At 32.4% G+C, this 72089-nt stretch overlaps 2 protein-coding genes and 1 pseudogene across 3 annotated transcripts; 1 reads left to right on the plus strand and 2 right to left on the minus strand.

Annotated features, from left to right (window-relative positions):
- Positions 1 to 24216: 24216 nt before the first annotated feature.
- Positions 24217 to 26023, plus strand: LOC148575845 (uncharacterized). Its single transcript, XM_088501415.1, has 8 exons — positions 24217 to 24240; positions 24646 to 24743; positions 24838 to 24932; positions 25030 to 25111; positions 25217 to 25307; positions 25400 to 25656; positions 25760 to 25832; positions 25904 to 26023. Exons 1-8 carry the CDS (start codon positions 24217 to 24219, stop codon positions 26021 to 26023), a joined length of 840 nt encoding a protein of 279 aa, XP_088357541.1.
- Positions 26024 to 29432: 3409 nt separating this feature from the next.
- On the minus strand, positions 29433 to 32112 carry LOC107626510 (protein FAR1-RELATED SEQUENCE 5-like; annotated as a pseudogene).
- A 19882-nt stretch (positions 32113 to 51994) lies between these two features.
- LOC107626526 (uncharacterized) lies at positions 51995 to 57550 on the minus strand. Of its 2 annotated transcripts, none has more exons than XM_088501161.1 (10): positions 57285 to 57550; positions 56876 to 56986; positions 56645 to 56761; positions 55434 to 55952; positions 54602 to 54941; positions 54344 to 54443; positions 54151 to 54210; positions 53419 to 53502; positions 53196 to 53312; positions 51995 to 52473 (listed from the first exon to the last, which is right to left on the minus strand). In XM_088501161.1, the coding sequence occupies exons 6-10, from the start codon at positions 54350 to 54352 to the stop codon at positions 52171 to 52173; spliced, it is 573 nt and encodes a 190-aa protein (XP_088357287.1). In that variant the 5' UTR covers positions 54353 to 54443; positions 54602 to 54941; positions 55434 to 55952; positions 56645 to 56761; positions 56876 to 56986; positions 57285 to 57550; the 3' UTR covers positions 51995 to 52170. The 2 variants fall into 2 exon arrangements, with proteins under 2 accessions (XP_088357287.1, XP_088357288.1); XM_088501162.1 differs by having other exon boundaries at positions 52012 to 52473; positions 54344 to 54481; positions 54618 to 54941.
- Positions 57551 to 72089: the final 14539 nt, after the last annotated feature.

Below are 72089 nucleotides of genomic sequence, written 5' to 3' on the forward strand. Positions count from 1 at the left end.
CTATCTTTATTTATTTGTTACTAATCATGCCATCAGTTCTGTATTAGTAACAGAAACAGGTAAGCAACAACACCTAGTATACTTTGTCAGTAAATCCCTACAACATGCCAAAGTTAGACACCCAAAGCTGGAAAAATTAGCTTTGGCCCTAGTAACAACGGTCAGACGCTTACGACACTATTTTCAAATCACACCATCATAGTTCGCATGGAACAACTTCTTAGGCAAATTATTACAAAACCTGAACTCGCTGGAAGATTAATCAAATGGTCTATAGAACTATCAAAATACGACATCCAATATCAATCACGAGGAGCTCTAAAGTCCCAAGCACTGGCAGATTTCATAGCAGAACTTACAGTGGACGAGCCTAACCCAACCAAAAACAATTGGACACTTTATGTCGACGGAGCTTCAAACACGCAGGGTTCAGGAGCAGGAATATTGCTTCAAGACAACCAGGGGACAACTTTAGAACAATCCCTACAATTCACTTTCCACGTAAGCAACAACCAGGCAGAATACAAAGCACTAATAGTAGGTCTCAGACTGGCCCACACTTTCGGCATAACACAACTAAGCGTCAAGTGCGACTCCCTACTCATGGTACAATAGGTAACAGGTAACTTTCAGGTAAGAGACCCACTTTTCGAAAAATATAATGCTATTGCTCATACCCTTATTAATGGTTTTCAAAAAATTGAAATCTCCCATATAGCTCGGGAGCAAAATAACAGAGCAGATATCCTCTCAAAATTAGCAACAACAAGAAGCCAAACAAAAACACCCAACCTATAACACTCGACGAACCTAGTGTTATGCTAACAAAAGTTTTGAGTATTTCACAGAAGGAAGACTGGCAAAAACCTTTCATAGAGTATTTACAAACAGGCCGAATACCCGGCAATATCCAAAACACAAGGAAGTTCAAAAGAAGATCAAGCTTCTATACCCTACTCGGCGCCGAGCTATACAAGTGAGGTTTCACAAGACCTCTTCTAAAATGCCTCAACACAAAAGATGCCAAGCTAGCAATGGAAGAAGTACATGAAGGGGTCTGTGGAACACACATAGGAGGACGAAGTTTAGCTGCCAAAATACTAAGAGCAGGCTACTACTGGCTCGCACTACAAAGAGACTGTATGCATAAGGTACAACACTGTGACCATTGCCAGCGTCACACACCAATCATTCACAACCTAACTGAATAGCTGCACTCATCGAAGATAAGCTGGCCCTTCAACAAGTGGGGGCTAAACATCCTTGGACCTTTTCCACCAGCTCCAGGACAGGTTAAATTTTTACTTGTTGCTATCGATTATTTTACAAAATGGATAGAGGCAATACCGTTAGCAAAAATTAATTCTGAAAAAATGATATCTTTTGTATGGAAACACATACTATGCAGATTTGGTATTCCTCAATCCATTATAACTGATAATGGTAGACAGTTTATAGATCATAAATTCACAACCTTTTTACAAAACTTCAAAATTGCTCAACAATTCTTATCAGTGGAAAACGTACGAACTAAGGGTTTAGCTAAAACTGCCAATAAGATTATATTACAGGGACTTTGAAAAATCTTGAAGATTCCAAAGGAAAATGAGCCGAGCTCATTTCAGAGATACTATGGAGCTATAACACAACAGCACAATCATCCAAAAGAGAAACCCCTTTCAGGCTAGTATATGGGTGCGACGCCATGTTGCCAATTGAGATTTCCCTTTAATCTATTTGGACCAAAGACACAGCTGAAGATAACAACATTGAAAAAAGAAAAACCAAGCTGGACTTCATTAAAGAAAACTGTGACAAATCAACAATTCAACAAATTGCAGCAAAACGTGCTATAGCTAAAAAAATATAACAAGAAAATCAAGTCGAGGACATTTACAATAGGAGATCTCGTGCTCAGAAAAACAGAAGAAGCGCGGAAGCTACCAGGACATGGAAAGCTAAGCGCCAACTGGGAATGACCATTTCGAATAGACAAAGTCATCGGCCGAGGAGCATATAAACTCCAAACTCTAGAAGGTGCAGCACTACTAAACAACTGGAACATTTCTTCTCTAAAACTATATTACAGTTAGTCTATAAGTCAGATATGGTGATGTACTCTTTTTTCTACTAGCAGATTTTATCTCTAAGTTGGATTTTGTAGGAGAGGTTTTAACAAGGCATGCCGCCCACACCTTTACAGTTACTAAAGGTTCTTATTCTAACAATTCAATAAATATTTACAATTTCCTATCATTTCAGAAGTATTTCTCTTCTGCATCATTCAACTAAATACAATAACACAATATACTATCTAGCGAGAACACTATCAAACCATACAAACAGATTTTCAATAAGAGAATTACATAACAACTACTCACTAAAAATGCACTAACTATGCAATCAGAAGTCACAAACAAATGTACCAAATATCTTTTGGCTAAAAACTAAAAGCCAACAGTTTTAGATTCATAAACAAAAAGTAAATAGAACCACTACTCTATTAAAAAGTTTAGGGCGCATCTGGGTTCTCACCCTCCCCCTCTTCCCCATCTTCTTCATCATCCACCAGTTCTCCACCAGCAACAACCTTGCACGGATCCATACGCGAAAAATCTACCTCAGGAGCTAAAAGCTTTGTCTGCTCAGTAGCCCTATCAAAACCAGCAGTAAACATCTTAAGGTTGTGGTCTTCTTTTTCGGTCTCGAGCTGCATCTTTTCAATACCAAGCACCACTAACTTGGCCTCGAGTGCAACCTTCTCTTCTCCAAATTTTTTTCCAGTACTCTCAGCCAAAGCCAATTTTTCTTCCAAAGAGTTCACTAGGTCTAGAGCATCGTGAAGCTTATTTCCTTTCTCCAGGTTTTCTTGCATCAACTGATCCACAGTCGCCTTATCAAAGGCATTTCTTGCATATTTAAGTTCCTGAGTTCAGCCAATGCACATTAATTGAGCTCCCATTACCTAATCATACAACAAAACAAAATCAAACAGACAAACTAAAACCAAAACTATCAAAAATAATAACAAATACATCAAATATAACATACCTGCAGATACTGAAAAACTCCAACATCCTCAACATCATGAACAAGCTTAATGTCAGCAGGACTCTGACCGTACTCATCAGCTACTATGGACAGCAGGAAATGCTCACTCTATAATGAAGTCAAGTCCTCATCACCCCTATACCCATGAAGTGCTCTCTGGTTTTCAGTAAATTTTTTCACCTGCTCCAAGTCGATATCTTTCCCACCGAGCTTATCCTCGGTCACGTTCACAACCTTTTCCTTTTTACCATCACCCCTCTTTCGCTTATAACTAATCTTCTTCATTGGCGAAGGCTGATCAACCTCCGCACCTTTCTCTGCCATAGCGTGGCTACTGGAACCTTGCCTCTCAACGTTTTTAGTCCAGAAAAAAGCTCGCAGACTACTTGACGTCACCTTCGGAGCCTTCTCAACTACAACAAAACAACCATATATCAAATGCTACAATAACAAAATAGAACAAAAAATCATCATCAAACTAATACCTATGTATCCTGACAATGCATCTTTATCTGACTCCAATTCAAGAAGTTCCACAACAGACAACAAATCAGACGAAGAAACATGATTCACTAAAAATTCAACAATAATCTCATTCTTATACTCCATCCGTTCCATCTTTAGAATCTGTCTAGGCCTCGGAACCCAGAACAAAGGAAACTTATCTAAAAGGCATTCATCAACATACCAGGGAAAATCATTTTCAGCAACACCAATTTTCAAAAACATTGACTTAAAGGCCTTATAAGAAGACCTACACAAGCTAAAAATGGCACGGCCAGAAGCACTAGCCAAGTTCAACCAACACCCCCTCTTAACACCTTTACACTAGAACAAGGCAAAAAACACCTCTCACGATGGCTCTACCTGAACACAATCCATCAGCACTTCAAATGCCCTAACAAACTCCCAAGAGTTTGGGTGTAGCTACGAGGGCATGCACTTCAACTACATCAAAACTCCACATTCAAACTCTGAAAAGGGAAACCTAATGCCCAACTATACAAACACACAACTATACATAAAAAAGAACTAAAAACTATCTCCACGGTCATAAACACGATCATGAGCATTACAAGCCAAAAACCTAATACTTACACCTGAACCCTCCCTAACCCACGAAGACGAAGAACCCAACTGAGACACACTACGCTCATCGTAGAAAACAAACACCCATTTCTTTAATGAATTTGCAACCCAACCAAAAGGATCACGTGGATCCTACACAAAAACCTTCTCCACTATCTTATCACTCTCCTTGTCAGCCTCATCACCTTTTCGACCCCTAGCACTCTTCTTCGACACACTTTTTCCCTTCTCCATCCCCAAAAACACTCCAAAAAGAAAAGAAAATAGCAAAGTAACTGAATCAATATCACTAACTTTTTTGCTCATCTTCAGCAAATAACCAAAAAATGCAAAACCTGAATGGATAATCAAAAGTCCAAAAACCTCACCCACTAACCCACCACACACACCTTTAGAGAACCATAAAAATTCCTCAACAAACCACAGCCATTGATCAAAAGTTTACTTTATAAATCAGCGGATGATATTGATAACCATTTCATTCTTCCAGACGCATTAACTGTAGATGTCTTTTCAAAAACTTTCTCTCTCCTCCACAAACTTTTTGTATTTACATTTACCGCCAAAACATCAAGCTTTTCCTATTTTTCAAAATTCGCAATAAACAAGTCGACCTTGGAGGCTTTCACTATTTTCGATTCCTAGCTATACATCGAAAGCTCAATATGTTATAGTTCAGTTCCTCAAAACATGTCTAGTTTGGGACTATGATCTGTTACCTCAAAATCGGTCCAAGACAACAAACTCGGAACCAGAAACCACCAAATGAAATAACTCCCCCGAAAATATCTCCAACTAAACCACTAAAATCCCAGTTATCAGAGAATCAGCAAAAGGACTCCGTAAAACTAGTAAAAAATACGAATAACTTCCTAAAAGTAGCTCAATATATACGAGTGACCCACTAAGTCACTGGTACGCGATTAATTCCATACTTTCTCTAAAAAACTCACACTCTTTCTTACTTGAACGTTGGAGTTCTTTTGCAGGTGCCCACTGTCGTCATTTCTAAAAGAGACCAAAATATTTTCCTCTTTGCCCAAGGAAAGCAAGTCCAAACTCTAAGGAAACGAGCTATACTTTGGAACAGTTACTCCCAGGAACATATTTGATTTTTATAATTTTCTTATTTCATTTATTTAGGTAAATTAACTAATTTTTTTAATTGATAGCTGATATCAGTTAAGATGTTCTTTTTATAAATTAACTATAATATTTTTTGGTATTCAAAAATTATGATCGATGAAATACTTAACTTTTATATATTTTTGTGCAGTGTGACCTTTTCTAAATTCAAACTTCATATATTTTCCACTAATGTAACAAATCAAAATAAATAAATAAATAAAAATGACACTAACATGAGAGAGAGAGAGAGAGATAATTAAAGAACCTTGTGTATAATATGCCAATATGGCATTGCATAATATAATTTAGTATTTTTTTATGGCTTAATATAGTTTAATAATAAATTATTAAAATGGTAACAAAAAATTTATATTGCTGACAAAAATAAATTTAAAAGATACAAACAAAAAATAAATTCCCAAAAAATTAAAAAAAAAGACCAAATAACTATATATTAAATATTTATTTTAAAAAAAATAAAGATCAGATATTAATATAATTTTTTTGTAAGCATTATTAGAAAAATAAAATATTTTTACTTTTAAAATTTGTTAATTTTATATCAAGTGATGTTTTTTTTAAAAAATTATTGTGAATTTACTAATTTTTTGGAAAAAAAATAAAAACAAAATTTTGCTCCGATTTTATTGATTCTAAATATGAGCGTACAAAATCCCACATTGGTTAAGAATAAAAGGAAAAAATATAACTTATAAATATGAACGACCAATAAATTTATTATTTTAAGATTTCAAATGAAATTATGTTATATATGTAAATTACACTGCTACATTTTTTGTTCTTTTTTAATCCATTCATTAACTAAAGTCTCTTTTTATTTCTCCATAATATATATAATAAAGTTCTGCTAGAAACTAATTAGGAGTGCAGCGAACTCTAATAATTAATTCATAAATAGTTAAAAAAGTAGGTCTATTATAAAAAAAAATCTCATTACCCTAATTTTTAAATTTTAAAATTAAAAAAAAAATTGACTTAGTTAATTTATATTATAGTTGCCTCTAAACTATTTTCTATATAATATGTAATAAGTGGGACAACCAGTTATGCAGGATTACCTTGCCATTCACGCCAAACTATAGCGCAGTATTTGGTGTGACGCATCAAATAGACAAATAAATCCAATGTATATCTTGGATTTACAGCACTTTGGCGTTTCTGTATTTGTATTATAGTGTAGGTCTAGACTTTAGATTGAACCTTCACTTTTGAGGTGGCTACGGATCCACATTACTCTGAAAAGAGAATGAAAGAATATAAGAAAATTTTCGAGAAGATTGGCTAGAATTTACAATGAAGTCACTGGAATTTTAAGGATAAGAAACATAATATGTATGTTATCTTTTATATAGATGACAACACTTCTCGACTTTTTCTATGTTTAGAATATATTCTCCCTTCAAAAAATAGAGTTCCTCGATTAGGTGAACGACAAATAACACGAGTTGAAAAAAAAATTGTAAAGATGCTTTCATGAAAGTGAAAGAAAAGAACTAGAGATTCATATTATTAAGAGATTGGAATTTAACATGTGACTTATTATTTAGTGTTTACGTACAGAAGATTGCAATATAAGTGGTCCTTTATGTGAGGGGAGGGAAAAAAAAAGAAGGTAAAATTGATAACCTAGAGGATGAATATTTGTTCACATGAAAGATACTAGAGGTCGGTGTTGAATAGTGCTTAATTAGTTAGAGTTATGTGTTATGTCAAATCACAGTGTTGCTTATTACTCGGTTGACTATTATTAAACGCTACGATTTGATTCCAAGGTGTTACGACCTGATGAATATCTAGTACTTCATATGAATGTGATTTTAGCCAAGCGATAGGAGGGTATTAGTACTTATAGAGATTCTAAGGCTTAAGTCAGTAATATAATAAGTGAGAATTGATTTAAATTTACAAAAATTAGGGTGATTAGTCTACTTAAAGTTTAAGTTGTCTCGTAATTTCATTATTAGGAGTTTACTATTAGTCATGGGGTGACATTATATGCCTTGTTGCTATGTTTGTATGCCAAGTTGAGCTGAGGTCTAAAAGAGTTGGGTTCCTTCATGTTGGGCCTAGGTTAAATTCCTGTGTTGTGGATATCATTAGGCCAAATGTATCTCAAGCCACTGGACTTGAAGTTCATTGTCGGCAATGAGCCTTAGCTCACACGGCATTTCGCCCCCTCCCCATCCAAAAGGTTTCGGGCTCAACTCCTACCGACTGCAATCGAGGAAGAAAAAAAAATGGTAAGTATGTGAGAGGCGGGAGATTTTGCTCTTTTGCCATTTTCATTTTCATACCATTTTTAATATTTGAGAGGCGGGAGATTTTGATCTTGATACCACTGATTTTGATCTTGATACCACTGACACTGTCGTTGTTAATTATGCTGCTTTTGGTATTGACATTGTTCAACCATTCTCATTAGCATTTTGCCTTTCTATGTATACCCCTTCCCAAGATACTTCCATGCTTAAGTCAAGATAAGTTTAAAAACCTTAGTTAACTTAGTATAGCTATCATAGCTACTATTATCATCATACAATATTAGCCTGCTGCATGTACTTGCTCTAACTCTACTATAGAAAGAAGGTTTTTCTCGTCAAAGTACACCCAAAGACTTGTTTAATTGTGTAGATGTGAGAAGTGATTTTTGAGATATTTGAGGTTCTTTAGACAAGGGTTCTTTAGAATTGACCGTGTGTGTTTAGAATGAAGAAAATCCAGCACAAGTTAAAACAGAATGTTTAAGACAACTCAGGAGATCAAATACCGTTAAGGAGATCGTACCTAAATTTATTATTCTACTATTATTCCTTCTTATTTTTCTTAAGTTTAGTTTCTTCTCTACATAGTAGTTCTTCTTTCTTTGTGTTCTGTTTTTAGATATTCTCTTTTTTTGGTAGAATTTCTTACTTAACTGGATAATTAATTTATTCATTTTTATCGTTCATTCTTTTCTCTATGACATACTGTATTAATGGAGACTTAATTTACTCTTCTACTTTATGATACTTTATTTATTCTTAATTTTGTTATTTTAATACTATTTTTATCTTATTGGTTCATAAACAAATTCTTCTTGTAATTTTTTATACTCATACGTACTCTTATTTTTTATTAAATTAATTTGTACTTGATGCAAAAAATTTAAAATCATATGGCTATTTTAGTCATTTCGCATAATATCTTAGTTTTGTCTATGTCTATCCAAACATAATTACATTAGTATCTTATATATCGTATCCAAACACAATACACAAAAAATAATTTATAGTGTCTCTATTTTATTGTCTCTATTTTAGTGTCATGTCTTGTCATGTCTTTAAAAACAAACACAACCTACAGAATTGTAGGCTTCATCATTGTGGACATTTTTTAAGCCTTTTAATCACATTATCAAGTAGTTGTGACTCGTTGTAGTTGTCCTTTAGTTAATTCTCTAAAGTGATAGTCTTTTGCACTTTAATTGGTCTCTATTCTTCTTTATCCTTTACTCTAAAATATTAATCACAATACAAAGTTTTCTTTATCCCCATCAACTGTTGAATTTTTTTCGATGTAAGCTTTGGGCACATTGTTATAGCTATACTCATACGTTATCAACTTCTTTTATATGTCCTATTTTAAAAAATAATTTTGTGGAATAATAATTTCGGTACATAGTCACTATTTTCATACAACAGTAAATGACTAAACCTGCTAAGCCTTGTAATTTGGTTCAACTACGAGTCTAGTGACGCGAGCTATAACCCTATCCTAGTTGACTAATTAGACTAGATAAGTTTAATTGATTTCGAATTTGACCTACTATTTTATATTTAACTATGTCAGTTTTTACTCAAATCAAATCTCGAGTTAGGCTTTTGAGTCAGATATAATTTTTTACAGTCTGACGGATTAGTTCTTCCTCTATCCAATAAAATACCGTAGAAAACAAAACAAAAAATATAGGTGGGTTACTGCCGACACGTGAATACTGGAATCGGAAATCATCCAAAGAAACATGATTGCTAGGAATGGGAATTGCCCCAAATGCGGTATAACCTCTTGATGCATGCCCCTGGTACCCTTCCCATTGGCCATTTCTAGCAATGGAATTGTGAATTGCATGCCCAGGTGTTCAATAATCGATGGCGTGGTACCTTAGCTTTCCAATTATTGGTTCAGTTCCTTTTTCAGGTGCGGATTATTCTTCATATTCTCAATCATCATGCCACTAATTGACACGGTGTTCATTCCATATGGATATGGGTCAACAAGAGCGAGCATTCAGAATCTAATGGAAAGATGAAGAGGAAACAGACACGTACTAAGCATTTTGTTGTGTTCTTAACCCAAAGAAAGCAATATTGAGTAGAATCTAAAATAAATAAATAAAAATATCATAAAATAGAATAAAAGAGCCAATCTCATAGCTAAATTGCTATATAGGCTAAGTAACATAAATTCCTTTGCAGCTACGAGACTTTAACTTAGTACGTACAAAAGGAAAAAGACAGACCGAAAGACGAGAATTTAGAAACTGCGTAGTGATATTTCATATTTATCTACTTTAGTGTCTACCAGTATTTTAAATTTTTTGAAATTATATCAATTTTATCCAAACATTATAGATTATACTAAAAAACATTTATAAATCAAATTATTTTTACAAAAAAATTATAGAAGATAAAAGTCCCCCTCAATTAAAAAGATTAAAATTTTCGTAGATAAAAAAAATTAAATAATAATTTTTTTAGTTATTATTTTCATATGAAAGAGTTTAATTTTTACTAATAATTAATTTTAAAATTTATTATCTATAATTTAAAAGAATTTAATGTGTATATTTTTATATTTTGATTAGATATTAACTTTGTTGCACAAATAAAAATAATTAATTTTTATGCTTATTATTTAAAAATAATATACTCTTTCTCTCTCTATGTATATATATATATAGTTAGATATTAGTATTAAAAATTTTATATTAATAGTTATAAAATTAATTTAAAATTATTTTTTTAAAATAATTGAATCTTGATTCTAATTATTAACTATAACATTAGTATTCTCTCCAAATTATATGTAGTAAATATTTGAAAGAAGATAAGTGAAAATATATATTAGAAAGATAAGTGATAAAAATTTAAAATTAAATATAAAAACTAAGAAAATATGTAAATAATAATAATAATAATAATAATAATAATAATAATAATAATAATAATAATAATAATTTGTGTGAATGATATTTCAGGATTTTTTTTAGTTATATTATTTTATTAATTTTATTTTTTGTAAAATAGAAATTAAAGATAGAGAAAAATTGAAAATGAGAGAGAAAAATAAAGAAGAAGAAGAAGGAAAGATAGAATTTGAGCTCATTTTTTTATATGAAAGTTCTATGTGTGTTGTGCCTCGTTATGGATACTGGGGGTGCTAGACATGAATGTGGGGCAGCTTTTTTTGAACCATGGGGTAAAAAAATCGGACCATCCGATTTTTTTGTTAAAAAAATTAGGTTAACTAATCGGACGGTCTAATTTGTGTGGGAGGAAAAATTTAAATTTTGGTGAATCTAATTGGACCGTCCGATTTGATTATTATATATGTTATTTTAATACGTCAATACAAATCGGAAAAAAATTAGGTTAACTAATCGGACGGTCCAATTTGTATGGGAGAAAAAATTTAAATTTTGGTTAATCTAATTGGATTGTCCGATTTGATCGATTATTATATATGTTATTTTAATACGTCAATACAAATCGGTTGGCCCGATTCGTTATATATATATAAGTTGTATATGAGTTTGTAGATCTCCTCTCCTTCTTCTTCTTCCCTCAATTTTTGCTCCCAGAGATCTATTTCTATCATTTCGTATGAGTTTAAAAAAATTGAGAGTGAAGTTCATATTTATGTGAGTGAGAAAAATGGATGATAGAGTCTTATTAAAAGTATATTATTTTGGTCAAATTTTGTTATAAACATTTGAAGGAGTGAAATTTATTTGTGAAAATCCGTTAGAAATTGTTATTCTATTCACAATCTCATTCAAAGGACTAAAATGTGTGATTTGTGAGAAGACAGATTCTGAAATACTAAGAAAAATATCATGTGCATTTTATATAGGTATCCTATACTGGTATTTGGTAGATTCGTTCAATTTCAAACCAAATATATAACCGATGATGCGAGCATGCAAGAGATGTTTTCAATGTACATTGAAATTCGCGCTCAGATGTCGTTCATTGAATTGTATATTGAGTTCGAACAATCTGAAACCGACCAAAATATTGAACAGAAAGATTACAATAATGACAGTAAGAAAGGGTTTGAAAGCAATTAGGAAGTTGTTGGTCCAGAAAGAGATGAAGATCAAGGTGACGACACTAACTATAAAGGCAAATGTGACAAACATGACAAATGCACTGGCAAACGAACATCTATTTGAGGAGCCATCTTTCATGCGAGCTTTGAATTTGAAAGCCATGCATGCTCTGGAGTTTCTGAAATATATGAATACATATGCAGGTACTTGATTGACTATATTTATACGAAAGATTATAATTTTTTAATAATTTATATTAATCGATGAACCAATTTATTACGTGACATGTAAAAATATATTTAATTAACATTTGTTTATGTGTTTATTTAATTAGTTAAATTTAAGGTAATAATCTTTTTAATTAGTTATTAATTTAGTTAAATATTAATTAGTATTTATTTATGTATTTATGTTTTTATTTAGTTATTAATTAGTATTAATTTTTTTATATGATTCATTTATAAGTTATAAATAGATTTTATTTTTAATTTCACTTATTAAATATTTATTTATTAAATATTTATGATATGACTATTGTTAGAAATTCCTAATATGTATATAATATAATCAAACAACAGAAAATTTAAATATGAATATAATATAATCAATTGACAAAAAAGTTAACCTATACTAGGACCTGCATTACCATTCATATTAAATATTTTAGTCAACTGTTTCCTAAATTTTTATTGAATTGTTTCTTAAATTTTTATTTTTTTTATTGATAAATAATTTATCGAATAATAATTCCTATTTCACTAATAATAAATACTAACTTACTATTAATAATAACTAACGAATAAATTCAATTCTTATTTAACTAATAATGTTTCACTTTATTACAACTTCAACTATAATAATATATTTATGTCAATTAAATATCTAACAATAAATAAATAATTATTACCGGAGCAAAAATATATTATATTTTACAAAACCTAATTATTAATCATAATATTCAAAATTATTACAAAAAATTATACAACAATTAATGTAACTCTAATAATAATTAATTATAATTCCCAAAATTATTACAAAAAATTCTAAACATATACTTTTTACTAATATATTATATTAATCTAATTCAAACATTATTATTAATTAAAATATTCACTAACTAAATTTAAACATATATATTTCTAATTATTATTTAAACATATATTCTTAAATTTCTAACGATAATAATAATTCTGTTACATATATTTTTAAATTTCTAACAATAATAATAATTCTGTAACATATATATCATTTAAACATATATTTCTAAATTTCTAACAATAATATAATTCTGTAATATAAAAAAAATTAAAAACAAACTTACATAATCAGAATGGTAGAGATATAAAAAAAATTAAAAAACAAACTTACATAATCAGAATGGTAGAAATATATGAAATTTAGAACAATCAACATCTTTACATTTTTGTTTCTTTGGCATTATAATTTTTGTTTAATTGAAGAAGAAAAAAATTAAAATGGTGAAGAAGAGAGAAAATGGTGGCGAGGTGGGTTCAAGAAAGGGACTTTGGAGGGAGAGAGTGGGTTCAGAAAAAGGAAAGGGGTATGTTGGTACAAGGGGCACTGTGTTGGGGCGTAATGCATGTGTGACATGTGGTTGGATGGACGCAAATTGGACGGTTCGATTTGTGCTCCTTAAATCGGATTGTCCGATTTTTTTTATCTTGACACCACATCCATGTAAAGCCCTCATGCAGTTCATAACCGCGTCCTACACCATTTTTCTTCCATATCTAAATTAAAAATCGTAAAGTTTGTTAGTTTTAGAGGAAAAGATTTTATTTTAATTCTAATAAAGTTTAGAGAAAAAGATTGTATTTTAATTGTAATGAAAGAATATCTAGTGATATATTTTAGTTTGTCAAATTAGTAATATAAAATATAAATTATAAGTTATATATAGAGTAGAAAGAGTAGAGAGAAATAGAGACGAAAAGAAATGTAGATAACAGAATGGAAGAATAGAATTTATTAATTTTAGAAAAAATATTTTATTTTAATTTTAATGAGAGAATGCTATGTGATATATTATATTTTGTTTGTTAAATTAATAATATGATATAACTATATCTCAATGTTAATTTTAATTTTAATTGTAATTAAAAAATATCATATATATTTTTATTGTGAAATTTATAATTAGTTATTGGTAATGATATATAAAAAATAAAGATAGAATGCATAAAAAAATAAGAGAGATAGAAAAAGGATCAAAGGAAGAGAGGAAAAGAAAAAAATTTCTTAATTTTTAAAAAAAATATTTTATTTTAATTACAATAATAAAATAACATATGATATATTATAATTATAAAATTAATAATATATAATAGATTATACGATGCAGAGCTAAATACATACGGAGTTATAGAGATTCCACTTGAGGCAATAAAAATTAGACCCGTACGGCAGTGGTTGGTCGAGCCGAAGCAATGGGAAATGGTGTATGTTAGAGGCGTTGCAGGGCTTGTCGGTTCTGTCTCGCATGTTTGTTTGGTGAGTGTTGGTCGAATAGGAATGAGTCAGCTGAATAGGCCTAATCAAATAGAAAATTTGATTCGAGAAATCGAGCAGGTTTTCGATGAACTGTTCGAAATAGTCATTGAAGCGGAAGAGTTAGTGGCTTCATTCACACGAGAAAATTATGGGAAATATCTACGATCACGCGACGAAAACGGTTACCAAGAGTGATTACAGTTTAAATTTATATTTTCGTATTTAATTATAATTATTTGTAAATTAATTGTCAGTTATGTAAGATTAGCCTATAAATACTAGAAAATGATAGGGAATAAGGGTTGGAACTTTTACTCAGAAAAAAACATTCAAGCACAGTCACATCCCAGAGAATTTCTGAGTCTGCAATTGAGTTATATTTTCTGTAGGGTTCCTTCCATCTTCATCTTTCTTTCAATCTACTTTTCTGTAAATTTCTTTTTTGTAAATTTAACATTTCAAGTGAATTTATTTATTAAGTATTCTCTATTTTTATTGCCCAATTTATCCTTTTTGCATTTCAAATTTCTATGTCAAAGTCCTTCGATTCAGTCAAAGGCATTTCATTGTTTTCTTTTAAATTTCAATACAAGTCATTTGCTTTCTACACATTTAATCTTTGAAAACCTTAACTTTGACGTTTTCTACTTTACCAATTTATAAACTTTCTTTTAATTAATAATATTTATCTAATAGAAGATACTTTAATGCACTTTTAAAAAATTGGTACTCGCACAGAAGAGTAGGTTTCGCTCCCAGACCACTAGATATCGAACCACCATCGATTTGTTAAAAATCGACAACACAGTGAGTTAGCCTGTTAAAAAGTGAGTAAGAGTGCGGGATTATTGCAGACATTTTAGATTGGTTCTGTATGGCATGAACTTTATGTTGGGTTGATTGTAGGTCTTTTGCAAATTGATATTGGTCACCAAAAATTACTACTTCAGTCTTATTTTAGAATACAAGAATATGAGTGAAGTTTATTATTTGTCGGGTGATTTATACCATGTGATGGATTAGGAGTATTTTCATTAAGATGTGTGGATTAAAAATTGGATGGAACTTTAATTATGAGAAATACAGATATTTATTTTTAGGAGACCATTTTAATAAAGATATAAAAAATGTTTTTTTTTAAAGACGTGTACACGTGTCATAATATAATTGGACATCTTTATTAAATCGGTTAATAAGTTATTTTTTAATAAATCAGAACAAAATCGGTTTATTATAGCAAAAATAATAAATCCAATTGTCCGTATTATAATTATTAGATTCGGTTTGTTCCGATCGATTTACACAATATAAACCGAATTATATTTAAATTTTTTTATAAAAAGATAAATATATCTTTGATTTTTTATTTTACAGACATTTAAATTCCTAATAATTTAAAAATACAATTAAGTCCCTATAAAAAAATTCTAACCCTAACCCCTTATCCCTGCCTAAACCCAAATTCAAGCCTAACGGTGAAATAATTTGCAATCTTCTGGATCGTAGTTTAGGATTTGGCTCTGTGATTTGCCTGATCTACCAAAGCTTGGAAGCTTTTGCAATGGAAACATTGCCTTAAAATTTTTATTATTGGACAAATTCTCACTAATCGATTGCCAAAAGATGGAGAGCTTTTGTGCAGGTACTGTCAGTGTCAAGAGGTAGACAGAAGTTGAATTTGAGGAGAATAAATATACAATTTTATTGGAAGTTGATCTCAACTCTGCTGTACGGAAAGCATTTGAAGGAATGGTAAGTATTGTATTCCTTTCTCTTTAGTTGAAGTTCTGATCCACCTAAAGTTTCCTTTCTCTTTTGTGCATTGTGCATAATAATTAAATTTGTTAAAACAATTTAGAGTACAGTTTTTGTTTGCACATTCATGCTAACTAAGAGACTAAGTTGATATGTCATGCATTTTGTTATTCATATTGGTCATAGCCAATTTAGAGATGTAAGCATACAGAAAAGAGAGTTGCCACTAAGTCAAGAATATTTTGTATCAGTTTGGTCAACAAGAAAAATTAATTAAGGTGGCATATACATAGTTTGATTAGTAAAATACTATAATTATTTTTTGTGTAAATAAAATTAAGTTGCTTATTTAACACCACAACCCATTATGAGTGTTTCAAATTCAACAAACTCCTTAGTTATGTTAGTGATTGTCAGAGCTACTAAGAGAAAAGATGTTACTTAGAATGTTGCATAGGATCATATGGAATTATGTTTCTGCCCAAAGTTATATGACTTGTATTCAATTGAAGTCTTAGCCAATAGATTCTGTGAATGAGAAATGATTAATTAATTAGTTAGAGATGTGATTGGAACGACATGCATCATTCTTTCTTATACTTCCCATTATTACACAAATGCTTTTGGATTCAGTAATCACTTCCAACCTCAATTCTGAGTTATTTACTTATTTTGTTGATCCTACATTTTACTTATTATATACCGGTATTAGAATCCCTTTAAAGAAGCCTAAATGTATATATTTTCCTGATCTTGACCCATCATCAGTTAACTTTTATTTATTCTTAATTAAGTTTAAAACATTACCAAGATGAATATTCACTTTAGGTTAAGTCTTAAGTATCTTTTTGTTCCAATATAAAATTATTTACGTAGTTTATATTCTACTATTTAAATTTTAGAAAAGATACTTCATTAATTTACTGTCTATGACTAAATAGTATATAACGAAATAATCCGCTGCATTATTGAATCTTGGAACCTGGATGCACTTAAAATGAGAGTAATAATACTGTGACTAAGTCTTGAAGTGTTATTTAATTTGTTCTTTGTTCTTCTTTTATTAATTTTATTTTTTAACTATGTTCTGATGGGAGGCAATGATTGGGAAAGGTTCAAAAGCAAAAATTTGATTTCTACTATTATTATTGTTGTTGTTATTGTTATTGTCCAAAACAAAATCCTTTATGTTTGTCTACTTGCCTTTCTAGTAGATCTAAAATTAAGGTTGAGAGTTATATTACCATCAATTTTTTTTTAACTGCATATATTACTTAAGTTTCAATTTTTCATTTTCATTTGATATTTTTTTTAAACTAACACTGTCATATTAACTGTTGTTGATGAAATACACCAGACATCATTTTTTACCGCAGAGATCATATTGGAGATTTTATATCTTTGGGTAATGATCAACTAATGTATAATTTAAACTGAAGAGTGCCTATGCCTCCTAAACATCCTTACATGTTAAGAGTGCATGGCTAGTTGAATTGATCGAGCATGCTCATATTGGAGAGTGATAATAATTTTGGAATCTTAAACCCAGGGAGAGATGAAGGTGAAGGTTTGGAAAATTTTTGAGAGCTGAATTGCAAATCATTGAGGAACTACTGACTAGCTAGTGGCATGGTATGAAGTTTTCTATTGATTTGCAAGTTATCGTCCATATCCAGTGTCGGTGGATCAATAGAGTAGACATGTATCAAGTTTTAGAAGGAAGAGAGAACAAATTGAAGATTAATACAAAAAGCATATCTTTGTCCCTTGAAAGATTAAGAAAATGAGAAAGATTTATGTAACTATTATTCTTTCCTTGTAACAGATTTCATGGTTTTGTATGCTCTACATTTATATTGAACTTTTATTGAAGGGTCTGAAAAAAATATAAAAAATAAAATATATATTACTTTTAAAGTGTCATTTTTTACATAAATTTAGCATCGCAATGAGAAGAAAAGAATCTTCTTAAATTTTTTGGTTGCTTACAGTATTTTTTAACTTGATAAATCAAAGATTAATTTGTCAAAATTAAAATTTGTCGCTAGCTAATGGATTATTGCAAACAAAATTCGAATTTCTAATACTTGTTTAAACGGATTAGTGAAATAACAACTAAATCAACTTAAGTTAGTTAGAAACTTTAAAACTTTATTTAATTGTGCTGTGATGGGTTCATTTTTGCATATTTATGTTGCTGATAGCCTGGACCATGAGAGAATCGGCCAACAAAATTGAAGTTGGAATTTTATGTCTAATTTACTGCGGTCAAGTATCGTAGTCAACATAATTTTTTCAAGCAGCTCTTGTAGCTCAGTTGGTTAGAACATTTCTTTAGTAAGCAAGAAGTCTTGAGTTTGACTCTCAATAAGAGCATTTTTAACAAAATATTAACTCAATATGTAATTAGAGACCACTTTAATAAAAATACTAAAAATATTTTTTTAAAGACGTTTATATGTTATGTTATGTGTAGTATAATTAGTATTAAATTAGAACATTTCTTTGGAGATTAAACTAATCAAATTCTAATATTAGAATTCAGTTATTTAAATAAGGGTAAAATATATTTTTGTCCCTGAAGTTTGATAAAAGTTTAAAAAATACTCCTAAGTTTTATTTTGTTTCAATTTTGTCACAGAAATTTTTCATTTGCATCAAATATACCCCAGACAGCTAATTTTTCAAAAAATTTAAGACCAATTCAACAACAATTTCATAAGAACAACCCTCAACACAAACAAATCAAGCATAATTTTTATGCATTATTGTTAGATTGGTCTTATAAAATAAAATAATATAGTTTCAGCATGAATTTAATTTGTTTATAGATTTGTACATGAGTCAAGACAGAGCATTACCCAATTTGAACTTGGATCGTTAACAGTTTAATAATTTAAGGTTATGATCTTTGGGACGGATTTTGAACTATAATTTGAACTTATTAATTAATGTGAACTTAATATGGCACTAAAGGAAAATGAAGATATTTTTTATGACATAATATAAAGTCAAAATAAGAAAAGATAAAAACAAAAGAGTTCTAGACTATGCCACTTTTCTCTCTTTGAAATTAAATCAAATATGAAATTCAAATTCTCTAACATAAGCGCTCACGAAGACAATCGCGGCTATTATTCGACTCGCGCTGTCACCGGATCAGATAAGATCCACATTATAAAAAGATCGGTATGGTTGTAGGATGCGAGTAGATCTTCGTTGATTTATGATAAATACCAATCTAGAGAAGACCATTTTACCGATACTGTAAAGATATATTTGTCTCCTCGGTAAGATAGAAAATTAAAGAAAAAAAGTTTAAAATAAAAAAAATGTAAAAATTACCATTCCACATATTTATTTTTTGACAAAAAATTTAATATATATGAAAAATAAGAATAAAATTTAAAAATATGAGAGTTTATTAATAGTTATAGTATTAATATCTTTTAAAACATAATAATAGCTTCAATCTTGGTTTCTAAAATTATGTTTTTTACTTATTAGACTCTACAGTATATATTAATAATATCAATACGTATTCAAAGTATAACTATTCAAATAGTAGAGGCAGATAGATTTTTACTTCTCTGATGCATGACTGAAGTTAGAATTTGTGTCCATTTTTATCATTGTAATAAAATTTTTTATAAGATTTAATTTAAAAAAATACTCAAAAGAATTATTAAAAATATTTAATTATTAAAAAATTGTAATATAAAAATTATTAGGAAGGATTAATTATTATAATATTTATAAAAATATTAAAGTAAGAACTTGGAACAAATATATAAGCTATAACTCACTTTATGATAAACATAAAAATATTATTATTATTATTATTATTATTATTATTATTATTATTATTATTATTATTATTATTATTATTATTATTATTATTATTATTATTATAGTTATTTATACATGTTTATAACTTAAATTTGTCACTTTTTATTATAAGGATTTAGTTTTGATATTGTTGTTACATAATGTGAATTATCTTTTAGTTATTAACTTTGTACAATTGAATTTGACTATAAAATTATATGATAACATAATTAATATATTGTAATAGAATTGAGATCTTTTTATACTTTTCTAAAAGTAATAAATTAAAAATATTTTGGATTTAAATTTTGAATTAAAAAATACTTTATTAATTTTAGAGAATATGAGTAAAGTAATCACGCTTGTTTTTGTTAAATGATCAGATTATTAGTCTTTTGTAAACTCTGTTTAGTAGTTTTTTTAGTCTAATAAAAATACTAAAATTTATTTGGCTTGAGCAGTATACACTGGATGTCTCTGTAACTTCTAAGGGAGAATCAAACATAGACTTCTCCGCCTTGGATGGGAAGGTAATCTATTTTTGGGCTACAATACCCGAATATGCATTACTTTCTTGGCATACTCTATTTAACATGTCTTTAATTATCTTTTGTGATGTTTATATTTGTTGTGTTGTTACCTTATTATACAAGTAACGCGTCTTATTTTATGGCATCTTCTAGCTTGGAAAGGGTGTTGCCGAGGCATTGTCGACGATGATTCGCGAAGCTGTTGTGCAAGGGATAATAGCAGTTCTCCTAGAGATTGTGAAAACGGTTGGTTCCTCACCAAAAAGTGGGAATGACGGTGTAAAGCTTTTGAATACTGCTCTAGTTGTTACACCACCGTCGGACACTTTGAAACGCATAAAGCTTTCGAATACTCCTCCAGTTGTTACTCCTCTGTCGGACCCTTTGAAAGAAATACTTGATGCCAATTTCTTAATGTGTTTGGGTGACGAACCAGTCATGAAGAAGAGTACTTGGAGGTGCAAGGGAAAAAAGCGTGGATTACCGGTCTTCGTAGTTAAGGTTTTATATCTTTATTTTTAAATAACAACTATTAAATACCGCTTAGATAGCATTTGATCAAAATAGTACACAATAGAAAGATGTTATAGTTCACAAAGTACAACATCATTCAACCATTGGATTTGCCGCTGTTTGTAAACCGCAAAAATCAGTAAATTATTAGTTAATAAATTAAATTTTTAATTAAGAAAGCTAAAAATATAAAACTAATATCAAAATAGGATAGAGCTCGTCGAAACGAGAATTTTGATACCAATTTTGATAATTTGGCCCAAAATCGGACCGAAAGAGCCGAACCGGTTGAACCGGGGCTCAAATCGGACCCGTGGGTTCAACCGGCCATAACATAAATGAAGCAGCAGCTTCTTCTTCTCCATTTCACTATAACAACGAAAAACACAGCAAGGGGGAGAGGAGAAGAAACCTAACCCTCACCATTCCTTCCAACTACCATAACTTCCTCATCCGGGCTCCGATCGCCGCACCGTTCGCGGCCACGCGCTCAGCGCGTCGAAATTTACCTTTCTATCTGAACAATTTCACTAGTAAACCTCCTATTAAATTCAGAATCTCTATCCCTCTTTCTTTGGTAAACTTGAAAACCTATGGTGAATCTTGCCCAATTTTTGTATTCTAGGTTCAAGTTAGCTTCCAGAACTTGTGGGCTCAAGCTATTGAGCATATGGGTATGGTAAAAATACCCTAACCCTAGCTCAATCTTGTTATTGTGATAGAAAACTGAATTGGAACATATATATATGTAGTAGGTGTAGGTTAAGTGGGTGTTTATGCATTGGAATTGAATTGGGATCACTTGGAGGTTTGTTGGTGACCAAGGCTTGCTTTGGGGCTGTTTGATTGAGCTTGGAGGGGCTGTAATTTTGCGTTGTGAGGTTGTCTTGGGTGAATTAAGTGATCGGCCAAGGTATGGTTTAAGTTTTGCACGTTTAATAATTACGGTTGTGTGAAAGCTTAGGCTAGAGTATTATAAGATAGGTTGAAAAGCTTTGTTATGTTAAATGGTTAGTGTTTGTGATGTTGATGAATAAATTGATATGATATGGTGTTGAGTAATTAATAATGGGAATTAAATATATGTATGTGTATATGCTTGTATAATAGTGATGATTATGGCAAGGTAATGGTGTGGTTGAGATAGTAAATGGTATAATTTAGACTTGTTGGTATTGACTTGATAAATTAGTGTTGTAATGAGGATTGAAGGATTGTATGATAAAGGTAAGAATTAGAATGTGTAGTACTATGTGGTTGGTGGCTAAATTGGTAAAGTGGAAGGAATATGATATTATTGAGCTAGGTTGTAAAAATGGTTGTGCTTTGGTTAAGGGTTGTTATATTGATGCTTGTGGTATATTAGGTTGACTGGAAATGAGTTCTTGGAGGAGAAAATATGGTTTTTGGCAAAAATAAGGTTGGGGGTACTTTTTGGTAAAATGTGAATTTCGACAAATTTCGGCAGTCCATATCTTGCTCTACAAATTTTGAATAAATATAAGGTTTGTTTTATATTAAAGAGGATTTAACAAGCTTGAGATCGATATAAAGTTTGCAGAAAACTGAGTTTTGTAGAGAAAGTTATGGATGCCAGAGAATTGGTACGAAAAACTGAATTTTTGTAACTTGCAGCAGAACTAGGTTTTCTGACGTGTGCCCACGCACAAAGCCGTGCGCACGCACCCAACAGAAGCAAAAATCTACTTGTGCATACATACGCCTCTGTGCGCACGCACACCTGGTTAATGAATGAAGTTAATAATGCCATGGCTTGATGAATGATTAAATAATAATTATGACTATGAAATGGCTTATGGATAATGATATCTGAGATACGAGTTTTCCTGGGTAAAAACTGTGGCTCGCCACCACGTGTTCCAGGTTGAATCTCGATACTCTGTTGACCCTACGTCATAAGGGTGACCGGGCACGTATAATTTCCCAGGTATGGATAGCCCCCATTGAGTGATTATATGATGAATGAATGTGAACTCTATGCATAGACTCTTGGAGATGCGCGACGGAGGACAGTCTAAGGTTTTCAGACTTGTCGGATTGGCTGGATAACCGACAGATGGGCCCCATCAGCCATAGGACAGGCATGCATTATATGCATTTGTTTGTTTGACTGCTATGCATTTCCTGGGTTTGCCTAATTGATATATATCATCTGCTATCTGTTATACTTGCTATTTGTACTATCTACTCACTACTTGTGCGTGAACTTGTTTGGTTGCCTGTTTCTGTTGCATTCTGAATGATGAAAAGATGGAGGAAACGAAGGAAATGGATTGGTGTTAGGTTAAGTTTGAACTTGAGTAAGTTAGGTAGAACTAGAACACCTACCTCTGTTTATGGCTTCTGGTTAGTGCTTAAGTTGGATAATTGAATAATGGAGTTCTAGGATTGCCTATGGCATTCTCAGGACCTTATTTATTATACACGTGGCACTTTTACCATGCTGAGAACCTCCGGTTCTCATTCCATATTGTATTGTTGTTTTTCAGATGCAGGTCGAGAGGTTCCTCGCTAGGCGTCTGGATCCTGGAAAGTGAAGTAGTTCTTGGGTGTATTTTGGGTTCTGGTTGTACAGATGTATATATATATGTTTAGCTTACTCTCCAAGTAACTTATGAATGCTGCTCCTCTTAGAGGTTGAGGGAGAGTTAGGAGTTTACTTTTATATTTTGGTGTATTTTTGGGGACACTTATGTATGTTTATATGTATATATGTATTCCCCGGCCAGCCTTAGCTTCGCAGGCTGAGTCAGGGGCTAGTTATGCTGTTCCTTGGCTTTCCTTTATCCTTTTGTTTAATGTTTTATCATGTTCCTATTAGGTTTCTTAGCATGCAAGTAATCCTTTCCCTTGAGCGTTGCGCTTTTTATTTTGCGATTTTGTTTACCCATTTTGTTTCAAGGCTCCTAGTATATTATCTTATTCTCTATTATGTATTTATTTTACTGTCTAGAGGTCCGTAACGCCTCATTACCTCTGTTCTACGACATAAGCGTAAAACTCTGTGTAATAGGGTGTTACACTGTTCGCATTTAAGGGTGAAAAACTTTTTAGTATTCTCACATATTATAATATTAATGTTAAGTCATAAAATACAATCTCTTCCTCAACTTCTCCTCTCTTTTTCACTAGATATGAGGTCTGAGCTTCACTGTTGAGGACTTTAGGCTCGTGAGTACCGGTTTCTTTTTCTGGTCATCATATTGTGCCTGTTAGTGACATTGGAAGGTTGATTAGAATCCTGATTAATACTAGGGAGCTAAATTTCACTTAGTGATATGAGAATTTGATTTGTTGATGTCGTGAAAAAGCTTATCAGTTGAGAGGACATTATTGACAAATAAGTAATAGTGCCTAAAATAATTATCATATTTTTTGGAGTTGCAGAAAGAATTGCAATTTGCGGAGAAGCTTCCTCCAGGGTGTCCATGGCTTTACTACAACAACTACAATCCAAATATGGATGGGGATGACATGCCACGTGTGAGTACTTAACTTTTCGGATAACGTTAGTAGATAAAAAAAATTTTATTTTTAATATGAAAAAAAAATATCTGGCTGATTTTGTGTGTATACTTTGAGTAAATAATTAATATTATAACATTGTGCTTTTCCATCCTCGGAAATTAAGTTGGTAAAAAAAATCATATTTATGCAAATGCAACTTTAGTATTTATATTATCGATGTAAGTGTGGCTTTAGTTAGTAACTTATAAATATTTTTATTGCAATTTAAAACACTAGCCATGTTTTCGTTAGATCTGAAAACGCTAAAATCCAACTTATAAAATATTTATATTATTTTTATAATTGCATTTTTTTTCACACTTTGTGTTGATCAAAATGAATGAGTACTGAACTTATTTTTTGTTGCTATTATTTTTATAGTGTTTGGACCTTTTATTTCGGCCAACTAAAGAGATGAAATTTTTTGATAAAGAATTGGTCATTGCTGCTTACATCTTTGAAAACAATTTGGATCCAGAGTAAGTAAAATTAACTTATTTCTCATTTTATTGCTAATTTGTCTTATAACCCTTTCTACCACTATAGCATAATATTCTGATTTTATGATTTCAGGGAAGTGCTTGTTCCAAACGATCATTGTAGTGGCACACGCAAGACTCTTCTGACTATAATGCCCAGCAAGCTAATAATTTGTGATGTAAGAATTAGTTTTGCATTATTTATTTATTATCCTTGTAAAATTATCAAATTTGGATTGGTGCAGAATAACCATGATTGTCTGTACTCCATAGGTCCTTACCTTAGTTTGTTCGATGCTCACCAAAGGGCATTTTGGGCCAAAAGGAAGCAAATATGGCAACCAATGGTTTCTGCCAATGACATTTTTTGTAAGTTTATTTACAGTTCGAAATTTAGTCTTCAAAATTAATATATCTTCCCAGATAGACTAGAAACATAATAAGATTTCTCACTTGGTTCAATATTCATCCTAACAAATTGTTTTAAGCCCGAAACATAACTGTGTCGGCATAATGAAATACATCAAGGATAACTTCATGGGAGATCTTGCCAGTTTACACCAGGTTCGTTAATTTTATTAAACTATCAATTAATTCGTATAATAATATTTCATGGCTATTTTTAGTTAAGGTTATTTTTTCGACTGTTGTTGTAGATTTTTGTGCCAGTTTACCTCAATGGCCATTGGTTTCTCATAGTGGTTGATTTACTTTACGAGATCGTGAGATATCTGGACTCTTTCAAAAAGGGCACATTGATGACAGAGCGTAAGAGTGTCATTAACAATGTGTTAAATTACCTTGAGAATTTTTTATCCGACAAGAACTTCAGTGAAACACCTTCCTTTAGAAACATTAAATCTTCTAAGTATAAATTCAATGAGCCAGCTGTCCCGCAACAATCTGCCAAATCGTAAGTTTAAATATACCATTTTTCAAAGTATATATTCAATTTAGTGGCTGTTTGTTCTTTTTTTATATTGCTTTGTTAATGTGTGCATTGAATTGTGACAAAGGAATGACTGTGGTATTTGGGTCGCTCAATGGATGCACCTCAATCGCTATTGGAGCCTCGGTAATAAGACATGGGTAAGAAAAATATCATTGTTAATAAAGCTATGTTTATTCCATTATGTGATATCATTGTTACTGTCTGTTAGGTTGTCAATGATTACACAAGGATGCGCCTGGCTGTGAATTTGGTGAATGACTCTAATAACTCGAAGCGGGATATCATAGTGGAGCTTGCTGTCATTGACTGGAATAAAAAGATGCAGTAGTCTGTCATGCAGACTTAGGATTTTATAACCTTTTTTATTAGAAGTTATGGATTGAATTAAACCATTTTAATTTTCTTTAAAATACAAGCTATATTTATATCTTGCACTTATTTCTTTTGGACTATTTAAATATATGTGGATCTTTTTATTTATAATGATTTATTTCAATTAGTTGATGTACGTGCTGTTTCATGTTCAAACTTTACCCTTTGTGAACGATTGTTGAATTTTATGAACGGTTTGTATTTAATTGTATGCTCTGCTCAATATAAAAGTCATAAAAGCTAGCTATATAGCAGCCAATCACCCCTGTTTCCTATGACGTACAAATTGCTGTTCCCATCAGCAGGCCAGAGGTGTTTAAAAAATCATCAAATAAACACGGTCTAATAACAAATCTTTGGCAGAGTTTTAATTTATTAGTGTTATATATTTATTTACATTTGAAATCCTAGGACAGGGGTGTTTTAATAATCATCAAATAAACGCGGTCTAATAACAAATCTTTGGCAAAGTTTTAATTTATTAGTGTTATATATTTATTTACATTTGAAATCCTATTAATAATAAGGTTCATATTTGCATGCTGAGAAGCAAAAGATTGTCCCATTGAACATTGGTTAATGACAAAGCAATAGCTGCAATATGGTTTGAATTTAACCCCGCTGCTTGAATTTGATCCTTCTGAGATCCATGCTCAATGTATCTATCAGGCAGAGTCATGGCTCGTCACTGCACCAACACAAACATGTAGGTTAGTACTGAATATATATATATATATATATATATATATATAATTAAGTAAAGGTGTCGTGCTGAATATACATGGTGTGGTGCTACACACAATATAATAATTAAGTAAAGGTAGACCTTACGGTTGCCATCAAGGAGTCCATTGAGGCCAAGGAAATGAGAAACATGAGAACCAAACCCTCCAATAGAACCCTCTTCAACTGTTATTAAGATTTCATGCTCTCTTGCAAGTTGCATCATCAATGGTCCATCAAGAGGCTTGCAAAATCGAGCACCAGCCATGGTTGTTGAGATGCCATGTGCTTCAAGAACCTTTGCTACCGCCACACAGCTTTTTACCATTGTTCCATATCCAACTAGAGCCACCTTGCTTCCCTCTTCAACACCCTAACTTTACCAACCTCCAATGGCGTGCCTTTGTTGTTATTTGGAAGAATGGAACCAACGGCATTCCCTCTCAGGAACCTAAAGCAACTAGGCCTGTCATCTATGGCTGCAGCAGTGGCTACCATGTGCATGAGTTCGGTTTCATTAGAAGGAGCCATAACCACCATGTTTGGCAAACAAGCCATGAACGTTGTGTCAAATGCGCCATAATGAGTTGGGCCATCAGCACTAACTAGGCCAGCTCTATCGAGAGCGAATCTCACCGGAAGCTTCTGAAGGTCCACGTCATGTGCCACCTGATCATACCCCCATGGCAGCATGGATGGCAACAATGGTGTATAATAGATTCTATAATAGAAATGATCCTTAAGTCTATTGGTTCTTATTATATGTATCACATGAAGCAAAAGCAAGAAATTTAAAACCAGCAACATTAAAAGCTTTCAACTTGTATCAGATGCATCAATATGCAAAACAGTTGAATTACCTGTCAAGATCAAGAACTGGGCTATAAACAAGAGTTTCCAATGTTGCAACTATAAAATGCCAAACTGGATTATAGTACAGTGACTCTGCTAACCAAAACATCCTTGTGTAAGTCTCAAGAAATATAAAAAGTAACCATGCTCCCATTTCAATCAAAATGAACTTTATAATAAAGTGGCCAATCACGACCATGACGAGGGAGAAGGACACCAACCAATTAAAAAGCCTTTGGTTATAATCCTTTATAAATTGAGACTTAGATTTTCCCAACATCTGCAAAAATTGATAAAGAAATTATAAAGATTATGCCCCCATTATATGGTAGAATACAAGTTGACAGAAAAATGCAATTATGATAACATACCTTCATCATGCGCTGCTCGTAGTTTGTTTTCGACGGTCCGACACACTCGTGCTCAAAACTATGATTGCATTTCTGCAATCCCGCAATAAACTTTGCCATGGAAGCTAAGGTAGTCTGAGAACCTAAAGCCGATCCATCATGTCCTCGCAATTGGTGTACAGTGCCTCATATAGCTTTGAAGATTGGTATTCATTTTTTAAAATGACATTCCTATATACCTGCAGAATTGTCCTTCATAAGTATTAATTGTTCAGAGTAAATATGTGCTTGAAATTATCAAATTAAAATCCAAGATGAAACTAGATAAAGAGAGCAAATAACCATTTATCAACTAATCAAGGGAATCTCTTTCATTTTTTCAAAACAGTCACTGTGGTAAAAAGAAACCTACTAGATTGGCAAAAATTTTTCATAAGATAACAAAAGAAATTGCAAAAGCATTGATGTTTTAAGTTTGAAGCTCTGTAGACATAAATCCAGCATAATAGATGCTTTTCATTCTTGCTGAGTCAACAATCACAAAATTCTTGCTACTTACTGACTTTTGAACCAGAATGCCTCAAAACAAAAACATTAAAAGAGGAATAGTTCTACTATCTTTGGCTACAATTTTTACCTGCTAGTTAAGTCACACTATTTTTATTCAAAGCACATGACATTTTAGAGAGAATTTCACCCTCAAACAGGATGAGAAATTGGAAAGTTTTTGCTCTTTAATGTCTTCTTTCATTGGTTTCCTTTTACATGAGGATCTCTTGTCCTCCATTCTCTATTCTTGTTCAAAAAATTATTCTTTTATCTAAATAATTTCAATAAGCCAATTTCATTTTTCAAATATACTATAAATATTCAAGAAATACTTTCTATATTTCTTCATCCAGTTGTATCACTGATTTCTTAGCATGGTAACGACCAAAATGTTGCTGATCAAAGGATCGCATGGCTTCACCTCTGGAGTTATCATGGGACTGTTGCAGAGATCCCTCTGGAAGAGGTAGTTGCAATACTCTTTTTTTCTCAGGAAGAGAACACAGGTTCCAAATCGTCTTTTTTCTTTAGCACACAGATTGATACTTGTCGAGACATCAACCATGGAAGGTATATTACAGTTATAATAATTTTTTCATGCATTTCGTAAATCAAACAGAATTTTAGTATGCATTTTAACATGAATAAGAACCAACAATAGACCCTTTTGAATTTTAGCATGAATAAGAATCAACAATAATTATAACTATATAAATCAAAACTATTGAATCCTTCTGCACATTTCAGCCGAGTGTAACGATGACAAGTTATGATAAATATCTAAAAATTTAATAATAAATAATTATATCAACCTCAAAGCACTATTATATGAAATCCAAGAATTTAACTAACATCTTAAACCATACTCTCATGAGTATATACAAGTACATGCTACTGCATCCCATTGAACTTCGAATAATGTCCTTGTTGTACAACCTGTTCTCCACAGCACAAACAAATTTGAGAGAAATAAAAAGTACTTCAGCGAATCATAATGTGATTTCAAATAGTTTAAAACTTACCAAAACACTAATTTTCAACAATGCAATTATTCATCTCTTATTATTTATACCTGTAATAGCCACTGGTGACTTCCATACGGTGGGATGGGAGTCTCATGGCCATTAATCAATCCTGAATCACCTAGCCCAAACTCTTGCTGCACAGATGCATTTACTTCTGTATTTGGCACTGCTAATGTCTCTTGAGAAGCCATAGGGTCCTTGGGAAGCTCTTATGAAAAAATAATACATGGAGTCAAAAATTCTATCAAGTATAACTACAACATAGAGGTTACGAGTTTATTTTAATTCAAGTAACAACTAATGCAATATTGTATCTTACTGACCTCTTCGGTACCAAAGCTAGCTTGCGTGCCACTACCAGTCTTATCACCCAAATCATCACCGTCATTCCTCACAGGACATTTATTCTTTACATGACCAGCACTGTTGCATTTAATGCACCTCCGTTTACCCCTCTCCTTTTTCCCCTTGGGTGCTCCTTTTGTCTTGACCACTGAAGGGTCACCAACAAAGTTTGGCATGGGAGAATCTCTTGTTTGTCTTTTCAAGCCAGATTTTTGTTCTTGTGGTTGGGTCCAACGACAGACTTCATTCATAGTGTCATGGAAAGAAAGACCATCTTGAGCTCCTAAGAATACCATCCACGTAGCTACCATTGACAATGCGCCATAGCGCATTAAAAATTCTCTTTCTCTGTCTTGCGTAGTGCCTCCAGTAGAACTTTTATCCATATACTTCTTGGCATCCTTCGACCATATTTTCAAAAGAAGACTATCTGGCAACTTCTGTAAACCTACCCTTTTCATTGCACAAAACATGTGGCTACAGGACTGCCTTCACTACTCCACCGACTACATTCACACTTCATATGCTCAGTATTGTGATCATAAAGTACGTTATATATATGTTGCCTCTTGTCACACTCCTTAACTTTTAACACAACAGTGATTGATATGTTTCCTCATTTATTACATCTAATGTGCCATTCCTTGAATCTCCTTTTTTACTTCTCCAAGAATCTCCCTTGTGTAAAAATTGGCAGCAGAAAGCTCCAATGCTTCTAGCCCAGTAGTTAGAACGGGCTCCCCAAACAGTGTCTTAAATTGAGAAACTAATTCATTGTTTCTATAGTCCCTAAGAGTATGTTCAAGATTTTGGACCAACTCTAGAAGACTTTGGCGAATGCAAATAAACCTCTTGATGAAGTTGTTTATCGCCTCACACCTTGATGTTGTTCTAAATCCAGCGCAGAATTTATCCCTCAAGTAAGCGCTTGCCCAACTTTTCCTCTTCTCAAATTCATTTAGAATGGATTCATTTTCCTCCAACCCACACTTTTTTTTTATCATATTCTCCCAATATTCTTCAAATTCATCTGAATGCCATGGAGCATACAAACATCTTCTGAAGTCGTTGGAAAAATTTTTGTTTTTTATGTTTGCCGTTACATTCTTCTGAATGTGCCAACCACATAATCGGTGAGTTGCATCTGGGAAGATTTCTCAAATTGCTGCCTTCATTGCTTCATCACCGTCTGTGACCACAACACTGGGAGACTTGTTCAGCATGACTTCTAGAAAGTTTTGCAACAACCACGTATATGTTGCCGTCTGTTCATGCTCTACCAAGGCAAAGCCAAATATACATGTTTGGCGGTGATGGTTACAACCTGAGAAGATTACCAACGGCCTTCTGTACTTATTCTTCTGGTAGGTTGTATCGAATGCAAGCACATCTCCAAAGCACTGATAATCGGACCTACGAATTCCGTCTGCCCAAAATAAATTTGCCATCCGTCCTTCATCAGTAGCACTGTACCTTGCCATGGACATCGGGTCGACATCAGCTTTCCCAAGTAGATAGCTAATCGTCGCATTGGAATCCCCACCAATGAGCTTTGCACGACGAGTTCTTTGAAAGTGATTATCTAGGTCCTTCTTTGTGAACCCGACATTAGCATAACCACCGGCTTGGCCTACCATTAGTCCCATTATTTTAGAGGTTGGAAGACTATGATCATGCATGGTATTCGCCAGAGCTTTTTGTGGCTCAGTCAACCCTCGGTGGTTTGCAATTAGGTGTACCAAGCATTGTGGGACAAGATCGTGGTTGTGCTTCTCGACTAATTTTTTAACCCTCCAAGTCAAAGTTTTGGTGTCAAAATACACCGCAAGCATGGCTTCACAACCAATGCGAGTTAGCGCTCGATGCTCCCTCTTCCTACTCGAACTCGATATGTATTTCTCGGCTCTCTTTCCTTCCTTGCTGCAAAAAAACCTCCTTCTGCGCTATGTTCCATCTTTTCCACGTGCTGTATCACCCTTGCAAACTCCAAACCCGAGACACCTTGCATAATGTACATACAAGTTATAAGCTGCATCCAATGTTTCAAAGGTCTAGTTTATAATATCATCGGCCGTCACAGACACACACTTACTACTGCTACCACCGCAATCGCAAGTGCAATTAACATTTTCTTCCACACCAGTCATCATGCAATCTTCGACGCTGTCTTGTGAACTAAGTGGTTCTGAGTCAACATCCATTGCACCCTAATGAGATGAATTAATCAAAGGGCAATTAATTAAAACCTTTGAACGTGACTGACTATTACTTGTTGTGATAATTCGTTGCTTCGATCCATTAGATGAAATAAAGAATAATCAGCAAATGAAGTAGCAAAAATACTTGGTCCTATCAAATGCAAAGAATATGCAAGCTAAGCTAGTGAATGAAGGGTGATGCTTAAAAATGATGCTGAAAAAATGTATTTAACTGAAATTTGTCTTTTTAAAATAATCAAATAAACCTATGTAAAATATATATCCTCCTTATTAAAACGTTGTTCTAAGAAGTCCTGAGAGAATGCAAAGCTAAATTAAAACAGTAAATACAGAAAGTAACATTTCAAAGAGAGATAAGTATATCAATACTCAATACTCTTAATTGTTATTATCCTATTTTGCAACATATGCTATAATGTACAAATACTTTGTTTCTGCTCAAATATTTGTATCGTAGGCGTATCTGCATCATATACTAATAAATTAAACTTCCTAATTGTGACTATAGTTTTGATAAAATGGCCATATTTACATATTGCTATTTGTGCAAAACGAAAGGCCAGACTAGCTAGCATTAATTCTCTTACAAGAAACTAGTATAACTTAGAAAACAACAATGATAAAGCCATGAAGAGATTCTATTAGTTCCTACTAAACAAAACAATTAGATCAAAACTAAAGGTGAATTTTCAATATTAAGAAATCAACTATCTCTCTTAAATCTCCAATTCAATTATGCCAGTAATCCAAAGGGTTGACTTACTATACAATGAACGAGTGTAAAAATAGAAGGAAAGATGAAGAGGTACTAGAGAGCAGAAAAAGAGTTAGTTTTCTTGTTCCTGCGATTGTGAGCACACGCGATGCTGCGGATATTCTTTTTCTGGTTCAGATTGTCATTTTCCTTCTCAGTTCTGATAAAGAAAATTGACAATTAAGAAATATGATCAACACAATGCAAGTGAAGAGTGAACATTGACAATTGAAAAGATGATCAACACAGCAGAGCCACAAAACACACAATAGCACACCAGAACCAGAACCCAAAACCCACATCAGCAGCAGTAGCACAACCAGAAAATTAATAACAGCGCAGTATTAATACTACCAACAACATTCAGCATTCAACAACAAAAATTATCCTTCAGCAACAAACAACACTTGATTTGATTTTCATTTTTAGCATTCAGCAACAATCGTTACAAAACAATAACAAGTAATCCCTAATCACACTAAACCTGAAATCAATAAAGCTAAACAAAAATTTCAATAATGATTTGATTTCTATTTTTAGCAGCAGCAAGAAAATTTCAACAAAAATTTCAGGAATTAAAAAAAGAGCAACATCACAAAATCAATTATTTGATTTTTCATTAATCCATTCACAGTTTCACATTAAAAAATCAGCAGCAGGGCATAAAAGGAAGAGAAGAACCGAAGAAGTGAAGGCAGTGCCGCTAACTTTTGACAGAGATATGGACGGCGACCGGCGAGACGACAGCAAATGGCGACACAGCGGTGAGCTGCTCCAAGTTTGAGAGAAGCTAGGGAGGACAGGGACATGGGGAAGGAGGACACCGAGCTACAAGAGAGGAAGCAGAGGCATCGACATCACGGACGGCGGCGGCGCCGCGGCAGAACCGTTGCAGGGAGAACTTAGGGTTTTGGTTGGGTGAGTTTGACCTTGGGTTCAGAGGTCATGGGGAAAGTGATGGTGATTCATGAATTGGGGGGTGGGGTGGGTGTTAGGGGGAAGGAGTAGGTTTTGGAAAGTGGACCGGACTATTTTTCACGCCGGTTCTCGGTTGAACTGGTTAGACCGGCCGGTCTTTAGAATACTGATTATTATTATAAAAAATCGGTTTTATTTTGATTAGTTAAAAAATTTAAAAAAAATCGGTTCATTAAAACGTCCAATAATACAAAGACACGTAAACATCTTTAAAAAAGACATTTTATGCAACTTTATAAGAGCATTCCTCATCTTTAATGTGTCATAAAAAATGGAAAGAAAAGTATAATACAATTGGTGCTCTGTACTTGTATTCAATTTATCTAGAGTAGAAAAATTTTGGCATATATCGTTAGTAATTAGTTTTGTTAGTTATATTTTTTATTCTATTATTATTAATAATAAATTGTGTAATGACATTTAGGTTGTAAAATTTATTTATATTATAAACAACTAATCCAATATGAATTCATGTATGGCGATAAGACTCTCTCTCTCTCTCTCTCTCTCTCTCAAGTTAGATAATATTTACTAGAGGAATTAATTTTTTTAAATTTATTTTAATAAAAAATAATTAAATATATATATTTAATTGAAAATGATAACTCAGATTCAAAACTTATTTTTTATAAGATAATTAAATATATTATTTATAAAAATAATAATTAAACATAAATATATCAAAACTAACCTCAAATATTATAAATATAGGTTGTTGTATTTAAAATCTTCAAATACTATTCAATTATTTTTTAGATGTTTTCTGCAAAATTATTAAAAAATGTATTATATTTCATGTAAATGATTCAAATCACAATAATAACTTATGCAATGAAAAAATTAATAATAATATAACTAGAGTTGAAATGAATTAAAATTTGCAACCTACATAAACAATTGAGGTCGACATTTTTTTCTTAATTTAAAGTCTTTTATTATTATTGAATATGTACTGAAAGTAGCTGCAACTTATTTTATTCTTTGCAAATCAATAATATTAATGTCACAAATAATTAATAATGAGAAAAAATTAAAAACAATATATGCTAGGTTAATATTATAATTATATAATTATTATCTTTAATTTTTTTTAAAACCTAAAATATTATCATAAGATTATAAACTAGATAAATAAATACATAAATTGTTGAAAAAAATTAATAAAAAAATAATTTACAAAAAAAAGAAGAATGAGAGATGATAATAGAAGATTAAAGACTACTTGCTATCTTGCAATATTCAAATAATGAGAAAGAGAACTAGAGAACCGTTTCAAATGCTATCATGCTAAGGAAGAGAAGCGTTTTAGATGTTATGCTGACTTGCTGAGAAAGAGAAGTGATTCTTATGGATTAAGCTTTTTTTTAACTATAGTCCATGACCCAAGTGATATATTTTAAGTTACTCTTTGGTGAAGGCCTACAGCTTGAGTGGGAGGCCATACATTCTTAAAAGAGGCCACTCGCAGCTGAGGCTTAGCTCAATTGGTTAAACCATGCGCCTTTTAATATGCTGCATCCGGGTTCAAACCTTGGTGAGTACACCAAGTGTTGAATATGAACTCTTAAATATTGTGTAGGTGAACGTGTAGTGTAGGTGTGTTGTGATATCTAGAATTGGGAGTTGTCCAATCTACTTGACCAAAAAAAAGAGGCCACTCAAGTCCAAAAAAAAAAGAGGAGGCCACTCCCTTATTAGTATTTTTTTATAAAAAATATTTTTTAGGGGGGCACTGCCTCCCCGTAACAATAGCAAGCTTTGCCATATATATATATATATATGGGTCGCGGTAGTATACAGATGTTAATCCGTATAGATATACAGATGTATGTTGTTGTTATTTCTAGTGTTGACACGTGTTGCCCCCATGTTGCAGGATGTAGCTGGCTCTCAGGAAGTTGTGGATGCTCACGAGAGGGGCGATTGAGCCGACTTGGTGACGTGGAATCGAACGCGATTTTAAATGTGTCGGGTTCCGTTAGTTCGAGGTTCACGACATGGGCCTTGTTGTGTGCCGCCAAGAAATAAGAATGCAGGAAAGCTAGGAGTTGGGTCTTCTCTACACTATTCTCCTAACATCGAAGCAAACCCTAGGTTCAGACTGCAGGACCATCGTTGCTGGTGTTCTCACTGCCGTGGTGGGTGGTGCGCGAGATCTGGCTGTGGTCGTAGTTGTCCGACTGGGTAAAGGTGCTGCCCTACTGTGCCAATCGGCAGTTTCCTTGTCGCAGGCTTGGACTGGGGATGGTTTGATCCCTCATCCTGGTGAGTACCGAGTTTCCCGGCCCCGTCGAGTGATTCATGTTTGATTATTCTCCTTTAGTTATGGGCACACATCTTTGCATCATTTTAAAAAAATACAGTCGGTTATCTCCTTCAAGAATTGGTAGAGTAGGAATACATAACATGTATATTTTTTTCTGGAACGTAATTTTCCTCTTGTTCTTTGTTTTGTGATTGCTTATGTGTGAAAAAATATTCTATGTAGGATTAGTTAAGATAAGTAATCTTTTGATGTTGTAGTAATTAATTAGAGAATCCAATTACAAGAGTAATTTTTTGTTTGGAAAAAATATGATTAAGGAGTCAAAGAAATCAAGGAATAAGTACTGTAATTACAACATGATCAAGTATAGAGAATTAAATGTGGTCATATGCATGATGATTGTTGGTTTTGGAAATTGAGGGTGCTATGGGTACTAGCAGGATGGTATGCATGATAATAAAAACATAGTTGTTGAGAAGGCACTTTCTTGGATTGCCCAACAAGATTCTTGTCATATGTCGGTTTGAACTTCGATAATTCAGATGGTGTATAGGTTAGTTTTTGTTTTGAAGTTAGTTAAGAAAAGTTAAAATTGGTAAGCATTGTTTAGTAAAGGAATACATTGTTCAACCTTGTTTTTTATTAGACGAAGAAACACATGAATTAAATTAAGTCAATTAAGTAGAAGACCAGATGGTCGAATCTTTATTGCTGGTTCTGTTAAGTCAATATTTTTTTTACGTCTTGTGAATGTGTCGTTGAATTAACTAGTGATATAGTGGGTTAGTTAGTTAGTTATAACTTCGGCAGTAATTAATGTTTTATTTAAGTATAATGAGTTGCTGAGTTGTATGTTAGAAGAGTTTCAATGCAGGGGCTATGCCTTATTTGTGGAGTATAATATAGCCTCCTTTGGGATATTTGTGGCTGATTTTTTGAATGTATAGCTGGCGCGATTATGAGCTACATTTCTCTGGTTTGTATGTTTTCAGGCTAGAACATTGGCCAGCCGTATCCGATGGATTTCAAACGTATGTTCAACATTGACGGTGAAGACTCGGATGGGGGTTGTTCCGATGATCAAGGTTTTCAAACTCGCGAGTCTAGGTAAACTCGTGGAGCTGACCTAGACTTGACTCGTAGACTTGTACGAGTTTACCTGTTATACATTTTTTATAAAAAAATATATATATCATGTATAATATATATATTTACTCAGATATAGACATTCAAACTTAACAATTTCAACATCAAAACATATCATAAATTAACATAATACTACAATTACAAGTTACAACATAAGAAATTAACAGCCTTAACTTCTTCAGGTACTGAAGCACAAGGCTCTGAATCCTCTTTAGTACCGGCAAGATGATGCTTGAATCTATAAATCCCTCCGCTTATAGTCTTTGAGCAATAATTACACTTCACTTTTTTACCATTGCCTTGAACATCAATCCCATGTTTTCATCCAATATTACTTCTATTTCCAGTTGCATTTTTCCTCCTAGAAACAGCAAGTGTAGGTCTAGGAATACTAGGAAGCGAAGACCCTGTCCCTGAACCAACATTCTCAGATATTTTGTATTTTTATCCCTACAAATCAACAACCCAGATAACAAATTCAGATTCAGATTATCCACTAACAAATTCAAATTCAGATTATCCACTAACTAAATTCAGATTCAGATTATCCACTAACAAATTCAGATTCAGATTATCCACTAACTAAATTCATAACTAACACAGTAACACTAACATTTCAGACTTCAGAGTTTCAGTCAGATATTCAGAAACACTAACAAAAAACCACTAACTAAGTATTAAGTAACAGTTTAAAGTTTAAACCAGACAAGAGACAACCAGTAAACCACAGTACCACGCATTTTAACCATGAAGCATGAAGCATGAAGCAGCATCAGTTTAATTTTTTTTTCAACATATCAAATCTCATTAACCAATTCTGTGTATGATTTAAACTAAACTAAAAAAATTTTAAAAAGTTAACATCAGAAGTTCAGAACCAAAATTGCAGAATTGCTACCAAGATTGTTAATATTTGAATGTTTAAAAAAATTACCTTGGAGAACCGGGCAGAATTGAAGCAGATCGGCGGTGAAGAACAATGGCGACGAACAGGGGAGGGGAGGCAAACGCAGTGAAGCAGAATAGGGAGGAGTAAGACAGCCGACGAACGCAGAACAGGGGCGGTGAACCTTCACTGCGTGGTAGTGGGCTCTGCGCCTCTGCGTGGTGGTGGCTGGTGTCGACGAGTGAAGGTTGGGCTCTGCGACTCTGCGTGGTGGTGGGCTGGTGTCGACGAGGAACCTTCACTGCGTGGTGGTGGGCTCTGCAACTCTGCGTGGCCTCTACGTTCGATGAGGGATGATGGATGAGGCGAGGCGACAGGCGAGGGATGAGGGATCCGTCCGGCCTCTACGTGGCGGTGCAGAGAATGGTGTCGGTAGATGGTGGTGATTTAGCGACATTGGAGAAGAAGAAGAGAGTGAGAAGTGAGGGCTTGGTGCTGGTGGAGTGTGAGAATGTGAGGGTTTCGAATTAGGGTTACACTCTTACCGGGTCCCTTACTGGGTCTGGATTAGTTAGTAGTTAGTTGTAGGTTTTTTTTTCCGGGCCCAAAACGACGCCGTTTTGGCGAAAATGGGCACCGAATTCAAACTCCCTGACTCGCTAGCAAACTCGCGAGTTTGAGCGATTTTGTCCGAGTCTAGCCGAGTCTACCCAGAAACGAGTTTGTGTCCAAGTCAACTCGATTCCACTACTTAAACTTGTAAACTCGTACGAGTTTACGAGTTAACTCGCGAGTTTGACAACCATGCCGATGATAGTTGGGGACATTATTGTGGGAGTGATGGCGAATATGATGATGAGGAGGGCTTTGAGGCCCGAGGGGGTCCCGAAGCGGGGGAGAAATGTGTAGGGGATGTTGTTGATGGTAAGGGGTCTGGTGGTGCAAATGATGTAGAAGGCGGCAGTCCGAGCCAGAAAGTCGTCGCAGAAGACTTATTGGGTAGAGAGTTTGATACAGAGGAGGATGCCTATGTTGTCTACAAGGATTTTGCTAGATTCAGGGGTTTCAGAGTTCGGAAGGGAGATGTAGGTCGTGTTAATGGAGTTTTGGTAAGGAGAGACTTTTTCTGCCATCGACAAGGTACAAGTCATCATAAACACTGTGACCGTCCTGGGCGAGTAAGGGAGGAGAGGCTGGAGAATCGAACGGATTGTAAGGCCAAATTGAAGATTTACTACGATATGCAACAGAGCATGTAGAAGTTAAGAACCATCGTTGACGAACACAACCATGAGCTTGCCCCAGTGATGTTTACACATCTCTTTCCTAGTCACCGGAAGATGAGCGACGTTAACAAGGCACAAGGCACAGGTGGATAGTTTCAAGCAGTTTGGGATCGCAACCTCTAAAATAATGGCTTACATGGCTGGGCAATCTGGTAGGTATGGCATGCTTTGATTTACAAAATAGGATTTGTATAATTATGTGCACGGGCAAAGGGTTGCGCGAATATGTGATGGGGATGCAGCAGCCACTATCGGTTACTTTGGAGGGTAAGGTAAATGCAGACATGGTGACAACGACACACTACACACAGACCCCGGATAATCGCTTGGGCAGCCTATTTTGGGCAGATGGCGAGATGATGTCGGATTATCAGCTATTTGGTGATGTGTTGGCGTTCGATTCTACGTATCGTTCTAACAAGTACAAGAAGCCACTGGTGGTTTTCTCTGGATTAAATCACCACAAGTAAACATCCACTTTTGGGTTTGCGTTTTCTACCTCAATATCCTCTGTTATTAATTACAGTAATGCTTTTAAGTAATATTGTTACAAAAGTCGAGTATCGCATAATATGTATTTAAAGACTTGACACTTATAATTGATGGTTTAAGATTGGCTTGTATTTCCGATTTTTAATTCGTCTGTGTCATCGAATTTCTTAGTGAACCTTTGTTGTTTCCACGCTTGTACATAACTATTCTATGTAGAAACAAAATTATTAGTTTCATCAACTTTTTACTGAATCTGGTTTTGAAGTAGCTTCCCGTGGAAAAAAAGATTTCTGTGTGCATCAATTTTTAGAGGTAAGCTATATTTTTTGTGCAATAAAAAAGACATGTATGATTCTACACAACGGTGGTGTATATTTTTTAGGGCACAACAATACTATATGTATACCTTGGCTTCAATATATATGAAGTGTTACGTGCAACTATTCTGTACCATGCATGCAGCTGAGTTTAATGGATACTAGCCGATTTTTCCTTTGGTGTAAGAATGAAATTAAACTTCTTTCTTAATAGCAAACTGCCGGCTAATTAAGTAGGAAAATACAAATTAAGCATGCAACTTTGTCTTGGAAGATGAGCCATCACCGCACCCTCCAACCTGGCTCTCATTAAAATACTAAAATAATTATCGCAATTATCATATTATAATGAACTCATTAAATAAAATAATTTCAATTTATAATCTTCTTAATCTTATTTCTTTATTTATTCAATCTGCCAAAGTCTTAATTCGGTCATTACTATAAACTAATATATCCTAGAGATTTAGTTTTTTGTAATCAAACCTAGTTTTGTATCCTACACAATGTAAGTCGTGAGTCTTCCCTCTGTGTGTATACATGTTAAAAGGCTTAGATGAGGTGAGCCTAGCCAATACAATTCATTAGTGCGTGAGAGCTATTGAAACAGGGCTAGAATGGTAGGTAGGTCATTGTGGCTGTGGGCTTTAGCAGAAAAAATATTTTTGGCCAATTTTCCCCCAAAAAAGGATGTGTTAGTGTGAGGAAAGGGATGTATTGTTTCCACTTTCCAGCATGGTTAGGGAAACTGGGGCAGCCCAAAAGGAACCATTGGTTTTTGCAGTTCGGTTTATGTAGGTATAATTAGGGGGTTTAAATGGAATCGGATCCAAAGTAAATCGCTTAGCTAATTGAACTCGAAAATAAAACCGATTATAACAGCATTAATTTGGATTTGATTGAGATTTATTTTTTTGAGTGCTGCATGGTCTATGTCTGAAAACCGAAACAACCAATTCGAACCACACAATTTTGTTATGATATTGTTATTTTATTACTATATTTACATATAATGTATTAAATTCGGTATATAATTTTTAAATATTTATGTGTTCTTATTATAACACAATTATTTTATGTTAAGAATGAGATTTATTTAGTTATTCCTTGGAACACATAATGTTACTTCTATCGTTGTGTTAGTGTTGGTTTTTAAGATACTGTGGAGACTTGTGACGTTATTTTGAGTTGTTTAAAATTTAATGTTGAGACTTGTTATATGTATTTAGTTCTTTAGTCTACAAAACCGCAAATCAAATCCAATAGAAAGTGGTTGAAATAGGATCGCGTTGGAGTAAATTTTTTTAAAGAAGCACCCAATTCAACCCGCACCGCAAGCGAATTAATTATTCGGATGAGAGTAGCATTTGGATCAAAGCCGAGCCAAACCGTACCGCGCATATCCAAAGGACAAGGCGAAATAGGAACCCGTTCAGATACCACTGAACAGGGCCGGGGTTGACTAGCTGAACCGAAGGGAACCCTGGCCAATTCACAGTGTGCAGCCCTAATTTCCTAATTGGAAACCAGTTCCCTAGCCAATCCGGTTGACATGGAAACCGCCTAGCAAAACCGACGCAAAAACTCGTCGAACCGGCAATAAACCGGTGAACCAGATGGTTTTTTACCGGTTTTCAAAATTTTAATTAAAAAATAAAATCCAACATATAACAGATTGAAACGGTGTCACCTGAAAGCATGCCTTCTTTGTTCCCCTCCTTCACACAAAAACCCTAACCCACTACCCCCTCTCTCTCAGCCACCACCAACAGCAGCCACCGCCTTCGCCATCGTCGAACTTTTCTCGTCAGCTAAAGGGTGCCGTCACCACCGGTAGTGACATACATACAGGGTAAGAAGGGATGGAGAGTGAGTCATACATACAGGGTGACAGACGGAGACAGACAAACAATAACGGAGAGACAGATACAGAGACAGACAAAGGCAACAAGAGATGAGTGAAGGAGAGACAGCGAGCGCTACCGATATCGACATTTCATAAACAGAGGGAGAGAGACATGGAGAGAGGAAGAGAGAGCTAGAGAAAAGGAGAAAGACAACGCCTTTTTAAACTAACCACCTTGAAATGCAACTATTAACCTATTCAAATGATGTAATATCGAAACAGGATTACAAAAGCAAACTAGAACAATCCGTATCACAATTTTCTATCTCTCTTTAAGCAGTGTTTCACTATAAGTAACCATTTTTTACGGAAGGTATTCAAACGACAAACAAAAAAGTAAGAAGATTCGCATCAGATTACAAAAACTAATGTCATCCTTATAGTATAATACCATAATAGCAAAATTTCAAGTGATGCAAATTAGAATATAACATTATAATCCAATTAATGGGCACACGACAAGCTTGAAACTTATATAATAACACCCTAATGTAGAAACACATGACAGTCTCCTGTCCTAGAGTACTAAAGCAAATTGCGACTTATATATGCTTTTCCTTTAAGGGTTTTGCACAAAAATATAAGAAGATAATTTGAATATATATGTCTAAATACTGCAGACAAGATAAAAAAAAAAAAGAAATTCTGTTTATAACCCATTCATTTGTACTGAACGTTTGTATATATCTATCTTGATTTTATTATACATCAATTTTTAAATATCTTACTTAATTCAATTCATAACTTTTTTTACGTTCTCAAAGTTTTTTTTTTTGGTATTTCGTTCCAAAAGTCAAATTAATCACAAAATTTGTATACTTATTTCTAAATACTTTTAATTTTTATTTAACTCAAATATTTTTATTTGTCGGCAGGCTCATCTGTTCCTTAAAACTATGTTTTGTTCCTCCTATTCTAACCACCTTAACACTCTAATTCCTTAAACCCACTAACAGCCCATAGCACATACACGCTTGGTCCAAAATGTTTGCTCCAATGCATATAGAATAACGGTTACGGGGTCCACCGCCAAAGCCCATTATGAGCTTTCCTCACTCTTACTGCTTAGCGCGGCTCCAACAACGTCCAACCTAGACAATGACTCTGACACCTCTGCCGAGCTGCTCCCCTACAAAGATCATCATGCCACTTGTCACCACAATCTTTAATAAAACGAAATCTCTTCAACTCTATATACAATAACCTCTGTACGCTATAATTTCCCTATATATATATATATATATATATATATATATATATATATTAGATGAATCACAAGTGGCCAATTTTTCCTGGGAATGGAATGCTATGCCCTAAATATTTTTTTAAATAGTTGTTACCCTTTTTATTAAATTAGTTTTTGTTCCGAGTGTTATCTAAACCGATGATTTGGACCTGAATGTGAGGTCCAAATTCCTTTTTAAGCAACGTCCAACTTGTTCTAGTACCGTGGTGCCGCCATCCAAGTTCCTCATGAGGAGGTGGGGGTGGTACCTGCAAGAGACTCCGATGCTTAAGCTTGCAATGGCTTTAGGCAGATTTTTAGTATAGTAGAACGGGAATATACCTGAGGGGTATCAGTTTATTTATAGTAGAATAGATAACCACATTTTTAAGTAGTTATACCTTTATTGGTGGATAACCATTCCCTTTATCTTGGAACTTGGGAGTTTATTGGGATCTTATCTTTTGGTGGAGATAGAGATAGTAGGAGAGATTTAGGGGAGGTTGTTACTTATTTAAGTAAAACTGAACCTTTCTTGTCACGTCCGACCTCTTTAAGAGGTCAGGTAAGATGGAGAGGTCATCCTATTTGGATGGGCCTTTTATCCTTTTTTGGGTTTGGCTTTATTTATGGGTCAGGGTATGAACAGTGTCCCTGCTTGATTCCAAGCTTTCATGAGGTCGAGTTAGTAGAGGGTGAGAACACAGATTTGTGGAAGTTTTTCTTGAGTCACCTTCATAAGCACGTGACTTTGCAGCCCGGCATTCTAGTTATCTCTGATTGCCACAACACAATCAAAGCTGCGTTGGTTGCCGCAGATAGTGGGTGGCTCCCACCGACCGCATATCGTGCAAATTGCATGACACATAGCTACTAATTTTGCGTTTAACTTCAAATCTAAGGATGCACAAAAGATTCTTGTCAATGCAGCATACGCAAAGTCTAAACAGGAGCATCAATATTACATAGATATCTTGAAAGAGAAGACCCGGGGATAGTTGATTGGTGTAACCGGATCGGTTTAGAGTTGTGGATCCAATATCGGGATGGCGGCCGCCGATACGGCCATATGACAGCTAATATTTCTGAGTGTATCAATGACGTCCTAAAGTGTACACGTAACCTACCTGTGGGTTCACTTGTCAAGTCAACATATGGGCGTTTGGCTTAGCTCTTTGTTAGGAAAGGGAAGGAAGCAGAGTCGCAGCTCAAGGCAAGGTAAGAATTTTTCCAAACACTTGTGAGGGCAATTGAGAAGAATCTACAGGCCTCTAGAAACATACGGATTAAGCTATATAACAGAGAAAACTCTGAGTTTGTTGTGGATGAGATTGCACCGACAGGAGGAAGAATTGCATCGACAGGATCTGGTACCAACTGGTATGTGAGCACACTCTAATGCCTCCAGTCCCAATATTCATGCCATGTGGCAAATACCTCAGGAAACCATCAGGTGGATCTTCGTCCATCCTTTGACAATAGGAAGTCAATGTTGATGGCTAGCTCAGGGATGTGTTTCATTCCACCAAGCTGAGATAGAACTCTGTCTGTAACGACCTATATTTTTTAAAATCTAAATATGAATAAGTTATCATTTATTTTATAAATTGGAGTTCCTTATTTTTAGATATTATTTTATTATAAATAATTAAATTAATTTTATAACTATTTGAATTTAATTAAATTCATATTCTATATATATTTTTTTTTATGATGAAATATTTTACATAATTAAAACTATAATTCTAGTAATTTTATAAGTAATGAAAATTATATATATTTTAATTTGAGTAGATGAAATTTTTAATTTAAAAATGGATTTTAGTTAATAATATTATTATCGAGCTCAAAATTCACCGATATGAGTAAATATCGGTACTCTTCGATGAACTTAGTTTTGCTAATGCTTCATCGTATATCTTTTATCATTATGTTACTGATGTCATTTATATTAGTAACTCATATATATATATATATATTACTTGTGTTTTAATATATCCAGTTTTCATAATTATCTATTTAGGATATTTATAACTTGAATCGCTGACTCAGCAGCTTAAATGAGTGACACGTACCCCCACATATCATCCAAACTTTAAGCATGCTAAATTCTCATTAATCATCGTCATCTTCAGTGGATTCATTAGGAAAGAAAAAAGAAAGAAAGGTCGTGAGAGAGAAGAGAAAGGAAACCATGGAACCTTGACCTTCGGCGTTCGATTTCTTGAGTTTTGTAACTCCAATAAAAAATATAATCCAATCAAAGTGTTCGTATCTTCCTCCTCTTAACATTGACGTCATTTTTATTCGGGAGCTATTGATTGTGGAGCTGCTGTCCCTACATGCAAAGTTCGGCTGAGGGAGCCCTGGAGGTGGAGTAGTCGATTCTGAGGTTTTCTTCTTCAGCAGCTCGATCAAAAGGTTTCTCTAGAATTTTTGTTGTTGTGATTTCGTACGGAGGTAGGTTTGGTAATTTTATAATAATTAATTGTGAATTTGATACGTGAATGTTGGTTTGATTGATTATTGTTTGAATTTGATTAAGTTTATGTTAAATTTTTGTTAAATTATTGTTGTTTGCTTGAGATTTTGGTTCGGCTATGTTTGAACAGCCAAATGGGTGTTTTCATTATTTTGCGGCTGTTGTGATGTGGTATTTCGAGATAAATTTGATGAGGTTTGATGGCCGCAAGATTAAATTAAAAGCTGTGAAAAATCAGTTACCGAAACTATTGATAAACTAGTTAAAAATCAAGTAATTTTGATGAACTTTTGATGAGTTTGATTTGGTTCTTTAAAAAACACAAAACCCTTATGTTTTGACTATTTTGTGGCCAAAATATAATTAAGAAAGAGTTTTGAAACTAGAACTTAAATAAAAGAAAGTTTGTGAGTTAAAATAGAATTTTTAGAAGTTTAGTGATTAAAGTATAATTTCTAAAAAATTTAGGGGTTAAAATGAATTTTCAAAAACTTTAAGAATTATATTAGCTTATTTTGAATTATTAAAGAAAATAATTTGATTTTGGAAGCAGTTGGATTTTGAGTTAGTTTGATTTTGAAAGAGATTTAATATTAGGATTGGTTCGATTTTGTAAATGATTTTGCTGTTGGAAATTATTTGGATGGGACCCAAGAAGGGTGGCAAGGTCCGAATTTTAGGGGAGGTGCTACCAAAATTTTTAGAAGAATTTTGAGAAGTTTTATTTTGGTTAATTTGGATTGAAGAATTATTTTATTTGATTCTGATTTATTTAAGAAAAGAATGAATTATGTTTGAGTTTAAATGATTTGGTTTTGAAATGAGATTGATTGTCGCTCCCCTAAAAGTCTAGAAGCCTTGTCAAGGAATTTAACTAATAAATGATTATTCTTTTATCTTTTGAAAGAAGAATTGAGTTTGGAAAGAAGAATTGGTTTTAAGTGAAATGGTTTTGAAGGTTTTTGGACAATGTCACAAAGAGGAGATTTAATATTTGAATTACCGGGTAAGATGCAGTGGCATTGTCCATTTGCTCTGGAAAAGAGATGAAGAAGAAGAATAATAAAAAATGAGTTTCAATTATGAAATTGAATGAATATGATAAATTAGGATGATTGATGATGAGTATGCCTGCATTTTCTCTCTGGTTGTAAGGGTGACAGGGCCCTATTCTCTCTAATGGCGACAGGACACATAATCCCTCTAATGGTGACAGGGCACGTATTCCCTTAATGCACAATAGAGAGACAGTGTCAGGATTAGCTATCGGACATGTCGGGTTTTGCTATATAACTGACAAATGAGCTCATTAGCCATAGGACAAACATGCATCATACTTGTTTGCGCATATTTGTTCGTGAGTGTAATTCCTGTGATTGTGGGTGTGCTACATGATTGTTTGATTTCTGTGTTCTTTATTTGTTAATTCTAAATGTATTCTATTGCTCGTTGTTGTTGGCTATGGTAATAAAATGAACATAACTATACACCCTGACCCTACTAAGAACTCCCCAATTATTACCCCTTATTTTCACCTCTTTCAGCTACAGGTGCGAAGGTTTAATGCAGAGCTATAGGAGCATAGAAGATTATGTTTACAAGTCGAGTTGTTAGAATTTATTTTTCCATCGCCTTGTTAGTTAGATTTTTATTCAGATAGGTAGGTTTTGTAATTGTTTTTGTATGTAATACTATAATGTATTATTAATATTAAGTATGTGAATATGTGTTGTTTGTTCTTGTTGAAAAAGTTTTAAGTTTTTAGTAAAACCATCGATAGATTTACGCCTAAAGGATCATACCTTATTATTTAATATATGAAAGTCGTCGTAATACCCCCGTTAGCAAAGTGGCGCACCCAAAAGCGTGACATTCTGATAGTAAGGGTGTTACATTGTCAACCTGATGCCACTCAATTGATGAAAAGTAAATCTACGCAGTAGTCGACTTCCATAATATCGTATGCTCTGGCCTAAGGATGTTAGGATGGACTACTTGGATAACCTCAAAATCGCTATACGGCATACAAATAAACTACAACATGTCTAAAAGCCACATTCAGGTATTATGACATAAACATAACAACGAACCAGTATAATTGAAAGCAATTCACGGAAGGTTTGACTTACATCATCTACTCACAATCTGTCTAGTCTATGTCTGGTAGCGATGACCCGAGAACCCTTCTCGTCTGATGATGGCAAGTACCTACCCCACCTGGGAGATACATAATGATAAGCATTAAATTTAGGAAACAAATAAATCAAACTTGTGCACTATAAACCACATTCATGAAACATACTCACCTCGCCGCAAGCGGCCATAGAATGTTGTCGAACCCTCTAAGCCTGAATGTGGGGAACCTCCAAAATATCCAAGATAGCAGCAACGCTAGTGGCCTAACTAGGTTCTTAACATTCCGATTAGCAACTCGGCAGAAACACCTATAAAACCACGACAATGTGGCCGAACCCCAGCTACACTTGCCAAGTCCGTCGAGGTCAGCAACATAGGGGAGCCACCGTAAGTGAACTATGGCTCCAGACTTGTCGCCAAAAAGCATCATGGACAACATCATGATGTAACCACGTCCATAAACCTGTACCGTGGCCTCTGGTGTATCAACTAGCATAACTCTGAACTTGTTCTAGAACCAGGCATACAACACGATGAAGTCATCAACACAATCGTCAGGTGGAAGCTCACCAAACAACTCTTCAAACCACTTCCATGCAGACTTTCTCCCCTCCATCGACTGCTCAAAGTCACTGAGACATCCACTAACTGAAAATCCATCAATAGGGAGGTCGAATTGATATGCGACATCCTGTAAAGTGACCGTGCACTCCCTAACTGGCATATAAAACGTGTGAGTTTCGAGACGCTATCGCTCCATAAATGCACTAATCAGTGGCTCATCAAGCTTAAACCAATAATCATTCAGCCTTGCAACATGTAGTAATCCGACACTATCTAGGTACGGCATTATGCGATCATATAATATCATCTTCTGTTGTCGACGAATGCTCTTTACACATTGGGTTGGCTGATAAAACAACAATATACAGTCCCAACTCAACAATGCATCATAATAACAAAACCATATATTAATAGTGAAATCCACCCCTAAACCCCACAACAATCACTATATTCATAAGCATTGTAACCCTAACCACAATATTCCTAAGCATTTTAACCCTAAAATACTAGCAAATATCTAAATTACAAACTATATAGATTATATTAAGATAACTCCATATGTTACTGTCATCAACTATATAGATTGTAAACAAGTTTGACAACTGACCTCTTTGTTGATAAATCTCACAATGTGTACAATTCCGTTTAATCGGTACATGTCTCCTTCGTTCCTCGCCATGCTTAACAAAAACTATTATGGCCCCACCGTGCACTTCCCCCCTATGCCACCTACAGACACTTCAACCGCCACTGTTGGAAGATGTCGTCACCGTCCTCCACAACCCTGTTGGTCGTGGCACCGCCGTTGACCTAGGGGCTTCTTCTTCCTCCTCTGTCGTTGACCGCCTTCTTTCCTAACTCTCCTCCTCTCCAAGAGCTTCCTCACCGTCAATGGAGTAACTCTTTGTAACATAACTTGTGGGAAGGAATTCAGGAGTTCTTTGTATTCATAACTCGTGCTAAGGTATTGAGAATAGGTAGTAGCACGTAAATCGTGCTAGGGTGTTGTGAGGTAGAATTTTGCACATAAATCGTGTTAGGGTGTTGTGGTATAGGGATTTTCACATAAATCGTGCTATCCTAGGGTGAGTTAGGCTAAAAACACATAACTCATGCTATCCTGGCATGAGTTATGTTCAATTTGCAAAGCACATTGTCCTGCCACGATTTATGTGTTATTGTTGAAGGAGTTTCATGTATAAATCGTACTAGAATGTGGTGATTAACATATTATCTAACACATAATACCCTAACACGATTTATATATTAATAAATTTAAGACATTCACATTTTAAAATTTCATTTAGAAAATTTATTGTTTTTTTTATTTTATTTAAATAAAAAAAGCCTCTCTTATCACTGTAAAAACAATAATTTGTATTCTATATTATGATATTTTCTTCTTCATTCTTGGAAAGACTGTTTTCTCTTTTTATTCATCAAAATCTAAAATAAATAGGACCCTAATTTGATCTTCTCTATTTTATACTTAGTCATTTAATTTATAATTTAATTCATTACCTGATACTTCTGTATTCTGCATCAAGCATTGCAACCGAATAAATAACCCAATAAGTTATTAGGAAAAAACAAAGTTGCTACTTGTTAAGATATTGGTCCGATTTAGATAAATAATTTAAATAATTTTTTTTTTATAAAAATTTAAAATATAAATTTTTTTATTAATAGCAGCTTATAAATAAATTATTTTGTGTTTAGATTTTAGTTATAGAAATACTTACTTTAAAATTATAGTGTTTAGATAAATGACTCAAAAAAATAACTTTTTTTTTTTACACAAGAGAATGGATATTAAAATAACGATAATAACAAATACCTTTCAATATTAAATGTTAATTTTACATAATCTAATTATTAGGATTATAATCGATTAGACAATTAATTCTTTATTTGCTCTCTTATTAGTTTCATTTTTCTAACTCTTTCAACATTCGGTTCTCCCCTAAAACTCCTTCCTCCTTTATTGGAGTCAAGAACTTGCAGTAACAATTATAAAAAAATAGCAAGCTATATAAAAATAAAACCACATGCGACAAAATAGAATTAAAACTGGGATTCCATACCAAACAAATGTTAAATACAAATTTAATAATAAAAATAGAATGGTAGAATAATAAAAAAAAATCTAGAAAGGACATATATAGCCGGTGGTTTAGATGGAATATTATGTGAAAATAACGGTGGAGAATCAGTACTTCTAACAAATGAAACATTGCATGAAAATAGTGGTAGAAGGCTAATACTTCTAGCAGATAAAACATTGTGTGAAAATAATAGTAAAAAGTAAAAAGCTAATATTTCTAACAGAAATAGAAATAACTTTTGAAATGGAGAAAAGTCATATCTTTCTACTTTTCTAAACATATTGAATTAACTTCTCAAAAATTAAAAGCATTTCTCAAAAAATGATACCATCTTTGACGAAATGTATAGGTTCAGTAGTGAAAATTTTGTTCTCTTTGTGTCATTGTTAGCTATCTATTAATTAAATTCCTTTTTTGTGGAAAGGACTGGGAGAAAACAAAAATCAGTAAATTAAAAAATATCTTACATTTACTTTTTTTTTCTAGCACAATAAAGATATTTAATCTATGATAATTCGCTTCTTGATAGGAATTTTGTTAAACTAAGTTTTGATGGTAACAATTAAATTTCAAAATAAATTACGAAAAAAGATTAAAATAAAAACTAAACAGTATAAAAAAATAAATAAGTATCATAAATAATAATTTAATTGTTTCATAAACAATGGTAATTTCTCATACAATACTACTATGTTTTGAGTAATTTTCAAATGATATGTAGTGTGGTTTAGACATTATTTTTTCAAAAAGCTCCATTTAGCGTTAATGCAATAAACATTTCAATTTATCTGTAAGCACTTGAGCACCTAAATTAGGGTTGAATAAAATTCGAAATTGATTGTTTTATTATCCATCAAAACTTATAATTTAGCAAGCTACATAAAGTTGACCATTTCCTTTTAAAGAGATAGTTGCAGCTGCATTTTTTTATGCAACGTGGTTAGGGGCAATATTTGATATTATTATTAGTTTCCAGAAGGATTTTATGGCCAAATGAACGTCTTAAGAAACCTGCATCTCAACGTATAGCTTCCTAAAACCAAGAACAGAACCCCTAAAGGCTAAAAGTCCCAGTCTCCCAAATGAAATCATTACAAGCCTTTGCATTATGTACTTTCCCTGTGAACTATCGAATTTACCAAAAAACTCCCACCACAAGTAGTCTAAAAAAACTGTGCAGACTAATAAGGATGATAGGACACAACGCATACAGAGTGACAGAAAATTTGTCTCCTTTCTTTCCGCCTCCACTTAGAACGACAAAATTGGCAGTGTTGTACCTGTTTTTAACTTCAAACACATTTTTAACGACTATCGTGTATATAAAAAAATTAGCTATTCATATAAAATATATATTAAAATAAAAAATACATATTAAAAATAAGTTAAATAATATATACTTATACACAAAAATACTATGGTTACTTTTTTATTTGCACATAACATTATTGTATCTCTATTTGTGTCTCATGTTCCAACTACCGAGCAGAATCTTAGTTACTGATGCAAAATTAACCTGAAACTGAAATCATAGGGCATGATTTGTACTAGGTGTGAGAGAGACTCTGTACCCTTTCTTTGGAGGCATTCAACTGCTTGTTTCCTTGTTTCATGAGGCAGTTGGAGGCAGACCCAATCCAATAGGGAATCCAAGTCTTTTGCAAAGTCAAGGGAATACCAGTCAAGCAACTTTGGAATTATCAACTTGTTCCCCTTTGTGATGCCAACTGCCGCCTGTAAATACTCTCTCTTTGCTGCTTCTAACTCTTCATCAACTTTTGATGCTGTGTAAACCCTCACCTGAAGGAATAAATTTGTATTATCACTAGCGGTTTAACACACATTAACATATGTTTTAAACAGTTTTTTTTTTTTTCTATTATTGATATATAGAATAATATATATTTAGTTTAGTGAGCGAGAAAAGGTGAGACCATGTCAGAAATCAGAATTGCTCTTGAAAATAGAGGGTGCATTTTGTTGGATTCAAATCCGACCCGAATACTTCACTATTTTTAAAAGTCAAATCCGACTCTAAACAATTCGAAATATACCGAATTAATGTGAAGTATATATAATTTTATAAATTTTATACAGCAAATTAATAAAATATAATCTTTAGAGATTAAATTTAATAAATATTATATATAAATCATTTAAAGATAACATAATATTATATAATATAAAAAATATCAATTAAAGTATAATAATATATAATATTTTATCATTAATTTTATTATAAAATATATATTTTAGTTATATAATATGACTTTGGTTAGGGTTGGGTTGACCCGACACATAACCCAAATTTGACATTAAAAAACATGGATAAAAATAATAAGAAAATCCAAATCTAACAAAATATATTTTGAATGAGGACGGATCTTGCATGCCCCTACTTGAATTTGGTTGTCCAAAATCCAAATAGCTTGTTCTCACAGTCATTCGGATAATTTTCAACTTTAAACTTTCATCCTAACTTGATTTAAGAAAGAATAATGATAAATGATAAGAGAGCATACCGCAGGTGAAGACCAGCTTCCACAGGATAGTGCAAATGTCACTAATGGCTCACACCATTCCAGGCCGAATATGCTTCGTGCTTTTACCTCATCGTTTTTTCCCGCTTTGGGGCATGTCTGTAACAAGCCAAGGTGAGAAAGTTACGGATTTAATTTCTATAGCATTGTCCTTTATATATCACATCAAAAAGCAGAAGAGAAGATATTAGATTATTGCACTTACAAACTTCAGGTGATATGGCAATCTCAATATGAAGTGTTCTATTGTAATTGCATTGAGCAACTGGCCTCCCACTGTTATTGTTGCCTGGCATAAGCATTTCCATGTGTTATGAATATTCTTTCATTTTAACCGGAACCACAAGAAAAATTATAACATTTCATTTTAGTCCTAACTCCTAAGTAAATCATCGTTTTTGTCCTCAAAATAGTGAAAACTCATATGCACTTCTTTATGTAAAGTTGATAGTTAAGAACTATTATATTATAAACATATCAAATCATCTAACTGCTTCATGTAAAAGAGCCAATCTTGGGTATCACCATATAGATATCAAACTTACAACGACTATTTTGTCTATGGACTAATCTTTTTAAGATCAAAATAGTGGTTGACTCTTAGCATGGTTGATCAAACCAGTAGTTCGTTCCAATCAAATGAAATGCAAATAAGATGGAGTTTATTCTGCCATTTATCAGGATTTAAAATAAGTGAATTTGTCTCTCTCCATTCAAAATGGTGACAGATTAGTATGTCTAAGATTTTTATGATGAGATGAATTTTTCTGATAAAGAACCAGCGATATGAATTTATTCGGTGAGAAACGAATTTGTAACTTTTAAATTAAATCCTGAGAAACTATTTTGTTTCTATACTTGTAGTCAAGAATGAGAATATAGCTTTCCTTCCACAAGAATAAATATGTGTAGAAAAGATTGAGCCAGATCACTGTACCTTCTGCATTAGTGCTACAACCATTTCAGGACTCTCAGGTATTCCATGCTCTAAATATGCCTACAATATTGAAAACAAAAGGCATTTTCGGTACTGAGGATTTGTGACAAGCAAACAAAGGTGACATCTCTACAGTCTTTACCACAATAATGGGGATAGTAAATTAGGGACTTAAAAAAGAAAGGCTACTTACATTGAGCATGCAGGAATTATAAATGTTTATCCAGAATGCAAGTTTTTCCTGATGAGAAAGACCCTTCAAATTCAGAGAGGCAAGCCTCCCAAGCAGGGACCTGATCATGTAGGGAAAGATTAGAATATTAGATAGATACTCCGGTCGCAATAACTGTCTAGTTTTAATTATGCATACATATTCAGGATAATCAGGAAATGATAGATAGATAGATAGATAGATAGATAGATAGTAACTTGCAACATCAACTTTACTTACTTTAATCTATGGGTACTTGTTGTTCTGCTGAGATCAACAGAGCCTTTAACCTCACAAAATTTTTGTATGGACCAACATCTGTTGTTTTGGATTCCGAACAGATACCATAAGGATCACACAACTGATCTTTTTCCTTGCTGCTTTCCCTGTCAGAGTATGGTGGCGTTCTCGGCTCCATCAAAAAGTCATTGGATGTTCCGATTAAAAATATGCTACACAAGCACTTAACAGTATCCTCTGAAATTCTGTTAGGGGTGCTATCAACTTCTACCACCTTATCATCTGAAGACGAAGTTGATGAACTCTGTGCCATTTCTTGATCTGCTAATCTCCAATCCAGCTGGCAAGCCAAAGAAGCAGTTGTCTAAGCAACATGAAAATCATATACAATATTCATTTGAAAATCAGCTTGTTTAGGTTCAAAACAACTTATAGACAAATGATTCCTAGAGAAGTCATTTATAAAGAATACTCACTCATTGTCCAATTTTAATTACGCATATGGATTACAAAATGATTAAAAACATCTCCAATTTAGATGGCTTAAATTGATTGTACGAAATTATGCTAATTAACTATTCTTAGATTATGTTAACTCTCTCACAACATACTCTTTCCCCATTTCTTCCTTATCAGTAGGGAAAAATGAAAAAGTTAACGAATGCTGCTTAACTTTCTGAATAAACACATTTTTTAAAAGACTGATAATTATATTGGACAATTACGTTTATTATCTCATCTGTTCTAAACTATCTATCACACTTGCGATGGAATGAATGGAGTTACGGATAAAAAAAATATAAGAAGAAGGAAAGAAAGCAAAGGAGTTTACCTGTAACTTGAAGTGATCCATGCACTTTTCAGCTGATTCTTGTTTCAGTGGAGATTTCTTCATAGGGATATTGACTTTGGCAGTTTTCTTTTCCGGTGATTGCTTATCCTTAACCAAGTTACTAAACAATCTATTCTCTTTTCCTTTTCCCTCTTCTGGAATAGATGAAAATGACTCTTGTTTTCTGTGAAACTGCCTCCCATTGACTAGCTTCCCTGTGTGATCGGTCGCAACGTCAGAGGAAAACAGCTTCCTGCTGGAAGCACTTCTGGCAAGAGAAGGCTGAGGCCTTCCCATTGTCATCGAATGAAACTCGCTCTGCGAAAATGACTTGGATCTTTGATGTTTTGAGATTCTTGCTGTGTTTTGCTCAATAGAGTCGTTCATATTTTCTGCATTTCTCTTGGAGGAAATGTAAACAGCTTCTTGATATAAACCTTGTCTGAAATTCACAACCTGTTCTTCGAGCCGAACCACCTCCTCCTCCAACACTGCTACTTCAGCCAGAAGCTCTAATGTCTAAATTAACACATACAAAAGAGTCCTAATTACTTTACCATCTATCATGTAAGATACTTCCTTTGTTCCATAACATCTGTTACTTTGAGAATTTGATCCGTCCATAACTCAAATTTATATCTAGATGCATTAAGATGATCAAATTTCCAAAGTGACAACATTGTGGAACTGAGGAAATAGAATAACCATAATATAATAAAACTCCACTATGATTCAGATGCATTATCTCATTGTATGAAACACTTCAATCAATGTATGACTGAATCTCTATTGTCTTTAAGTTTCACATATAAACAGTCCTATTACTTTCACATGCATCATATATGATCATGCCTAATGTTTGCATTCGAATACACACTTACAAACACATATTAGCTATACGTCATTTGTGAGAAGAAGAAGAAGAATTGGGGTGTGTGTGTGTGTTTGAATGGGAGCAAAGTGAACTAACCAATTTATAGAGTGAATTGAGACTGTTAGATGACTCGTTTAAACTGCAACGAGATATCTAACAAAATGTAACTCTTTTATATAAAAAAATTCATGATATCTGTCCCTTTAGAAATTCAATTTGTGTAGTGGTAAACGGACTAAGCTGGAGGATGATAATACAAATGAACTCGTGTATGATTTGGACACAACGATTTCAATAACTGAAATAGTTGGATCAATGAAGATATAGAGATACTAACATATGGAGGAAGATAAGGAGGAAGACGAGGTAATGCACCCAATGGTCTTGTAAATGCTCTTTCTAGGGCTCTATGAACATTCTCTTCATGCTGGAGCTTCCTCTTCAACTTGTCTAACTGAAAATTGAGAAAAGCAATTCATTCTTTCATGGAACTGAGATGAAAGAATGAACAAAAATTAAAACAAAGATTATATTATAGTATATGATATGATGAGGAAGATTGAAATACATCTTGTATCAGAGCCATTTTCCTTTCTCGATTAGATCGACGAACATTTTTCGCGGCTTTCTGAGAAGCCATTGTTCTGCTGCTCCCTCTAATAGTATTTTCCATCTTGTTCTGCTTTCACACATTTCACAAATAAACAAATCTATAAGCGAGAAAATTAGAAAATAAAAAATAAAAAGGAGAAAGAAAATAAAGAGCAGAACTATTCGTTTCTTGAGGGGAGTTAAAGAACCGAATTTTTCAGATTTGGGTGAAAAGTGCACAACTTTTTCTGAGTTAAGCAAAATCAAAATTCCATTCTTGCGATTAAGTTAAGGCTTTGGAATATCAAGCTTTTGCTTTTCAACTATTCAGAAACATTTGAAAAAAAATAGAAAATAAAGAATCTAGAAGACGAAGAAGAAATTACTTTGGAAGCATTTAAAGGTGCTTTCATGGAGTGAAGACTGGTGCGTGCTCTGGTATTCATATTTTACTTCTCCACTTTCCCGGAAAACGAGAAAGACAATATATGTAACAATGGAATATCTGAAACCACTGCTTCAGTTTATATAGCTTAAGAAGAAAACATGTTCAAAAAATTGAAAGAAGGAGAAGAAGAAAGGATAGGAAGGGAAGTAACGAAGGTTTTCTATATACAGAGCGGGAAAATTGAAAGAACCTGAAACACAAAACAAATAAAAATGACAGCTTCTGCAGCCAAAGGTTTTTTTTTTCTTTTACTAATTTGTTTGTTTATTTATTTAATTGAATATTATATATATTGTTATAATAGCGAGAGGTCTCGGAGAGAGTGAAAGACAGAAGGAAAAGACGAAAGGTGCAGAAGAAGGAAGGAAAACGACGAAGGCAAGGCAGTTGTCAAAGCTTCTTTCTTTGCCTCGTCTAACATAAACCAGTTGTGTTTTGCGTTCCACACTAATTCAATCACAAATAGACAACTTCATATATTCAACTAAAGTTTGACCGTAAAATAAGATTAAGTATTAAGGAAAATATTAGGGATTTTTTTTGCGACTAAAAATATTAGAGATTAATATTTTTTATTAATATTAATTAACATTTTTATTAATATTTTATTTTTATATTATTAAAATTGAGATTTAGAACAATTCTAATAAAATATTTTTGAAATATGCTTTTGATACTAATAAAAAATAAATTTATTTAGAATTAAAATTTGCATTAGAATGAATAGATGAAATGAAACCACTTACTTTAAAAAAATAATATTACTTCAATAAAAGATTAATATAATTTTGTTATTTGTATAATTATTTTAATAGAATAATTAAAAATAATATAAAATTTAGAAAAAAAAGATAAATAGGTCCCTGACCTTTTGTCATGCAGACATTTTCGTTTTTCACCATTGAAAAATATTTTTAAGTCTTTGACCTTCACAAAACTTAGACGAATCAGTCCTTAACGGAGGCATTTGGATGGATCAGTCCCTGACGGAGGCATTTGGAAGGAGGGACTGATCCGTCCAAATTTTGTGAAGGTTAGAGACTTAAAAGTATTTTTCAATGGTTAAGGACAAAAAAATCTGCGGGACAAAAGGTCAGGAGCTATTTGTCATTTTTTCTAAAATTTACGTTGAAGTGAGACTAAAGATTAGAGTAATAAAATTTTATATTTAATATCAAAATTATTATTATAATATATAGTTTCACAAATATTGATGTGTTATTTTGTGAGATAAAAAAATTAAAATAAAAATTAATATCATAGTTGCTCTTAAAATTTATGATATAGAATTTAATACTCAAAATTTAGAGTATGACTAAATATTGAAAAAAAATAAATAAATTTTGTTGATAGTCTAACATTGTCCAAAAAATAATGAATGTCTTTATCTTTTAATGATTGTGGCAAGTTTAAAAAGCACCTTTTATATATTATTAATTTTTATTTTTAATGTTTGAATTAAGCTTTAATTAACTCATGTATTAATAATATTTGGTTTTGAATTATTTTTGTACCTTATATTTAGTTTATATTTTAAAATCAAATTGTTATAATAGACGCAATTAACGTGTATGAGTAGAATTAAAATATATTTAAAAATTTAATTTTGATGTATAAAATAATATTTATATATATGTCACATCAGTAAAAATAATTATTTTTTATATTAATCTCGTAAATAGTTATCTAAAAAAACGGATGTAATTATACAATTGTGTAAAATATTTTATACTATTAGTATATTAAAATTAAACTTTATATTTAAAATATTATAAATAAAATTGATATAAATTTAATATTATATATATTTAAAAAAAAATTGGAAGACAAAAACACACTTAAAAGAAAAAAAAAAACTGAAAAGAAAATAAAACTGAAATTTGTGAACGATACTTTTCTGCTTCTATGATGCATTCGTGCAAGTAGTGGTCATTATTAGTTATCTGGCTGCCTAAAATAAAGGCATGCGTACAATACAGTCAATACTAGAGTCTATAAATTAATATTTGGAATTCGGACCTTTAAATATAGGTATCTATATAATCATAGACTATAATTTAATTGATAAGTAAAAATAAGGTATCCAAAACTGAAACACTAAATTAGATTTACTGATATTATTTTTCTATATTTTATCATTAGGTAGAAATTTAGGTGCAATCAACTTCATATAAAGTTAATAATTAAAAATTATTAGATAAAAATTTAATTAAATAAATTAAATTATTTAATCATTCTCAACTATCAATTTTACATAAAATTAACTACACTTGTATTTTTTCTTTTATCAATCACAAGTTTCACCACCATTAAGAACATGACTATACTCTGAATAATGAATTTACTCTTGCCATTATAAATAATTATCTAAACTAAAACAAAAAAATATATAAACCAACAAAAAAAATTAATAACAAATTTAATTTTAATACACTAACAGTATATATAAATATTTTATATAATCAGTTTAATTATATTAATTTTTTTAAATAAATATTCAAATAGACATAGTCAATATAAAGAGTAATTATTTTGGCTAACATAATATTATTTATATAATTAGATATACATATAAATTATTTATACTAAAATATATTAAAATTAAATTCTAGAAAATTATGTAAACAAACAAATTATTTTTAAAAGAAAACTTCAGTTAATATTACACTTATTTTCTTTTTTAAAATTATATTATTATTATTATTATTATTATTATTATTATTATTATTATTATTATTATTATTATTATTATTATAGGTAATTAAAGGTTAAAAAACATTAATTTAATACCACCAAATATTATAAATTAGACAAATATTTTCTGAATTATTATGAAACGGTGGGATTATTTAGTCACTTTTTGCTAGAATTAATTATATCATGATTTAAAGTTTTTTTAGGTTATCATTATTACTCTTTACTGTTGGACGTATACTTTGTCTTTCGCATGCTTACTCGTGCACACTTATGCATGAATTATTTTATATCAATAATATTAGAAAGATAAAAAAAAAAGGTCAGAATTTATTTTATTTAATGTATAAATATTAAAGAAAATAAATTTAGACGATTTTTTATTAATTTTTTTAGTTATCAAACGTTTTTACTTTTATATATACTATAATAATTGATCATTTAAAAAAAAAAAAAAAGAGACAATAAAAAATTCATTTAAATTAATTTAAAATTATTTTATTTTGTATATATATTTTAAGTATTGTTTAACTTATTTTGTATTTTTATGTTTTATTAAAATAATTATATAATATTAAATATAATAAATATATAATTATAAATATTATATGTATAAAGTAATAAATAATAACTTATAAAATAATTTGAATTATTGTATCCGTATCAACACTAATAATTTTATTTCGGTAATTAATTTCATCAAAACTTCTAATGCATCATGGTTTTATTCTAAACCTGTTAAACTTTAATGATGTGAGTATTAAAATTATAAAATTTATATTATTCCGCTTTTGTTTGCTGTTTAGGGATTTATATATCAAGTAAAATTATTTATGTAGAACAATATAAATTTCATGTATTTATTCTTTACTGTACAATGAATAATTAATACAAAAATGTGACTACTAAAACTTTAAATTGGGAAATCTTTAAACATACCATATTAAAGTAAGTATGATTTTCAATAACTTACATAAATGAAAAGGTAACACTCAACTTGATATTTAAAATTTTATTAAAATAACTTTTGATTTTTAAAAATAATTAAATTAATTTTTAAATTTATAAATCGTGAATTAAGTGTATCAAAGGTTCTCGAATAGACGAGTATTAAGATAGGAAATAAGTTTAAAAAGTGCAAAAGGCTAAAAGAAGTGAAAAATAAAGGATTTGAAAAGTAAACTGACTGATCGAAATAGTTTGTATTGAATTTTAAAGAAAGCGATTAAAATGCCTTCGATTGGATCAAAGGGCTTTTGGCATAAAACTTAAAGATACTGAAGCGTAAATTGAGCAAATAAGTAAAAAAAAACTTTGAACGTAAATTTGACAATGAAATTAAAATATGCTTTGAAGATAAATCGGACAGGAAAAGTAAAGTTTGCAGAAATTGAAAATGGAAAATTAAAGACATGGAAAGAACCTTACAGAAATTGAACTCGAATGCAGACTCAAGAATTATATGGGATGTGAGTGTACTTGAGTGTATTTTTGAAGAAAAGTTCCAACTCCTATTTCCTAAAATTTATTACTATTTATAACTCACTTTCATAACCGACCATAGCTTGTATGGAAATTCTTAGGTAACTGTTCCCGCTCTTTTACTCATGAGCGTTACTAGTAAATTCCTAACTCAGAGAAAGCCTTCGACTTCCCTACTCGTGTAACTGCTTGATTCTCCATTCGAAAGACTATTCGATTCTTCATTCGAGTAATTGTCCGATTTGTCAAAGTATTGAAATTGAGCCCGCGTCAAACAATTTCCACTTAACACTTGCACGTGTCTCTTTTTGGCCTCTACTTTTTTTCCTGATCCTTCACCAGCATTTCGAATCAGCTTAATCTTTCGAAAATAATTATTTCGACTAACACTATCATAAAGATTTTATAATTGTCTTTATATGAATATGCATCTTTTTTATCATTAAATGATGAATGGTAAAATTTAATTTGATATATTATAAAAAATATTATTTTTTTAAAAAATATGATCAAACAAACAAAGCACACTTTTTTATACAAAATTCTTTATAAAAAGATATTTTAACATCTTCATTTGAATAAATGCCTTGTTATAATACTAAAGTGATATCTTCAATAATAAAGTTATGTTATTAAGATTTTAATATGATCAAATATATAAGTGTTATAAATTAATTAAGTAGACTCATTTTAATTAATTAATTTTATATTGGTATTAATACTACAATAAATCTAATTAGCTAATTTAAAACACTTATTTGGTTATATATATATATATATATATATAAGTTTTAGGCACATTATCTTATTGTTAGAGATGACACATTATAATGTAATGTTTTATATTAACATTGTGTTAATGGCCGTTGAATTATGAATGAACCAATATTTACACTTTGTAAATTAAGATACCAACTTAATTATTTTTAAAAGAGTGAACTATTAATTTGGTTTTTATCTATTTTTAAAATGATAACGTGATTTCTCAAAATAAAAGCGATTCGTTTTAAATTTTTTATTTTTGTGATATAATGTGATTTCTGTGAGTATTTTTTTCACTACAAGAAAATAGAGTTACTTTAACATTTTATTTTTTAACATCATAATTAAATGTCAAAATTAATATATATTTTTGACAAATATCACAAATGTCACTATGTTTTCTTGATGAATAATTTGACCGTAGAAAATTACTCCTCAATTTTGATACTCATTTGTTTTCAATTTACTCCACTATTTTTCTTTTTCTTTGGGCTCTGTTAATTTTGACATCACACTGTTCTCAGTTTAGGATTATACTACTCATTTTTTATCTTCAAAATCTCAATTTATTCTTTAGTTTCAAGATCTCATTTCATTCTTTGTTAACATTTTTTGTTGAAAATATTTTATAGTCAATAAATATCAAAATAAATAGTATTTTTGACAATTAATAAGTATCACAGAAAATATGTTCTCAAAATTTTCTAACAAATTATTTTTTACAGCCAATATTTATCAAAATAAGATTTAAATTTTTTTCACAATCACTTATATGTTAAAAATACTATTTTTGACAAAATTTTTATTAACATATTTTCATAGTTAAAATAGTATCAAAATTTGTTTTTTTGACAAATTTTAATTTTCTTTTACACATTATAACCCTAAAAAATAATCTATATTGTTGTAGTGTTTTTTGTTAATTTTAAATGGAAAATACTGACGTGTGTCAAGTTCAGAAATGAACAGGAACTTTATTGTCTCTAAATTCAAATTGGTTTAAAATTTATTTATCTTTATTCTTTAAATAATATATTTTTCAAATTATTTTTTTATTCATTATATTAATATTTTTTTAATAAATTATTAAATATATGGTATAATAAGTACAAATTAATTAATAAATAATTCATATTTAAAATATTATTTATTATAAAAATAAATAAATACTTTTCAGATATAATTTTTAAATATATAAATAATAAATATTAAAATACAATTAATATATTAATAACAATCTTATGATATATTATTAGTAAGTTAATACATTAATAACAACCTTATGATATATTATTAGTATTATGATTTAGATAATTTTCACAAAAAAGTGGAAACTAATGAATACATTATTTGATATATAGTAAATTTTTTTTGAGTAATAACAAATTTAATTTTTTTATCTCTTTAAACTAAATTAATAATTCTATTTGATATCTTTGCACTGAAATACACTATCAGTAGACTAATAATACTAAATAAAATAAAACATAATATATATATATATATATATATATATATATATATATATATATATATATTATGAAGACTATTTATAAACTCAACAAACTCAAAGCATCAATAATATTATTAATCTATTAATAATATATATTGTGATAAGGTTACAGATCGATAAAAATTTATCAATATAAAAAAGATGTAGATTAATTATAATTTTACGTATATTAAAATTCAATTAAGTTATATATATTTTACTCAAAATATATATAAAATTTAATTGATTATTTTGAGTAAAATATATGTAAATTTAATTAAATTTTAATATACATAAAATTTTAATTAATTTACATTATTAGTAATTTACTCATAGTGTATTTTAGTGTAAGGATATCAAATAAAATTATTAATTTAGTTTAAAAAGATAAAAAAGTAAATTTATTATTACTCAAAAAATTTTTACTATAAATCAAACAATGTGTTTATTAGTTTCTATTTTATTCTAAAAATTATCTAGATCATAATACTAATAGTATATCATAAAATTATTATTATTAATATATTAACCGTATTTTAATATTTATTATTTATATACTTAAAAATTATACTTGAGAATTATTTATTTAATTTTATAATAAATAATATTTTTAAATTTGAATAATTTATTAATTAATTTGTACATATTATATTATATATTCAATAATTTATTGAAAAAATATTAATATAATGAATAAAAAAATTATATTATTTAAAGAATTAGGACAAATAAATTCCTAACCAATTTAAATTTAGATACAAATAAGTTTATATATATTTCTAAACTGATATGCCAACATTTTTCGTTTAGAGTTAACAGAGAAATACCCACAAAGATTACATTGTGTCACAAAAATAAAAGACAGAAATCGAAATAGATCGTTTTTATCTTAAAAAATTATATTATTATTCTAAAAAATAGACAAAGACCAAATTAATAATTCACTCTTTTTAAAAGTCATGAACTATTTTAACGAATTCTAAGAATTTGAAGGATCAAATTTGGCATTACTTGGTAAATAATATTCAAGTTGACTAGTGGGAGTGGGATGCTTTAATTTTGAAGTGTGCACTTTATTATTGTCATTGATAAATACAAATTTATGATTTATAAACGTCTAGCTAGTTTATAACTTTAACCAAGATTAATCGTTCCAACATTAAGAACTTTTGACTCTTTCCGTTTCAATTTTGGGCATGGCCATTTTCCACTTTTTCGTTGCTGAAAGATGAAACTTCCTTACTTTCGCTTTAGCTTTGTGAAGGCAATAATAACAAAGTAAATAAAAGGAGCAACAATTGAACGAGGGATTGGGTGAACTTTTGTCAGGGCATGTGATAACAACTAAACTTTGAACGACACCCTCCTCCTCAAGCACCACCAAAATAGACCATAGGGACCATCAGATAAAATATAATGTTAATAAATACTACTATAGATTAATTTATTGACATAAGTATGTAATTAAATTAATTAATCATAAGCAGATCATTAAAGAAGCAGATACACGCTGCTTCCACTTCAATAATTCAGTTCTGATTGACATATATAGCTAGTATACGTTAGAATTTTATTTTATTTGTAGTTTAATTTGTTAATATAAAAATTTTGTTTATAGGTGGTATGGTAATTATTAAAAAATTTTATTAGTTAATTATATTGGTAATTGATTAGTTTTCTGATTTTGATTCTTAGTAATCTCGAAAATGATTACAGTTTAATTTTTTATTTTGTTATTTAATAATTTTGTACTTTTTAACTATTCTATCTTATTGTATTGAGTTTTTTGTTTTAAAAAAAAAACACTATTATTTACAAAAAGATATAATTTGAATCTTTAATTTTAATCATCACAAAAATACTCTTGTTCCAACTTAATTTAATAGTCCAAAAATAAAAAATTTTAAATTTGAATTAAAAATTATTAGTAATAACTAGACATAGGTGAATTATTAGTTTCATAAAATAACTAACTGTATAAGTATATGTAGTATCATGATCTGATTGATCCTAGCTTATTTAATTTTAAGAGCATTAACTAAAATGCCTTTACAAGTAAGCTTGCAAACGTGCTACAAATATATATATATTTTTTAATTTTTAGTACTACTGAATTATAACCCATATCAAAGTGGCACAGGTCGGTGCCATATATATGTACTTTTGTTTTTTGTTATTATTATTTCATGTGTTCAAACAAGTAATAATTTAATCAACTATATATATAGTTGTAAAGTACATTCGGAGTATAAGAAGATGCGCTATTATATATATTGTGTGAAAAATTTATTTACTATCTTATCAAAAAATCTTGAACGGGTGGTGTTTGAGAGTTAAATCCCAAAGTAGTATTTGAGATTCACAAAATGCATCGATTTAGTTCTTGACTTTTCAATTGTACTAATTACGTCCTCTAAATTGGAAAAAATACATCAACGTAGTCCCTCTCATATTTTCCATTCATATTTCTTGCCGGCGGGAGTGACATGGCGAATGATTGCCATGCTGGAGGATGGGAAACGTCGTTATATTGGGTTTTGGCGCTAAACCCATAACTAGACGACATCGTTTCAAGTAGGAAGCATTAACAAAACGTTCAAACCCCCTCCCCCAATATTCAAAGATCACTTCGTCTTCTTCATCTTCTGCGAACTGAAAGTGCCAAATCCTGTCATTCGAGAGCCCTGGCATGGCTTTTCGGAGTGAAACAATTTGGAGTTCAGAGGAACTTGGTCATCGTTGGCTGAAGATCGGTGAAGGAAGGAGCAAAGATTCTGCGTGAAATTTTCTGTGACAGAGGTAGGCATGTAGTATATTAGATAGTCTTGTTCTGTTTTCTATAGTGGTAAGGTATCCATCATTATGGATTTTACTTGTGAAATTGGTATAGATTGATGAAAAACCATGGATGCTATGTTAGTAGCTAGGGTTTTTGTACTGGGTGGTGTGGGTAGGGGTTATCGGAATGCTCTGTTTTCAAACTGAAAATATGGGCATTTTTATAATGGCATAGTCACTGAAGTAGTTGTTAGTTAGCAACTTTGGAATATGATCTGTTGTTGTTTGCTGATTCCATATTTTAGATAAATGTTGTAATTTTTTTTCGATACAGATAGAAAAGTTGCTGGATATCATGTTCCATCATGGTGGAACGTTTAAGAAGAATGTTGATGGAAAGTTAGTTTACTCACTTGACAATAGAGCTTGCTTAGGAGATTTAGATGAGGATACACTTGATGTCTTCTTCGTCAGGAACTATTTCAAGGAGTTTAGATATGACAAGGTAGTTGAGTGCTGGTGGCTGGTTCCGGAGAGGAGCTTGGAGGTTGGATTGAGAGCTCTGACCACTGATGATGAATTAAGGGAGATGTGCTTCCATGCACAAAGGAATGATGGAGTAGTCGATGTTTATTTCGAACATGGAGTTTCGACACCTGAACTGATGGAGGGGAAAGAAGCTGTTCTGTGTCTGGATTATGTTCTAGAAGAGGAGCCTGGTGGTGACTTAAACAAGAAGAACATCCCTGAGGATACCTTAAATGAAATGCCAGATGACAAATCAACTCCTGACCCAGTTCCTCCTACTCCAATCCTCATTCCAAACAGTCCAATTGCAATCCCAAATCCTGCTAACACCCCCACCACAAGACCAATCCATGATGACACCAAGTCCATCGCTGATCATGAGAACCCCAAACAGGATCATATACCTAACCCAAAACCCACTAAAAAGCCCAATACAACCCCAACTGTCAATCAGAATCAGAAACCCAAGCAGAACCAGCAGCCCAAGAAAACTCAACCAAAGCCCAATCTCAAGTTTACTTCAAAATCCAAGCCCAAATTTAACCCACCTAAAAGAATCACAAGATCTCAGGCAAAGGGATATTGGAGTGCTAACAAAAGGAAGCAAACTTTTCATGTGGATTTAACTGCAAACGGATCAAGCAGTGATGAGGGGAGTTCAGAGGATGACTCTTATGTCCATGTGCAGGAGGCCAGCTCTAGTAGTGATGATGAATTGGTTACACAACCAATTAGGAAAGAGGTCAAGAAGGTTCAGAAGGCCTCAGCCATGGTCAAAGAAAAGGAAAAGATGTATAAAGACACTATTATGCAAGATGATGATGCACTTGTTGCAGACTTATCTGATGTAGAGGTGGACCTTGGTTTTCTAGGAAGTCCAGGAGGCGGATTGATGTATGATGCTCTTGACCCGGGTGTAGAATCTGATGGTGCCAACTCGTGGTACTCAGAGGAGATGAAGACTCCTCCTAATTCTGAAGATGAATTGGAATCTGATGGAGAATCGGATGAATTTCCAATCTTCCAAGAGGGCCAGAGATTTTGTCAGTTGCAACTTCAAGTGGGCATGAAGTTTAATACTAAACAAGAGTTCAGGGATGCTGTGCGAGAGTTTACCATTCAGGAGGGTAGGAGGATTAAGTTTGTAAAGAATGACAATGTGAGGTGTAGGGCAGTGTGCCAGGTGGAAGAGTGCTCATGGGTTGTTTACGCCTCAAGGGATCATGAGCACTCTTGCTGGCAAATCAAGACTTTTTATGACGATCATACATGTCCGAGAGAAAATTCTAATAGGGCTGTAAACAAAGCTTGGCTGGCAAGTAAGTTGGTCAAAAAGGTAAGAAAGTACCCACATTTTGAGCAATGTGAGGCTATAACATACTTTAGGTCAAAATGTGATCTCATACTGCATAGGAATTCAATCGCCCGAGCCTTGGCTGATGCAAGAAATGTTGTCTACGAGGATGAAAAGGCACAGTATGCCTTGTTAACAGGTAATTTTTGTTACATTTACATTATATTTATGATGGTAATCAGTGGCTAAGAGAAGGGGGTTGAATCTTAGCCCCTTTTTGTTGAGTAATACTTGCTGCCTTTTAAATTAGTTTCAGGAGATTTTTCTGCGTTTTGTCTCATAACCAGACACGAGACTTTTCTTTTTGTCTCGTACCCAGTCAGGTGATATTTTTCAATTTTGTCTCCTTAGCAACAAAAACTGAAATGGAGTAGAAGAGAAAGAGAGAATCACACCAAGAAGTATCCTGGTTCAGCTGCCAAGTGCAATGCAGCCTACATCCAGTCCCTATCACAACAATGATGGAATTTCACTATAATCATCTTGATTACAGACACCAATTCTCCCTAGGAACTACCCTTCCTATTCGGGACAAGTCCAGAATCTAGCCCCAATCTTGAACTTAACTTGGTCACCCACGAAGCTTTCAACTGCTAAGTGCTAACCCAACTTGCAAGGGGATTCCCACAAAATCATGATACACAACATAGGTGTACAAAGGACCTCTAAGACACCTATGGCTTTTTCTTTTAATTTTGTATCCTATGTATTTTTTCGCTCACTGGATTTTTCTTACAAACATCACACTGTTTGCCTTTTTCACCATGAGACTCAAGACAGACAAAACTAAACAGAAAAATACAACATAAAAAATATTGAAGGAGAAGAACTTCTGTTAGCTTGGGTAGCTATGAGAATTCTGTGCTTTACACTCCTTTTCTCCTTGCCTCAAGCCTTGGCTATTAACCTTTATTATAGAAGGGGAAGCCTCCAAGGTTGAAACGGTTGAACCGAGCCAACTTCTTCTTCTTCTTCAACATACAAAACCGTTCGGCCAGAGAGAGAGAGAAGAGGAAACCGAATGCAAAATCCAACATGCAATTACCTCACTCTCATCCCTTCACATCAAGCTTCATCAATCCGGGCCTTCCATCTTGACTTGCTCTCCAAGAAGGATTCCTGACCCTTGATGAGTGCTTGATTCTTGACATCTCCTCCTGCTCCACGTTTGCTTCCTCCTTCACGTAGCCTCTCTAGCTACCTTCTGTGATAGGTGAACAAAAAGTAGAAACGAGCCATTCCCCAAGGGATCTTCTTCTCTGACCGAGTTGGATCTTCCACCATTTTTAGGCATGGTGATCCTGAGACTTCTTCACCACTTCTTACCATAAGTGACAAAGATCTCAGCCACACCCTACAGTAGATCTTTCTGCTAAGGACATCATCACCTTAGCCCTTTTCTTTCTTCTAGCTTCTCTGTGATTTTTACTGATAGCTTGCATCTCCTTCTTTCCTACTGAAGTGACAACCGAAGAGAGAAGAGAGAGAAGAGAGAGAATACAGAAAAGCTTTCAATGGAATTAAGAAAGGAAATTAAAATGAGTTAATTCCCCACTCCCCATGTCTAGTAACGTGTAAATCAATTAATGCCATCAAATCAATGTAAGCTTTCTCTCTCATGTTACCAAGGCACTTAAACACAATTAAATGAATTTGAAATCCATTCCAAGAGGGGAGTGGATAACTGTTGATAGCATGCAGCATTGCTTTCTTCCATTTTTCATTTTCGGACCAAGCCTTTGTTGGTCTTGTAACAAGAATTATTTTTGGACTTGCACAATAATTTTCTGGCCCAATTGACATAAAACTCAGCCACATATTGAGTAGCAATATTTCACAAGGCTGAAAGTTATCAACATATTGGGCTTATGTTTCTTTTAGCCCAATGACAAAAATCTGCAAGCAACAAAATTATTAATCAACATATGTGATTCAAAATTCAAATTAATAATTTTGCAATGAATTATTTTAATAATGTTTGATCATCATCAAATTAATTTGGAGTTTTCCTAACTCGTCAATCTCCTCCTTGATGATAAACATTATTAAAATTGAAAAAAAAGTAAGGATCAAGAATACTTCCTTTGAAGGTTTGGAATCCTCCCCTTTTCCATCTGTTACATAGATCCCCCTTAATATGTTCCATTTTATTAAAGGAAGCTTTACCTGTAACATTCTTAAACCAAGCTTATAGCCATAATGTATTCAACATATGGAAAATTTAAAAATGTTAAACAGCTTGATTTTTGAGCAGATGTGAAGTGATAATCAAAACTTGATTTGTTATCATCTAAATAATTTTCTGCTCATAAAACAACCAAATTAAAGTATGCTTGAGTACCTACAGAGTACATTTCAACATATAGCCAAGACTCAACATTCTTCAAATTAACATGTACAAACAATTTCTATTATTAGGATTTCCTGCCAAGCTATTCAATCAAGCAAAAATCCAATCAATTCATACTAAAAAATGACAGAATAACAACTCAGAAAAATACCAGAGTACAAGCAAATTCATACCATGATAAAATGTAACTCAGAGCATAAACCACATAAACCAGAAATCAGATCATAACTCATAGAGATAAGTAAACAATTGAAGCATAATCACATGAAAAGAATTTGGAGCACAAGCACAGGGATAATCATTAATCATTCAGATTTCAGCCCCTGTTTCATAGAGTCAGCCCTTTTTTCAATTTTTCTTAACTTTTCTCCCCCCTTTTGTCATCAATGGGGGTCCTGCAAAACAAATGAGAACAACATGAAAAGGTAGAATATTTGTTTTTTTTACCAAAACACAATGGTCCAGAGTATCCAAGTGCAGTTGATTACACAATACCAAAACAAAAAAGCAATAAAGAAAACAGAGTTCAAAAAGTACTATCAGCCAACAGTATATCAAACATCAGAGAGATTAATGTCTGATCCAAGGGATTCATTGTCTTCATCCTTAGCCATGTCTTTTTCAAAGCTGTTGATCAGCAAAGTGATTCTCTCATGACACTTTGTCCAGGCCTTTCAATTCTCATAAGCTTGCTTTATGGCCTCCTTTGAAGATTTAATCATCATATAGGTCATTTGAGAGAATTCTTGCAGCACATATTTGATTAAGTCGAACAGTTTTGACAATTTGGAGGGATTATATTCAGTTTCATCATCTGATGCAAAAGCGCTTTTTCCCCTTATGCTTTCATGGCTTCAGAGATTCCTCCTCCTTTCAAGGTTGAAACCCTGTTCTTTATAGGCTCATTGAGAACATCAACATTAAAGTACTCAAAAATACAGGTCAGAAAAATTCCATAAGATAAATTTGCCTTTTTATCACTACGCACACACTCCCACATGTGACGAACTATTAAGTAAGCAAAAGAAATAGGAGATGAAGTGATAATAGAAAATAAAACTAGGGTATCACAAACAGTTACCCTCTGATATGATCCACTCCGAGGCACCAAGATATGATTAATGATGCGGTGAAGAAGAGTTCTTACAGGGCCCAGAACCTTGTGAGTCAGAATGGTACCATCAAGAGTAGAGAAATTCTCGCAAACCCGAGAGAGAACAGTCTGAAGAGTGACCCCAACCTGAGAATCCCATTTTCCTGTCATGTATGCTCTTGGACCATCATCTTCATATCCAAGTGCATC

Source organism: Arachis ipaensis, chromosome B1 (genome assembly GCF_059453495.1).
Source record: "Arachis ipaensis isolate K30076 ecotype BB chromosome B1, ASM5945349v1, whole genome shotgun sequence".
NCBI lineage: Eukaryota > Viridiplantae > Streptophyta > Magnoliopsida > Fabales > Fabaceae > Arachis > Arachis ipaensis.

Bases quoted from the DNA above. Each gene is read 5' to 3' on its own strand.
- LOC107626526 (XM_088501162.1), bottom strand. From the start codon at position 57,344: ATGAATACCAGAGCACGCACCAGTCTTCACTCCATGAAAGCACCTTTA. The intron at 55,953-56,644 runs GTTAGTATCTCT...GTGTTAATTTAG, and splicing joins CTCCTTATCTTCCTCCATAT to ACATTAGAGCTTCTGGCTGA. The intron at 53,313-53,418 runs GTAAGTGCAATA...GGCTTGTTACAG, and splicing joins TGCCATATCACCTGAAGTTT to ACATGCCCCAAAGCGGGAAA.
- LOC148575845 (XM_088501415.1), top strand. From the start codon at position 24,217: ATGGATGGGGATGACATGCCACGT. The intron at 24,241-24,645 runs GTGAGTACTTAA...TTATTTTTATAG, and splicing joins ATGGGGATGACATGCCACGT to TGTTTGGACCTTTTATTTCG. The intron at 25,833-25,903 runs GTAAGAAAAATA...ACTGTCTGTTAG, and splicing joins GCCTCGGTAATAAGACATGG to GTTGTCAATGATTACACAAG.